Genomic DNA, 72,089 nt, shown 5'->3' with positions numbered 1-72,089 from the left:
TCATTCTTTTTTACAGCTGAGTAATATTCCATGTTATATATGTATCACATCTTCTTTATCCATTCCTCTGTCAATGTACATTTAGGTTGCTTCCATGTCTTGGCTATTGTAAACAGTACTACAATGAACATTGGGGTGCCTGTATCTTTTCAGACCATGTTTTGCTCTGGATATATGCCCAGGAATGGGATTGCAGGGTCATAAGGTAGCTCTATTTTTAGTGTTTTAAGGAACGTCCATACTGTTCTCTATAGTGACTGCACCAATTTAGATTCCCACCAACAGTGTAGGAGGGTTCCCTTCTCTCCACACCCTCTCCAGCATTTATTGTTTGTGGATTTTTTGATGATAGCCATTTTGACTCGTGTGAGGTGATACCTCATTGTAGTTTTGATTTGCATTCCTCTAATCATTAACAATGTTGAACATCTTTTCATGTGCCTCTTGGCCATCTGTATGTCTCTCTTGGAAAAACGTCTATTTAGATCGTCTGCCCACTTTTTGATTGGGTTGTTTGTTTTGATGATATTAAGCTGCATGAATTGTTTGTAAATTTTGGAGACTAATCCCTTGTCTGTCACATCATTTGCAAGTATTTTCTCCCAATCTGTAGGTGGTCTTTTTGTTTTGTTTATGGTTTCCTTTGCTGTACAAAAGCTTTTGAGTTTAATTAGGTCCCATTTGTTTACTTTTGTTTTTATTTCCATTATTCTGGGAGACAGATCAGAAAAGATATTGCTGTGATTTATGTCAGAGAATGTTCTGCCTATGTTTTCCTCTAGGAGTTTTATAGTGTCCAGTCTCATATTTAGGTCTTTAATCCATTCTGAGTTTACTTTTGTGTATGGTGTTAAAGAATGATCTAATTTCATTTTTTTACATGTAGCTGTCCAGTTTTCCCAGCACCATTTGTTGAAGAAACTATCTTTCCAGCATTATATAGTCTTGCCTCCTTTGTCATACATTAATTGACCATAGGTGCATGGGTTTATTTCTGGGCTTTCTATCCTGTTCCATTGATCTATAGTTTTATTTCTGTGCCAGTACCATACTGTTTTGATGACAATAGCTTTGTAGTATAGTCTTAAGTTAAGGAGCCTGATTCCTCCAGCTCCACTTTTCTTTCTCAAGATTGTTTTGGCTATTCAGGGTCTTTTTTGTCTCCATGTAAATTGTAAGATTTGTTTACTCGAATTCTGTGAAAAATGCCATTGGTAATTTGATAGGGATTGCATTGAATCTATAGATTGCCTTGGATAGTAGAGTCATTTTGACAATATTTATTCTTCCAATCCAAGAACATGGTATATCTTTCCATCTGTTTGTGTCTTCTTCGATTTCTTTCATCAGTGTCTTGTAGTTTTCAGAGTACAGGTCTTTTGTCGCCTTAGGTTGGTTCATTCCTAGGTATTTTATTCTTTTTGATGCAGTGATAAATGGGATTGTTTATTGAATTTCTCTTTCTGATCTTTCATTGTTAGTGTATAGAAATGCAACAGATTTCTGTCTGTTAATTTTGTAGCCCACAATTTTACCAACTTCACTGATGAGCACTAGCAGTTTTCTGGTAGCACCTTTAGGATTTTCCATATACACTATCATGTCCTCTGCAAACAGTGACAGTTTAACTTCTTATTTTCCAATTTGGATTCCTTTTACTTCTTTTTCTTCTCTGATTGCCATAGCTAGGACTTCCAAAACTATGTTGAATAAAAGTGGTGAGAGTGGGCCTCCTTTTCTTGTTCCTGATCTTAGAGGAAATGCTTTCAGCTTTTCACCATTGAGTATGATGCTAGTTGTGGGTTTGTCATATATGTCCTTTATTATGTTGAGTTAGGTTCCCTCTATGCCCACTTTCTAGAGAGTTTTCATCATAAATTGGTATTGAATTTTGTCAAAAGCTTTTTCTGCATTTATTGAGATGATCATATGGTTTTTATTCTTCAATTTATTGATGTGGTTTATCACACTCATTTATCTGTGGTTATTGAAAAATCCTTGCATCCCTGGGATAAATCCCACTTGATCATGGTGTATGACCTTCTAATGTATTGTTGGATTCCAATTGCTAGTATTTTGCTGAGGATTTTTGTGTCTATATTCATCAGTGACATTGGCCTGTAATTTTCTTTTTTAGTGGTGTCTTTGTCTGGTTTTGGTATCAGGGTGATGGTGGCCTCATAGAATGAGTTTGGGAGTTTTCCTTCCTCTGCAATTTTTTGGAACAGTTTCAGAAGGATAGGTGTCAGCTCTTCTCTAAATGTTTGGTAGAATTCGCCTGTGAAGCCATCATGTCCTGGACTTTTGTTTGTTGGGAGTTTTTAAATTACAGTTTCAATTTCAGTGATTGTGATTGGACTGTTCATATTTTCCATTTTTTCCTGGTTCAGTCTTGGGAGACTCTACCTTTCTAAGAATTTGTCCATTTCTTCCAGGTTGTCCATGTTATTGGTATACAGTTGCATATAGTAGTCTGTTATGATGCTTTGTATTTCTGTGGTGTCAGTTGTAGCTTCTCCTTTTTTATTTCTAATTTTGATATGAGTCCTCTCCCTTTTTGTTCTTAATGAGTCTGGCTAAAGGTTTATGAATTTTGTTTATCTTTTCAAAGAATCAGCTTTTAGTTTCATTGATCTTTGCTATTGTCTTCTTTGTCTCTATTTCATTTATTTCTGCTCTGATCTTTACGATTTATTTCCTTCTACTAACTTTGGGTTTTGTTCGTTCTTCTTTCTCTAATTGCATTAGGTGTAAGATTACATTGTTTATTTGAGATTTTTCTTCTTTCCTGACGTAAGATTGTATTGCTATACAGTTCCCTCTTAGAACTGCTTTAGCTGCATCTCATAGGTTTTGAATCATTGTGCTTTCATTTTCATTTGTCTCTAGGTATTTTTTGATTTCCTCTTTGATTCCTTCAGTGATCCACTAGTTGTTTAGTAGCATATTGTTTAGCCTCCACATGTTTGTATTTTTTATAGCTTTTATATTTTGTTGAAGTTTATTTCTAATCTCATAGCATTGTGGTCAGAAAAGATGCTTAATATGATTTCAATTTTCTTAAATTTACCAAGGCTCACTTTGTGTCCCAGGATGTGGTCAATCCTGGAGAAAGTTCCATGAGCACTTGAGACAAATGTTTATTTTTCTGCTTTTGGATGGAGCGCTCTATAGATATGAATTAAGTCCATCTAGTCTAATGTGTCATTTAAGGTCTGCGTTTCCTTATTGATTTTCTGTCCATTGATGAAAGTGGGGTGTTAATTTCCCCTATTATTATTGTGTTACTGTCGATTTCCCCCTTAATGGCTGTTAGTATTTGCCTTATATATTGAGGTGCTCCTATGTTGGGTGCATATGTTTATAATTGTTATATCTTCTTCTTGGATTGATCCCTTGGTTGTTATATAGTGTCCTTCTTTGTCTCTTATAAGAGTCTTTATTTTTAAGTCTATTTTGTCTGATATGAGTATTGCTGCCCCAGCTTTCTTTTGGTGTCCAGTTGCATGGAATACCTTCTTCCATCCCCTCCCTTTCAGCCTGTATGTGTCCCTAGGTCTGAGGTGGGTCTCTTGTTGACAGCATATATATGGGTCTTGTTTTTGTATCCATTCAGCCAGTCTATGTCTTTAGGTTGGCACATTTAATCCATTTACATTTAAGGTAATTATTGATATGTGTGTTCTTATTCCCATTTTCTTAATTGTTTTGGGTTTGTTTTTGTAGGTCTTTTTTCTTTCCTTCCTCTTTTGTTCTCTTCTCTTGTGGTTTGATGACCATCTTTAGTGTTGTGTTTCAGTTGTTTTTTTCTTTTTTGTTTGTGTATCTATTGTAGTTTTTGGGTTTGCTGTTTCTATGAGGTTTTGATATAGCAATCTATATATGTACAAGGTTGTTTTAAGTTGCTAGTCTCTTTCCTGCCTAGAGGAGTTCCTTTAGCATTCATTGCAAAGTTGGTCTGGTGGTGCTGAATTCTCTTAGCTTTTGCTTGTCTGTAAAGCTTTTGATTTTTCCATCAAATCTGAATGAGAGCCTTGCTGGGTAGAGTATTCTTGGTTGTAGGCTTTTCCCTTTCATCACTTTAACTATATCGTGCCACCCCTTCTCACTTGCAGAGCTTCTTCTGAGAAATCAGCTCTTAACCTTATGGGAGTTCCCCCGTACGTTATTTGTTGTTTTTCCCTCATTGCTTTTTATCTTTTTTCTTTGTCTTAATTTTTGTCAATTTGATTACTATGTGTCTTGGCATGTTCCTCTTTGGGTTTATCCTGCCTGGAACTCTCTGTGCTTCCTGGACTTGGCTGGCTATTTCCTTTCCCATGTTAGAGAAGTTTTCAACTATAATCTCTTCAAATATTTTCCTGGGTCCGTTCTCTCTCTCTTCTCCTTCTGGGACCTCTATCATGAGAATGTTGGTGCATTTACTGTTGTCCCAGAGGCCCCTTAGGCTGTCTTCATTTCTTTTCATTCTTTTTTCTTTATTCTGTTCTGCAGCAGTGAATTCCACCATTCTGTCTTCCAGGTCACTTATCCGTTCTTCTGCCTCAGTTATTCCGCTATTGATTCCTTCTAGTTTATTGTTCATTTCAGTTATTGTATTGTTCATCTCTGTTTGTTTGTTCTTTAATTCTTCTAGGTCTTTGTTAAACATTGCTTGCATCTTCTCGATCCTTGCTTCCATTCTTTTTCCAAGGTCCTGGATCTTCTTCACTATCATTATTCTGAATTCTTTTACTGAAAGGTTGCCTATCTATCTCCACTTAATTTAGTTGTTTTTCTGGGATTTTATATTGTTCCTTCATCTTGGATATAATCCTCTGCCTTTTCATTTTGCCTATCTTTCTGTGATTATTGTTTTTGTTCTGCAGGCTGCAGGATTGTAATTCTTCTTGCTTTTGCTCAGAAAACGCATAATCTTCCATCAGGATAATGCAAGACTGCATGTTTCTTTGATGACTAGCAAAAACTGTTACAGCTTGGCTGGGAAGTTCTGATTCATCCACCATATTCACTACTCATTGCACCTTCAGATTTCCATTTATTTCAGACTTTACAAAATTCTCATAGTGGAAAAAATTTCAACTCCCTGAAGACTGTGAAAAGCACCTAGAACAGTTCTTTGTTCCTAAAGATAAAAAGTTTTGGGAAGATGGAATTATAAAGTTGCCTGAGAAATGACAGAAGGTAGTGGAACAAAAAGATGAATACACTGTTCAATAAAGTTCTTGGTGAAAATGAAAAATGTGTCTTTTATTTTTACTTAAAAAACCGGAGGTACTTTTTGACCCACCCAATAGTAATAGCACCTGCTTTGTAGGACCACATGGAAGATTAAATCATACAAACACATGTAGAACAGTTAGAATAGCTTGTTATCTACTAAGACCAAAGACAATCTACTGTTACTATTATTATTGGGGAGAGTGAGGCACATCTGTACCTTAGAATGATAGTGTGGGGGTAAAGATTAAATTGAATACTAGTAGACATTGAAGGGAATTAATATTGAAAAAGTAAGTGTAATAATTTAGTCCAGTGATGAAGAGGGTACTGCTAAGGCAATGCCATTGAAGTGGAAAAGAGAAAGACATATTAAAATCTTGGTGACCATTAAATGTAGTAAACCAGGAAAATTGTTAAAGATAACCCTAAGTCTCTTAAATTGTGTACCTGGATATACAATAATACCAGCAAAAAGGATAAGAAATAAACAATGAAAAGGTAAGGTAAGGTGTTCCAATTTTGATATGTTGAGTTTGAGTACCTTTGGAATAATCAGCTACTAGTCTCAATTAATATCTTGCAAGTAATTAGAGAAAATGTTATTAGGGGAAAAGTCTAGCTTATCCATCCACTACAATCTACAATGTGCTAGATTACTTCTTCAAAATCCATAAGATTAATTATTCTCAGTATACTTACAGAATTGTTTTCATTAAACATGTATGGCTAGTAATATTAAATTTGAGAACAACTGGTATTAAGAGAGAATGAGCAAGAGAAAGGTATAGAAAATATGTGGAAATAATCAGGTGATAAGATAAAGATATAAAGAAAGTAAAACACACATCCAGAGTTAAGCGAGAGAGAGATACAAGGAAGGATCATGAGGAAGATATTAAGACCAAAGAGAAAGAGTGTAGATAAAAACGAACCACAGAAAGTAAGACACAAAATGGCTTTGGAAGTGAACTTTACTTACAACCATTACATTTTAGTGTATCACATTGTCACTTTTGCAGTAGTGATTAGTGATTTAAATATTACTAATAGCTCTTTAACTGTTATACCTATATGTTTAGAAATATGCTGAAGAATGTAATAAAACAAATGTCTTATCAAGTCTAATTATTTTGGAGTTATATCAGTTTTAAAATATTTTGTCACTATAAACTGGTTATATTAAATCAAACAGAAGTTATAATTTGGCTCTTGTCCATAACTTCTTCACCGCATTGTAGTAGTTAACATGATTAGGATTATGTTTATACACAAAAAATTATATTGATCCACTCTACCCACATAAAAATATAAGAATTGTAATCTGTCTATATGGAGATTAAACCAGGGTAACAAATTATTCTAGTTATGGGTCACACCATGTCATAAATCTATTTGATAAGAGTTTGATATCAAACTGTATGATTTTGAAGCCCATACATACGTACACAAACATATATGCACACATTCATTCACCGTGATAGAAAACTCAGACTAAATATTTGACTAAATGAATTGAACTGTTTTAATATTTTGATAACAATTTTGCCAATGTAAGTGCACAGTTTATGTTCTCTGTTTGGAGAAGAAGATATCATTTTCTACGTAATAACTAATTAATAGAGACTAATTTATTATAAATTCTAAACAAAGTACTAGATATATATTTTCAGTATTAATGAAGTAATGATCTGATATAATTAAGATTCTTTTTTTTTTTTTTAAGATTTTTAGAAATTTCATGTAATGTCTGAAACATTTATATTAACATATTTCCATACATATTTCCATACAAATACAAATATAAGATTTTTAGGAATTTCATGTAATGTCTGAAACATTTATATTAACATATTTCCATACAAATAACCCAATGAAAGTTTAGTATTAGTTGTTTTGTTTGTTTTTTTTTTCTGCAGGTTCTTATTAGGCATCAATTTTATACATATCAGTGTATACATGTCAATCCCAATCGCCCAATTCAGCACACCACCATCCCCACCTCACCGCAGTTTTCCCCCCTTGGTGTCCATATGTCCATTCTCTACATCTGTGTCTCAACTTCTGCCCTGCAAACTGGCTCATCTGTACCATTTTTCTAGGTTCCACATACATGCATTAATATATGATATTTGTTTTTCTCTTTCTGACTTACTTCACTCTGTATGACAGTCTCTAGATCCATCCACGTCTCAACAAATGACTCAATTTCGTTCCTTTTCATGGCTGAGTAATATTCCATTGTATATATGTACCACAACTTCTTTATCCATTTGTCTGTTGATGGGCATTTAGGTTGCTTCCATGACCTGGCTATTGTAAATAGTGCTGCAATGAACATTCGGGTGCATGTGTCTTTTTGAATTATGGTTTTCTCTGGGTATATGCCCAGTAATGGGATTGCTGGGTCATATGGTAATTCTATTTTTAGTTTTTTAAGGAACCTCCATATTGTTCTCCAGAGTGGCTGTATCAATTTACATTCCCACCAACAGTGCAAGAGGGTTCCCTTTTCTCCACACCCTCTCCAGCATTTGTTGTTTGTAGATTTTCTGATGATCCCCATTCTAACAGGAGTGAGGTGATACCTCATTGTAGTTTTGATTTGCATTTCTCTAATAATTAGTGATGTTGAGCAGCTTTTCATGTGCTTCATGGCCGTCTGTATGTCTTCTTTGGAGAAATGTCTATTTAGGTCTTCTGCCCATTTTTGGATTGGGGTGTTTGTTTCTTTGATATTGAGCTGAATGAGCTGTTTATATATTTTGGAGATTAATCCTTTGTCCGTTGATTCATTTGCAAATATTTTCTCCCATTCTGAGGGTTGTCTTTTCGTCTTGTTTATGGTTTCCTTTGCTGTGCAAAAGCTTTGAAGTTTCATTAGGTCCCACTTGTTTATTTTTGTTTTTATTTCCATTACTCTAGGAGGTGGATCAAAAAAGATCTTGCTGTGATTTATGTCAAAGAGTGTTCTTCCTATGTTTTCCTCTAAGAGTTTTATAGTGTCCAGTCTTATATTTAGGTCTCTAATCCATTTTGAGTTTATTTTTGTGTATGGTGTTAGGGAGTATTCTAATTTCATTCTTTTACATGTAGCTGTCCAGTTTTCCCAGCACCACTTATTGAAGAGACTGTCTTTTCTCCATTGTATATCTTTGCCTCCTTTGTCATAGATTAGTTGACCATAGGTGCGTGGGTTAATCTCTGGGCTTTCTATCTTGTTCCATTGATCTATGTTTCTGTTTTTGTGCCAGTACCATATTGTCTTGATTACTGTAGCTTTGTAGTATAGTCTGAAGTCAGGGAGTCTGATTCCTCCAGCTCCATTTTTTTGCCTTAAGACTGCTTTGGCTATTCGGGGTCTTTTGTGTCCCCATACAAATTTTAAGATGATTTGTTCTAGCTCCGTAAAAAATGCCATTGGTAATTTGATAGGGATTGCATTGAATCTGTAGATTGCTTTGGGTAGTATACTCATTTTCACAATGTTGATTCTTCCAATCCAAGAACATGGTATATCTCTCCATCTGTTGGTATCATCTTTAATTTCTTTCATCAGTGTCTTATAGTTTTCTGCATACAGGTCTTTTGTCTCCCTAGGTAGGTTTATTCCTAGGTATTTTATTCTTTTTGTTGCAATGGTAAATGGGAGTGTTTCCATAATTTCTCTTTCAGATTTTTCATCATTAGTGTATAGGAATGCAAGAGATTTCTGTGCATTAATTTTGTATCCTGCAACTTTACCATATTCATTAATTAGCTCTAGCAGTTTTCTGGTGGCAGTTTTAGGATTCTCTATGTATAGTATCATGTCATCCGCAAACAGTGACAGTTTTACTTCCTCTTTTCCAATTTGTATTCCTTTTATTTCTTTTTCTTCTCTGATTGCCGTGGCTAGGACTTCCAGAACTATGTTGAATAATAGTGGTGAGACTGGACATCCTTGTCTCGTTGCTGATCTTAGAGGAAATGCTTTCAGTTTTTCACCATTGAGAATGATGTTTGCTGTGGGTTTGTCATATATGGCCTTTATTATGTTGAGGTAGGTTCCCTCTATGCCCACTTTCTGGAGAGTTTTTATCATAAATGGGTGTTGAATTTTGTCAAAAGCTTTTTCTGCATCTATTGAGATGATCATATGGTTTTTATTCTTCAGTTTGTTAATATGGTGTATCACATTGATTGATTTGCGTATATTGAAGAATCCTTGCATCCCTGGGATAAATCCCACTTGATCGTGGTGTATGATCCTTTTAATGTGTTGTTGGATTCTGTTTGCTAGTATTTTGTTGAGGATTTTTGCATCTATATTCATCAGTGATATTGGTCTGTAATTTTCTTTTTTTGTAGTGTCTTTGTCTGGTTTTGGTATCAGGGTGATGGTGGCCTCATAGAATGAGTTTGGGAGTGTTCCTTCCTCTGCAATTTTTTGGAAGAGTTTGAGAAGGATGGGTGTTAGCTCTTCTCTAAATGTTTGATAGAATTCACCTGTGAAGCCATCTGGTCCTGGACTTTTGTTTGTTGGAAGATTTTTAATCACAGTTTCAATTTCATTACTTGTGATTGGTCTGTTCATATTTTCTGTTTCTTCCTGATTCAGTCTTGGAAGGTTATACCTTTCTAAGAATTTGTCCATTTCTTCCAGGTTGTCCATTTTATTGGCATAAAGTTGCTTATAGTAGTCTCTTAGGATGTTTTGTATTTCTGCAGTGTCTGTTGTAACTTCTCCTTTTTCATTTCTGATTTTATTGATTTGAGTCCTCTCCCTCTTTTTCTTGATGAGTCTGGCTAATGGCTTATCAATTTTGTTTATCTTCTCAAAGAACCAACTTTTAGTTTTATTGATCTTTGCTATTGTTTTCTTTGTTTCTATCTCATTTATTTCTGCTCTGATCTTTATGATTTCTTTCCTTCTGCTAACTTTGGGTTTTGTTTGTTCTTCTTTCTCTAGTTTCTTTAGGTGTAAGGTTAGATTGTTAATTTGAGATTTTTCTTGTTTCTTTAGGTAGGCTTGTATAGCTATAAACCTCCCTCTTAGAACCGCTTTTGCTGCATCCCATAGGTTTTGGGTCGTCGTGTTTTCATTGTCATTTGTCTCTAGGTATTTTTTTATTTCCTCTTTGATTTCTTCAGTGATCTTTTGGTTATTTAGTAACGTATTGTTTAGGCTCCATGTGTTTGTCTTTTTTACGTTTTTTTCCCTGTAATTCATTTCTAATCTCATAGCGTTGTGGTCAGAAAAGATGCTTGGTATGATTTCAATTTTCTTAAATTTACTGAGGCTTGATTTGTGACCCAAGATGTGATCTATCCTGGAGAATGTTCCGTGCGCACTTGAGCAGAATGTGTAATCTGCTGTTTTTGGATGGAATGTCCTATATATATCAATTAAATCTATCTGGTCTATTGTGTCATTTAAAGCTTGTGTTTCCTTATTTATTTTCATTTTGGATGATCTGTCCATTGGTGTAAGTGACGTGTTAAAGTCCCCCACTATTATTGTGTTACTGTCGATTTCCTCTTTTATAGCTGTTAGCAGTTGCCTTATGTATTGAGGTGCTCCTATGTTGGGTGCATATATATTTATAATTGTTATATCTTCTTCTTGGATTGATCCCTGGATCATTATGTAGTGTCCTTCCTTGTCTCTTGTAACATTCTTTATTTTAAAGTCTATTTTATCTGATATGAGTATAGCTACTCCAGCTTTCTTTTCATTTCCATTTGCATGGAATATCTTTTTCCATCCCCTCACTTTCAGTCTGTATGTGTCCCTAGGTCTAAAGTGGGTCTCTTGTAGACAGCATATATATGGGTCCTGTTTTTGTATCCATTCAGCCAGTCTATGTCTTTTGGTTGTGGCGTTTAATCCATTCACGTTTAAGGTAATTATCGATATGTATGTTCCTATGACCATTTTCTTAATTGTTTTGGGTTTGTTTTTGTAGGTCCTTTTCTTCTCTTGTGTTTCCCACTTAGAGAAGTTCCTTTAGCATTTGTTGTAGAGCTGGTTTGGTGGTGCTGAATTCTCTTAGCTTTTGCTTGTCTGTAAAGCTTTTGATTTCTCCATCAAATCTAAATGAGATCCTTGCTGGGTAGAGTAATCTTGGTTGTAGGTTCTTCCCTTTCATCACTTTAAGTATATCATGCCACTCCCTTCTGGCTTGCAGAGTTTCTGCTGAGAAATCAGCTGTTAACCTTATGGGAGTTCCCTGGTATGTTATTTGTCGTTTTTCCCTTGCTGCTTTCAATAATTTTTCTTTGTCTTTAATTTTTGCCACTTTGATTACTATGTGTCTCGGCGTGTTTCTCCTTGGGTTTATTCTGTATGGGACTCTCTGCGCTTCCTGGACTTGGGTGGCTATCTCCTTTCCCATGTTAGGGAAGTTTTCGACTATAATCTCTTCAAATATTTTCTCTGGTCCTTTCTCTCTCTCTTCTCCTTCTGGGACCCCTATAATGCGAATGTTGTTGCGTTTAATGTTGTCCCAGAGGTCTCTTAGGCTGTCTTCATTTCTTTTCATTCTTTTTTCTTTAGTCTGTTCCGCAGCAGTGAATTCCACCATTCTGTCTTCCAGGTCACTTATCCGTTCTTCTGCCTCAGTTATTCTGCTATTGATTCCTTCTAGTGTAGTTTTCATTTCAGTTATTGTATTGGTCATCTCTGCTTGTTTGTTCTTTAATTCTTCTAGGTCTTTGTTAATCATTTCTTGCATCTTCTCAATCTTTGCCTCCATTCTTATTCCGAGGTCCTGGATCATCTTCACTATCATTATTCTGAATTCTTTCTCTGGAAGGTTGCCTATCTCCACTTCATTTAGTTGTTTTTCTGGGGTTTTTTCTTGTTCCTTCATCTGGTATATAGCCCTCTGCCTTTTCATCTTCTCTATCTTTCTGTAACTGTGGTTTTTGGTCCGCAGCCTGCAGGATTGTAGTTTTTCTTGCTTCTGCTCTCTGCCCTCTGGTGGTTGAGGCTATCTAAGCTAATTAAGATTCTTGATGTCTGGCAGAATTCAGACACTCCCTGCCATTATTAATGTTCTTTTCATTTTCTAAAGCCTACTATGCATTATTCATATGGGAAATTAAAGTGAATAGCACAAATGGACATTTTAAAAGCAGCCAAAAGTCAGGATTTGTGACTTACTGTGTGATAGCTGTTCTGAGTCCATAATCCATTTACCCTAAGAGTCAAAGAATAGCCTTAATTCTCTGTATTTAAGCCACTTTGTTTATAGTTTTACAAATATTTAAGTAGATAACCATTTTTCCATTTAAAACTACAAAAAAGGACATTGATAATTAATGATTGTAGTTCAGCATGGGGAGGTTGGTGAGTATTATCAGGATGGGATGGATTAAAGAATTTAAGCAGGGTGGTTTTATGCTCATTTGGATGATGGTGTTTTGTGTTTTCTACATGCTCTACTTTGGTTTACAGTTGAGTACTCTAACTACCTAACATCTTTTATGAAATAAGGCTAGATGTTAAGAAACACATAAACATAAACAAACTATTCATTATTACAGAAATATATTTTGTTTTTGGGGGGGAAGATTAAGATTACCATGTGGAAAAGTTAGTTCATGTCAGGTCTAGGAACGGATTGTCATAGTAGTTTTACGTGGTCCTCACTCAGGAGGCAGTTGATACCATACCCACCCTTCTCAGTTTCCCGGAGTATCTGTGCCTTAGAGAAGACTGTGCTCCTTTTCTATCAGCATTCTTCTCCCCCGCTCCTGCCACCCTCTTTAGTCAGTAATCCTTTAGGACTCAGTAAAAGAGCAGTGCATGCTCCTTTTATGGGAAATTTTGAGCCTAAAATACTATTTCTCATAGTCAATTTTTAGGGGTCAAATAAGTTATCATAGGGTCTCTAAGTTTTTACGTTAAACTTAAAAATCAGTTCGCAGCACTTAAGATGTGATTTATATGTATCTAAAAATAAACAGTCCTATGCTCTTTTTATTTATCTAGCTTGTCCTGTCCCTCTGTAACTAAAGACATTCATCTTTCTGTCCTTAACATATGGGTCTTCTGAAAGATTTTGGCAATACCATGCAAATCTGATTTTCTTTTTTTTTTTGGTCTTTTCTCACACACAACATAAAGCTATTAGCTGCCTTGAATTATACAAAGAAATTGAAACCTGCCAAGGCCAATGGAATGCTGACTCTGTTTCTTGATCTGTTTAACTTTTAGCACTTTTTAGGTCCAACTGCTTCAAATCAAAAATTTAAATATTTACTTACATGGAACGAAGTGTCTATTTTGAGAATATTAGTACTGATAACAGTGGAGCAATTATAACCATGCATTTAAGATAAACAACGTTTTTGACTAGAGATAAAGTAAATACTTCTGATCACATTTATTTTATGTTATGCTTGCCACATGGAAGAGTCAGTGCTAAAAGTAGAGTAATATATATAACACAATCTGGTTATTTTAATATGTTTTACACTGTGCTATCATTTAATGTCTCTACTTGCAGCTATTTAGATAGAAATCAATTAGACAGAGAGGCAGTTATGAGGATAACTATAATAAACAAAATATAAGAAATATTTAGTGGTCATTACATTTGACTATATTTATTTTTATATATTTTATTTATTCTCATTTTAATGACCATTAAAACCTGTCAATGAATTTACTGTATATAATCTCAATTTACTGTCTATATTTACTGTATAAACCACTTTTTTATACAAATGATTTTATTGAGTGACTACTCTGTGCTAGTTATACTCTGAAATCCTAGGACTTCATAGTGAGAAAATCAAACAAAAACTTTTCCACAGAAAGTATTCTGAGAGATTTAGGTTTGATATCGTGAGATTTTTCTAGTGGAGGTGACAGATAAATTGCTAGTGTAAGTATATGAGAAATTTGGGTGAGGTGCTTACATTTGGATAAAATTAGCTATGAAAAAAATTGAGATAGAAAAAAGTAAAGTTATCCCCAAGTAACTTTCACATTTGGGTAGAAAAGGAAGAGTAACTCAAACATGTCTGAGAAGGGACATCTGGTAATTGGACTAAACTCAGGGATATATATTTTCATCACTTATTCAAAAGAGAAACATTTTTCTAGCAATGTTATTTGATAACAAGCATCTAGAAAAACTGAGAATAGGAATCTGGGTGATTTTTATTTTGCTTTGTTTGAAGGATGAGGGAGACAAAAGCATATTTGTAAGCAGTGGGTAATGATACAGTAGAGAGTCTGAGTAGAGAGTCTGATGATGCAATACAATGGTGAGTTAACCAAAGAGGAAAAGTCCCTGCAAAAACAAAAAGTTATGGCCAGTGGGGAGTGGGGGAAGGGCAATATAGAGGTGTGGGCATGGGAGGTACAAACTACTGGGTGTAAGATAGGCTCAAGGATGTATTGTACAACAGGGGGAATAGAACCAATATTCTGTAATAACTATAAATGGAAAGTAACTTTAAAATTTTATAAAAATTTAAAAAATTAATTTAAAAAATTAGAAAAAATAAAAAGGGTATGGCATTCAAGATACACTGTAATGGTTAATTTTTGATAGGAGCATAAATTTCATCACCAAAATGGAAGAAAAGAATGGGAGCACAGACTAATAGTGTACTGGATTTATGGATGGATAATTTAGATGGCTTCTGTTTGTTCAGCATAGTATAATGAAAAGTCATGAGCTCAAAGAGAAGTGGTGAAAAGGGAATAAAATATTTGGGAAGAGAAAAAGTGATATGAACTATTTCCTTGGGGACTGTGAGAGTGATTTTACAGCTATCTATCAAAGAAATAGAGTAAATTGCTGAGCCAGCTAAAGGTTCATCTGATCTTGTAGATTGTGAATTCGAATGGACTCAATCTGCCCAGTATGCCACTTTTTTCCAGCCATGCTTAGTCCCTACCTCCCCATTTCCTACCACAGGAAATATGAGAAGGAAAAAGGGAAAATAGATCTGAGATAATTTTTTTCTTGTTTTTTTTTTTTTTTTTCAAAAGTGAGTTTATGATAGATCATGGATATATTAGTTTCCTTATGGTTGCCATAACAAATTACCACAAATGGGTAGATTAGAACAAGAGAAAAGATCTCTCACAGATCTCTGAAAGCTCTAGGGAGGAATTTTTCCAGCTTCTGGTGGCCTCAGATGTTCCTTGGTCTGTCTCCTTCTTCACATGACATTCTTCTGCCTGTGTATCTCTCTGTCTAAATCTACCTTTCCTTTCTCTTATTAAGATTCCAGTCATTGGATTTAGGTTCTACCTAACACCAAGAAGATTCCATCTTTAGATCCTTAACTAACTATATCTGCAAAGACTTTTTAAAAAAATAATCACAACCTGTCATTTCACTATGGCTTAGAGAGAATTACTTTCAAAGTTAGCTGAACTTGAAAATCTTAAATGCAAGCATTAAGGGGTCATCAGGAAGAAGAAAGAGGAAGTCCTAACTGGAGTAGGAATATTGGCCTTGAGTGACATTACAGACAGATCTTTCAGTATTACTGGAATGGAGTGGGAAAGGAGTGAGAATACAGGCAATTTTGGAGACTGATGGTAAAAGTTTGAGAGAGAACTCATTTAATGTCATTTTTAAAAATTGTGACAGTGACACCAGCATATGCTGAACTTGAGGGGGTGCTTTTGAGCTCAGAATCTGAGAATGAAAGAAAATGTTTAAAATTGAGAATGACCTACTGAATAACACGGGGAACTCTGCTCAATGTTATGTAACAACCTAAATGGGAAAATAATCTGAAAAAGAATAGATAAATGTAGATGTTAAAAAAATGAGAATAAACATTAATAAATACTGCAAGAGGATGAAGAGCAAACTTACAAGAGAAAAACATATCATGGGGCACAATTTAGGTGTTTAATGAGATCAATGACCGTGCTCTTAAACACGATTCTCTAATGCCTCTGAAAACTAATATCTGTAATGTATCGGGGTTTTTTATATGCCAGATGTTTTATACATATTATTATGGAGTCTCATAAAGACTCTCTGAGCTTGGTATAATTATTTTTACCCTTGAAGAAATTAAGACAATGTTGAAGTATCACTGAATTTCACAATTTGAAAGACAGTTTACCATATTTTATTCTGTATCAAGAAATGGCAAAATTAAAATTATTTACCTTTAACAAACATACTATTATTCGGATAAAATACTGGGGCTTGCTTCATTAGAAATGAAGATAAAAATATACTAAGAAAATAGAAACTAACAGGGGTAAATATTCCTAGAAATAATTTTCTTAGATTGATTTTATTGCCACTATATGACAATATACTTCATACAGATTTGTTTTGTCCATACACTAAATTATTATTGTCATTAGACTCTTTCTACCACTTGAATATATGCTACTAAATTTTGCTTAATATGATAATTTAAATGAATCTTTTTCTTTTTAATTACCTGCAAGAGAAGGTGAGCCAGAGCAATTTTATGCTTCATATGGTGTTCATAATTTGGCATACTACAATCATGAAAAGACCAAAAGCATGGAGTTTAAACAGATGTCTTACTTGTACAGGTCCATAATACATTGGCAGCTTTTTCATCATGAACTCTGAGACATCCTGATTTCAGTTAGTTGGAAGAAAAGACAGGCCTGATAAATGTCTAGGAGGAAAACATAAATTGGTGCAGCTGTGACCCAGGTCAGGATTATTCTTAATATTCACAATTAATTTCTGGAGAACAGCTTGTATACAACATTACCAGCTGCTCCTTTTACAAATATGTGCACATTTTGGCAACTACAGATTTAGCAATTTGCTCTACTCACATGAAAACCAAAAGGTGAACTCATCTTGCATGCTTTTCTTTTTTTTTTTTCTTCTAGTTTTCTTTATAGTGATAATGCTTTTCATCATATGAACTGCAAGTACAAGGAAATTAAGAATGACGTGACTGACACCTGAGCTATGAATGATCATTGTTCAAGTTAGGATACAGTCTTAATTAAAATGTTAGTGAATTGTAAAGATATACCTCTCAATGACTTTCTTTCTTTCTTTCTTTTTTTTTTTTGGTCCTGAATCGCTATAGAGATACTTTCCATTTCATTTTGTTAATCCCTGTATGTACTTTGTTTAAAGTATAGCTATCGAGTTAGATTGTATTATTTCAGATGCAGTCTGGGATGACTTGAATTTGTAATGAAAAGACACCATTTTATGCATTTTTTTTTACAGAGATGAATGGTCGGAAGCAGCCCATGTTATCGCCTATGCAAGGTGATACCTCTCTCCTACTGAATCTCTTTAGAATTTGTTTTCATAGATTCCTGTCCAGAAGCTGAAGGATGAACTACATGACCTTTTGACATCAATTCCATCTACATGCAGACTTCGAAAGCTAAAGATATGCCAATTAAGAAAATTCAATAGTATGATGTGACTATTATTTAAATGCGTTCAAAGTGGTGGGCAGCATCACAATTCTATAAAAGCAGGAGAACTTGGGACTAATACAGACTCTGTTTTTATTGTCAACGTACCAATTACAAGCAATATTTTCTTTCTTTTTTTAAAAAAATTTTATTTATTTTTGGCTGTGTTGGGTCTTCTTTGCCGTGCATGGGCTTTCTCTAGTTGCAGCAAGCAGGGGCTACTCTTCGTTGCAGTGCGCGGCCTTCTCATTGTGGTGGCTTCTCTTGTTGCAGAGCTCTAGGCACACAGGCTTTAGTAGCTGTGGTACATGGGCTCAGTAGTTGTGGCTCGCGGGCTCTAGAGTGCAGGCTCAGTAGTTCTGGGGCATGGGCTTAGTTGCTCTGTGGCATGTAGGATCTTCCCTGACCAGGGCTTGAACCTGCATCCCCTGCATTGGCAGGTGGCTTCCTAACCACTGCGTCACCAGGGAAGCCCAATATTTTCTTAAAATATCCAATATTTTTAAGTTTAATTTGTGAAAATTGGAGTATATGCACATATGCATAGGATTACTGATATGCAGGTTCAAATACCTAGCATCAATCTGTCATTTTGTGAATCTGAATTTTGTGCTAAAAAGGAATATACATTATGCCCTTCTTTTCTAGAATAGATTTGAGGCAGCTCAAGAACTAAGTGATGTGGAGGGGAAGGGGGAGCACTCCTAAGGACTATACTAAAAAATCCAGTTGAAGTAGTAATAGTTGAACAATAACCAATTTTTATTTTGAGCACTTGTATATTGGAAGAAATAATGGGAAGGACCAACTCCAAATTCATTTTTTATTTACTTAGAAATAATAATTTCTACTATTAATTAAAAAACAAAGACCTGTAGATTTTTGTCATTGTTAACTTTTACAAAGTTGTATATTTTTTGACCACTTCTAATTTTTTTGAAATATATTTGTTACATACATATATTTATATATATAGCCTCTATTATTTCAGGAATGGCTGAGGAAAAAGAAGCTGATTTTCTTTCAAATTCGAATGTATTCAAGCACTGTATTCATTTACTAGGGCTGCCATATGAAGTACCACAAACTGAGTGGTTTAAACAGCAGATATTTATCTTCTTACAATTCTGGAGAGCAGAAGTCCAGGATCAAGGTGAAGTCAGGATTGATTTCTTTTGAAGTCTCTCTCCTTGGCTTGTATATGGGCATCTTCTCCCTGTGTCTCACATGGTCTTCCCTCTGTCTATGTCCAATCTCCTCTTCTTACAAGAACTGGTCAGATTAAATCAGGGTCCTTCCATATGACATCATGTGATTGTCTCTTTAAAGATCCTCTCTCAAAGAAGAAAAAGAAATAAAAGGAATACAAATTGGAAAAGAAGAAGTAAAATTGCCACTGTTTGCAGATGACATGATACTATATATAGAATCCTAAAAACGGCGCCAGAAAACTACTAGAGCTAATCAATGAATTTGGTAAAGTTGCAGGATACAAAATTAATGCACAGAAATCTCATCCATTTCTATACACTAATGATGAAAAATATGAAAAAGAAATTATGGAAACACTCCCATTTACCATTGCAACAAAAAGAATAAAATACCTAGGAATAAACCTACCTAGGGAGACAAAAGACCTGTATGCAGAAAACTATAAGATACTGATGAAAGAAATTAAAGAAGATACCAACAGATGGAGAGATATACCATGTTCTTGGATTGGAAGAATAAATATTGTGAAAATGATGATACTACCCAAAGCAATCTACAGATTCAATGCAATCCATATCAAATTACCAATGGCATTTTTTACGGAACTAGAACAAATCATCTTAAAATTTGTATGGAGACACAAAAGACCCCGAATAGCCAAAGCAGTCTTGAAGGAAAAAAACGGAGCTGAAGGAATCAGACTCCCTGACTTCAGTCTATACTACAAAGCTACAGTAATCAAGACAATATGGTACTGGCACAAAAACAGAAACATAGATCAATGGAACAAGACAGAAAGCCCAGAGATAAACCCTCGCACCTATGGTCAGCTAATCTATGACAAAGGAGACAAGGATATACAATGGAGAAAAGACAGTCTCTTCAATAAGTGGTGCTGGGAAATTGGACAGGTACATGTAAAAGAATGAAATTAGAATACTCCCTAACACCATACACAAAAATAAACTCAAAATGGATTTGAGACCTAAATGTAAGACCAGACACTATAAAACCCTTAGAGGAAAACATAGGAAAAACACTCTTTGACATAAATCAGAGCAAGATCTTTTTTGATCCACCTCCTAGAGTAATGGAAATAAAAACAAAAATAAACAAATGGGACCTAATGAAACTTCAAAGCTTTTGCAGAGCAAAGGAAACCATAAACAAGATGAAGAGACAACCCTCAGAATGGGAGAAAATATTTGAAAACGAATCAACGGACGAAGGATTAATCCCCAAAATATATAAACAGCTCATTCAGCTCAATATTAAAGAAACAAACAATCCAATCCAAAAATGGGCAGAAGACCTAAATAGACATTTCTCCAAAGAAGACATACAGATGGCCAAGAAGCACATGAAAAGATGCTCAACATCATTAATTATTAGAGAAATGCAAATCAAAACTACAATGAGGTATCACCTCACACCAGTTAGAATGGGCATCAACAGAAAATCTACAAACAACTAATGCTGGAGAGGGTGTGGAGAAAAGGAAACCCTCTTGCACTGTTGGTGGGAATGTCAATTGATACAGCCACTATGGAGAACAATATGGAGGTTCCTTAAAAAACTAAAAATAGAATTACCATATGACCCAGCAATCCCACTACTGGGCATATACCCAGAGAAAACTGTAATTCAAAAAGACACATGCTCCCCAATGTTCATTGCAGCACTATTTACAATAGCCAGGTCATGGAAGCAACTTAAATGCCCATCGACAGACAAATGGATAAAGAAGTTGTGGTACATATATACAATGGAATATTACTCAGCCATAAAAAGGAACGAAATTGAGTCATTTTTTGAGACGTGGATGGATCTAGAGACTGTCATACAGAGTGAAGTAAGTCAGAAAGAGAAAAACAAATATCATATATTAACGCATGTATGTGGAACCTAGAAAAATTGTACAGATGAACCGGTGTGCAGGGCAGAAGTTGAGACACAGATGTAGAGAACAAACATATGGACACCAAGGTGGGGAAACCACGGTGGGGTAGGGATGGTGGTGTGCTGAATTGGACGATTGGGATTGACATGTATACATTGATGTGTAGAAAATTGATGACTGATTAAAAAAATAAATAAATAAAAATTAAAAAAATAATAATAATAATAAAAAAAGATCCTCTCTCCAAATACTGTCACTTTCTGATCTACTGGGGGATTGGACTTTGACATGAATTGGGGAGGGAGACACAATTTGTGCCATAACATATGCCTCATTATGATTTAAAATATGTTGAATTTTGTATTAAAAGAGCTGTCTTTGCAATACTCAGCAATACTTTACATGGAACATTATAGGACAAACTTGAAGGTTTGTGCATTGTATGTTAATCATTATAAAATATTGCTTTTTACCCATTTCTATTGTCTTGGTTTTCAGTTCAGCTTAACAGTATTGCTACCAATGCTTTTTTTTTTTTTTTGTAGTTTTATACTCACTTGCCTTGTACTTTATCCATTACATAATATTCAATGATGCTGTAATATTATTTTTTAAATTTCTTAACAATAAAATGTTAACGGATTTTTTTTAACTCAGTTTGAAAGTTCATTTGTATGTTGATTCGTTTGTTTTATTTGCATTACTTAAAAATAGCTTCGCATTGCACTCCAAATGAAATCTAAATCCCTTACCCTGGCCCACAGGGCCCCACCTGATCTGGTCTCTTCCTACTTATCTAACCTCTTTTCTCAACACTCTCACTCATGCACATGCCATGTGTCAAGGACCTACTTTTCATTCTAAGTTTTTCAAAGTTCTATGCCTAGTACTTATGCATAGTTCTTCCTTTTGCTGGAATGAACTTCCACAGGCTGGTGGCTCTCTTGACCTGGTCTAATCATTTAAGATTTCAGGTTGCATTGTTTCTTCTCACAAAAGCATTCTGTGACCTTGCTCTCTGTTATGCTGCCAGCTCTATTTTTTTTTTTTTTTAACTCCAGTCACTCTCTATCACATGACCCTCCCTTGTTTCACAGCCCACATCAGCACTGAAACTTCCTCTCTGTCATGTTACTTCTATATTAATACTTTCCAATAGAAAGTTTTACAATAATAGAAGTCATTTATCTGCACTGTCCAATACTGTAACTACTAACAGCGTGTGTCTATTGAGCACTTGAATGTAGCTACTGAGACTATGGAACTAAAACATTGATTTCTTTCAATTTTAGTTCATTCCAATTTAAAATTATGTAGTCACTTGTGGCTGGTGGGTTGTGTATTGGGCAGCACAATTCTGTCTCCTGCATTAAATCCAAAATTCCACAATGACAAGAAATTTTTTTGTGTGAAGGGGTCACCTTTATAACATAGTACTTAGAATGTTCATACTTAACAATAGCAAGTATATAAAATATTTATAAAATTATTAAATGAATAGATGAATAAATAATAGGACCATGTAATCTATTTATATTTATGTGGTTATTAACGTATTTTGTTTGAATTCTGCCTTCTTAGTATGATCATCTTTATTCTTTCCCCTCTCCTGACTTCAGTCAAATTTATTTAATCTTCCTCTTTTGTTTTTCTCTTATACATTTGAATATTCAAATAACAATTTTTAATGTATTTTAAATTATTTTAATTGATGCCAGACACTTCTCTGAGTTCTTTACATATATTAACTCATTTGATGTTCACAATAACCCCATGAAGTGGGTTTCATCATTACTCCTATTATACATATAGGGAACCGGAGGCACAAGCTGTTGAATTCACATGCTCAAGTTACCTACATCATAAATAAGGGATGAGGTCCTTCTGTACAGCACAGGGCACTATATTCAATATCCTGTGATAAACCATAATGAAAAAGACTATGAGAAAGAATACATATATATGTATAACTGAATCACTTTGCTGTACACTAGAAACTAACAGAACATTGTAAATCCACTATACTTTGATTAAAAAAAAAACAGAAAAGAAAAGAATATAAAAATTAAAAAAAAAATAAGTGAAGGATGGAGGCTCCAGAGATCTGTCTCCATCATTGTTCTACATTTGCTTCTAAATTTGAAAACATCCTCCTGTTATGCTAGTGGCTACCTTTAAATTAACAAACAAATATGAAATTATATTCATTATTATATTGAAATATAAATATTAAGAATTAAGAGTATTACAAAAAACAAAAAACACAGATATGTATAATACTTTCCTTTCCAGCAGTTTCTGTCTTTTACTTCCATCCTTACCTCAGGCTGAAAGTTGTGCTAAACTAATTTGGATTTGGAGGGAACTGAGACAAAAGTTGCCTCTTTGCAATAATCCTTGGCCTCAGTAAGCATGACACTAAGGGAATTCCAGAAAGAGCTAAGCCACATACTACCAATGTGGGCTCTTTCTTTCCCATCCAGGTAGCTACCTCGAATACCAGGACAGACAGTAAACTCTGCTTTTTTCCCATCATGTTTCTTTCACACTTCCATACTGACTAACTGCTAAACAAGTAAAGAAATTTGATATATAGTTATATAATTGATTAATGTCATTGATTAATCTAGAGTCAACAGGAAAACTAATTGTTCTATAGAAACCAAAAAAATAAAGAGAATCAAAAACTCTTATATTTAGGGCTTCCCTGGTGGTGCAGTGGTTGAGAATCTGCCTGCCAATGAAGGGGACACGGGTTCGAGCCCTGGTCTGGGAAGATCCCACATGCCGCGGAGCAACTAGGCCCGTGAGCCACAACTACTGAGCCTGCGCATCTGGAGCCTGTGCTCCACAACGAGAGGCCACGATAGTGAAAGGCCCGCACACCGCGATGAAGAGTGGCCCCCGCTTGCTGCAACTAGAGAAAGCCCTCTCACAGAAACGAAGACCCAACACAGCCAAAAAAAAAAATAAATAAAACTTAAAACTCTTATATTTAGAAGTACTTATTTACACACAACCCAAATCCATCTTTTGGCTCTATTTGCATTTTTAACTGCCTTTCTGGAACTATCAGTATCAAAGAACTGCCTACAGTCTTTCCCAAATTAGTCTTGCTTCTCCACCCTTTATTTACATGTCATTAGTGGCATTATAACTTGAATTTGGAGCTTGCACACCCCATTCTTGAAAGCTGTGTATTTCTTTCTTTGTAATGACCTGAAACCTAGTTGATTTTCTTCCAAATGTCCAGAAGATATGTTTCTGTGATCAGAATTTTACAAGGAACCAAATGTTTATTTCCTATTATGTCCTATAAAAACCATTTGGTGCTAATATGAACTTCACGCTTCTTATTTAATCGTGCAAACCTCTTTAACCTCAGATGGAGTTTATTTCTAAAACATGATTTGTGTTAAATACTAATATATTTCATCAGCTTTGATCTTCATCTTTTTACTCCCAAGATATATAGATATATAAATAGAAATACAGAAATATATAAACTCAAATCCTGATGGAATTAAGTTTTGTTTGGCAAAAACAATAACTTAAAACTCATAGGAAATGTAGGTGAATAACTTTTGGTCCTGATGTAGGAAAGGATTTCATAAGTAAGAAGTATAAGAAAAGTTTCATAAATTTGACCACATTAAAATAAAACACACTTAAAAATTGTAACGATATAGGTTATGAACTGGGAAAGATATTTAAACACACACAACCAACAAAGGATTCATATCAGGAATATACAAAGAATTTGCAAAAATCAATAAAAGCAGCACAAAAAAACTAGGGTAGGAAAAAGGATATGAACATATATTTCAAAGACTAGGAAAGACACATGACCAATTAACATATAGAAAGATGTCCAAACTGCAATCACAAATTCCAGTTGTCTCCTTTTATTTTCATTTTACTATAATTTTTTGCAGCACTGTATAATGTCATCACATTCCTTCATGAGTCTCTTTTCTTTTCTGGCTTGCAGTCCATGCTCAGTCACACATTTGTGTGTCACACAAATTCCTTCCTGTTACAACCTCCTGCCTATTCTTAGTTCAAGAATTTCATTTAACAAACTTGTCTTATACACTTTTTGTATCCCACGTGCTATGTGGCTCATGGATGATAGGAAATGAAAAAGACATAGCCCTTTCTCTCCTTGTCCTCGAAGTGCTTATGACCTAGTAAAAGAAGACAGGGACATAACAGGTAATTTTTAGCATCAACTTTCTCACCCAGTGATTCTAACATACTAATGTGATATATGACCTCCTCTCTGAAACCTTCCCAGAGCTTGTTTGTCAGCTGTCACAGACAATCTAGCTGCTATGGGTACCACTGTGACTTTATCTGCTTTTTGTGGGGAGATATGAACTTTTCATATGGTCTAAGAAGAGGGCAAATAGTTGAACATATAAAAAATTTCTTCTACATTTTATAATGAAAGTAATAAAATATATAGAATTTTGATGCAAGTAAAATCAATGGGAAATAACAGTGGAACTAGATGATGGTCAAAATAGGTATATTGGTAAGGGGCACTTGTTAGAAATGAGAGAAAAATGATTCAATGTTTATCTTGATGTGTGCAGAGAAATTAAGACTGTGATTTGACTCCCAAGAGGTCTTTGGATTTATAAACTTTGTTTCAAATCAACTAGAAATCATGAGCAAAAAGTGACCACAGTTTTCAAATGTGAGCAACTTTAGGGTATATAATACTAATGTAGATGGCATTGCACATATTAATCACATTTCCTGTACTTGAGGAATTGCAATATTGTAAGAAAAAAAGAATACTTATATAACATAATATGAAAAGTGCAGGAAGTTAAGAGAGATGAGTCAGAGATCCTACTGATAGTAAGAAGATTCTTCTTTTAATTGGAGAAGTATTTGTGTGTGATCCTGTTTATTTCTTCTACAAAAATAAATAAATAAATAAATAAATAAAAGAGACATTTTATCATCTCATAATTTATAATGTTGCTGTAAGGATGTGTGTAGCCAAATGAAGTCTCAGAAATTGTTTATCTCTAGTACTTGCCCATATTCTTCAGTTTAAGTGAATGGCATAAATGTACAGTATGGATAAGGATAGACTATTTTCACTATTTGTAAATATTGGTTGGCAGGTAATAGTCTGAAGGGTTCAGACATAGTATTTTGGGGGAAATATTCAAAAAGAAGCCTCCCCAAAACTAGTAATTATGTAGGCTACAAAAATTGACTGTAAGAAACCTGAAATCTGACCTTATTTTTTATGTTAATTTTTTCAAACATTTAAAAAAATTCATTCACCAAATATCTATATTACTGGGGCTTACTATTTTCTGGATATAATGCTAGTGACTATGTGTGTATTCATGGTGGTTGGGTGATAAGTAGACGTCTCCAACCTTGAAAAGCTCGTAGTCCAGTGCAAGAAACAGACGTGAACAGATAATAACCGGAAGGGAAAAACAGTAGTGCAAATACTGAGGAGTGAGCGTTAAGTAAGCCTCTGGGAAAGAAGCAAACCCTTCACAGCTGTGGTGATATTTGAGGTTGTTTTAAGGTTGATTATGATATTCAATGCATATTGTGAAGAAGAGCATTTCAGGCTATTTCCTTCCAACCCAACTCCACCATATCCCACAACCAACTTGATTCTCAGTCATCGCTCTGCTCTTCATTCATGGATTCTTTCCTTAGTTCTGAGTCTTGGTACTAAGTCAAGTTTCTATGAGCAGCTTGATGGAGTTGACTGTCTCTCAAGACCAAGACCTAAAACTTCCCAGGATTTGAATCCACCCTTTTAAACTAACTCCTCTACTTCAATCATTTCTGTATTTTTCCATATATTTTAATGCCTATTAATAACAGGAGCTCAGCTTTCCATTATGGGCACAGTTTCCTAATGGTCTCTCTGATGCGCAAAACAATTTGCATTGACCTGGTGACAAATTTCATAAAGCTCCATAAACCTTGAGTCACATTTATTTGTCCATTATTGCCTCGATACACTTATTAGTACTTAATTTTACATCTTTCCTTGTACTAAGTCCTGTGACTAGTGTTATTCTTTCTCTTTTCTTCTCCTAAAGTTCAATCTTCTTATCATACATAAATGTGTTACATATATACATTTTTCTTAGTGAGTAAAGTACTACTTCAATTTATACACCCCTCACAGTATGCCAAGTAATCAGGAATTGTGTTATAATTGTATCCATGCCCACAAAATTAAACTTGGTAGCACAAAAAAAAAATGCATTTCAAAATGCTATTAACTTTCCACTTTCTTTGGTGACTTTAACACAAAACATTACTTGCAGGACCCTTTTAATGCCTAATGGAAACTTTATTCTCTGAATTGAAGGGGAAATGTTTATTTCTGAAGATTCGAGAACACTAGGTAAGAAAAACTTGAAAAATAGGAAGAGAAAGTTTGCTTTTCTCAAGGAATTCACAGTCTAATTAAAGTAAGTTGATACACCATTATTTTTAATCTCTTAATCAGGTGCTCTTTGCATTTTTTCAATTTGAACATGTCTATATCTTTTAATCTAATGAACTGTATAGTTACAACTAGTCTGCAATGCTAAAAAGACAGACTTTCCAAATCATTAGGACTGTTCGGGTAACATAAGTCAATTTAATTTGTGTAAAGTAGATCTCCCTATCAGGGTTTTTTTGCTGTAGGTCTTTTAATTTCCCTATAGGTTTTTAACTCCATGATGATTTTTTGTAATTAAGAATTATGTACCTAATGACATGAGGCTTGCCAGGTAAAGTGCTGTTGCCCACACTGCTAACAGCAAACTAAGAGCTCTCTCTGAAAGGCTGGTTGAATTTCCCAGCTTTCCTCTACAGTAAACGTGCCACACTATTAGACCTATAATTCACCTGGTTCACGAGCAAAGGTTTGCTCTCAGCAGACTCCAGAAACAATCTCATATTGTTGAAAGGTTTCAGATACAATGGAAAACTATACAAAATTTGACACTATCGTTAAATTGAGACACTTTTCACTTGCTACTGGTGCAGGAAATGCTTTTATTTCACAGGCAAAATTTTGTTTTTAATTAAAAATCTAATAAATAAAAAAACTGCTACAAAGTAACCAGACTATACTTCTGGCTGTATGTTACCATTACTTTGCTGTGTTTCATAAAAGGGATGACTGACTATTATTATTACATATTAGAGAAGGAGGTATGCAACAGTGTATCTCTTAAAGGAGCAACTTTGTCGTGAATGGATGGTGTTCAGTTTCATTTATCTGTCTGTACTTGTAGCTAAAATGTATGATACTTATGCTCAACATTTTAAAATAATTCTGAGTTTTGGATCATTTACGATTTGGATCATTTGGATCATTACTCAGTGATTCCATCAGATATGAAAATTACTTATTAATCATTTGGAGATTTATATTGTGAGAAGGTTGTAATAAATGTAATACTTAATAATTTTTAACTCTTTAGATAAGGCAACACTATGTGCTTCAAGAGGACTTGATGGTTTCAGTGGCACCTGGACAAAAATGATGACTACTCAATTTCTCAGGCACAGGCTCGCTGACCCTTAATAATATTGTGAATGAGGTGAGCTTTGTTTCAGTTGACTTCGTAATTCACCTCTGCTTTAGGCAGAAGGTGGTCTTCTGTTCTCTCTTGGCTGAGTACATACAACTTCCCAATGTACAAGCAGAAAGGCAAATTCTACTTTTCTCTACCAATTACTTTTTGTTTTTGTCCTCATTCCTTCAGTGTCCATATTTATGGCAGTTTATATGATACAATTATACTGGTTAATTTGCTCAGTGTGAGCAAATTTCCTTGAAATACACAAACTATCAAAGCTTACTCAAGAAGTGAATGCCCTCTATCTATTAATGAAATGAATGTCCCCCAAGTCTAGATAGTTTCCTTTATGAATTCTACAAAATTTTGGAAAAAATCATACCAGTTTTACACAAAATCTTTTAAAATATCAAAGACAAGAGAACAATACCCAGTTTAATCCATGAGGCTAGAATTACTCAGCTACCATGCTATAAAAACCAGACAAAGACACTAAGATGAAAGAAAGAAAGAAAGAAAGAAAGAAAGAAAGAAAGAAAGAAAGAAAGAAAGGAAGGAAGAAAGAAATTACCCAATGTGCACAGAAAGAGCATTTGAAAGAAATTCACCTATTTGTAATAAAAAATTCAGCTATATAAAATTAGGAAATACCTCAACCAGATAAAAGGCATCTATGAAAAGCTTTAAATTAACAAAATTTTTAATAGTGAAAGGTTGAATGCTTTCTCCCAAAGATTGGGAAAAGGAGAAACATATCCACTCACAATACTTCAAATCCTAGACAGTGTAATTAAGTGATAAATAAGTAAGTAAATAAAAATACAGCAAAATTAAAAACTGCTTTCTCTTCAAAAGACAATGTTTTGAGCATTAAAAAAGCCAGCCATATACTGGGAGAATATATTTGAAAAACACATAACTGATAAAGGGTTGTATCCATATTATATAAAGAACTCCTATGAATCAATAATAATAAGAAAAACAACTCAATAAATAAAAATGCGTGCAAGGTTTGACCAGACATCCACCAAGGAAGATATATGGAAAGCATAATCACTACAAAGCTTCTCAAAAATATTAGTCATTAGGAAAATGAAAATTAAAACCATAATGAAATACCATTACATGCTCACCTGAATGACTAAACTTAAAAACACTAACAATGCCAAGTTTTGGTAAGGTTAAGGTTGTGAAGCACCTTGAACTCTTGTACATCGCTGGTCCATATGCAAAAGAGTACAAGCACATGTAAAAAATGTTTTGACATTTTTGTATAAAGTTAAGCATACACTTACCATGTAACTCAGTAATTTTGCTCCCAAATATTTTCCCAAGAGAAATAAAGACATATGTCTATGTGAAGATGTACTCAACTGTTCATAGCAATATTATTCAATTTGGAAAGAATCAAATTTCTATTAACTGGTGAACCTATAAATAATTTGTGGACTGTCCTTGCAATGGAATACTCAGAAATTTAAGAGAATATATTACCAAGTCAAACAAAAACATGGGTAAATCTCAAAAGTGTTACACTAAGTGAAAGAAGTCACTTACAAAAGACTATATGGTATATAATACCATGTGTCAGACATTCTAGGAAAGGCAAAATGATAATGATAGCAGATCAGTGTTATCACAGGCCAGGTGGTGTGGGGAAGGACTGAATTCCAAAAAGCAAGAGGGAACTCTTTTGAATGTTGGCAATATTCTGTCTCATGATTTTCTTAGTTGTAACAGGATGACATTTATTTTCTTAAAAAGCTGATGTATTTTGCACTTATATTTGATGGATTTGATAGATAAATAAAATTGACCTAAAACAAAAGAGCAGAAAGTTACAGATTAATTCAATTATTGTTGTCATACAATGAAATCACTAAAAATGAGAAAGAATGACTTGTTTCTTCATTCAATGCCATAGAAGTATATGTTTTATATATTGTTACGTTAAGAAGACAAGACATGTATAGAGTATAATTTACTTTGTGTTTTGAAAATAAGAATTGTCTGTGTCAATATGCAAGTTATAATCTTACATATGTAGACAACATGTCAAAAATTTTCTCTAAAATGTATTTCATGATGACGGGAAGATAGGGCATTTTACTTTTTAATTCACAAAATTCATTTCTATGTGATTTTGGTTTAAATAACGGATGCATTTAAAATAACATTAATACTTTTTAGAAGATGAATTAGTATTATTAAAACAAAAAAATCAAATTATTCTTTTTAAATAATGCAAAATGTGAGGCAGTCTGATACTGATGAAAGATTATGGATAAGTTTGTAGATGTCCATAGGTGGATTCCAGTCTTTGGAAATTTCCCTAAACTCCAAATCCATAAATTTCTTCTTGGGAAAAAATACTGTTATGGTATACTATTTACATACAGGTATTATATTAAACATAAAATGATACATTACATATTAAAATTCTCATCCAAAAATGTTCACTTCCTTCTTATTTCTCTTCCTCTTACTTTATTATTTTATACATCTGGTCATTCTCAATGGAAATAAAAGAGTGTGTGTGTTAGAAATGGAATAATTGAAAAACATACAGGAAATACTTTCAACTTCTTCAACTCACAGATAATGCCCAAGTATCACTGCTGGAAATCTTCCACAGATGTCAAGATTAGTTTTAATGGTTTTTATAAAGATTTTTATCTATAATCCCTTATTTATTCTCAAAGTACACTAATGAGACAGCACTCGTTGCTCAAAATGAAAGTTTTTATCTCACCTTTGTTTGGGTTTGATGAAGTTCTCCATTTGTTTTAAGTTCTCAGTAGTAACTTATAAACACAAAGTATTTTGCTTTTTATAAATCACCAAATGTTCTTGCCTAAAACAGAATAATTCCTACTTACCTATTAGGCAAACACACTTAGGTTTTCTGAAGCAAATTAAATACCTCTGTAAAAACTTTTAAAAAGAGGAACTTTGTATTTTTTACACTCCATTTTCTTTTCCTTAAACAAATATTGTGCACTGAAATTCCCATGCTTCATCATTATTATTTTCATCAGTTTTAAAATGTCTATTATGAACAATTGCTTTCATGGTTTTCTCTTACATTAGTCATTCTTTTACATAAGGGTTGCCCATAAAACACATTACAGAATTTCAAGAAATTTGTGTCTGGAAAATTCTGTAGCTTTGGAGGCAGTTATTTTTATAATTCTAGAATACTACTTGATATTACATTACATAGAATAAGTTACATCGCTTCTTACATTTAACTACTACTTCTTCCTTTGCTGGTATTTTATGGCCATCTTTTATTTGTCCAATCCTCTATTATTTCTTGCCTTTAATCTAACACCATTCTATATAACTATTTTATAAAAAATATAATTATGTTTGAACAATTGAAATATATCTATTCAGAATAAATTAGCTTATCACTGAACAAGAAAGACAAACATGGATAAATATTTTAGAGGTGGTTTCTTCTCTGCATAATAAATTAAGCTTTCATAAAACTAGCAATACTAATTGCAGTGGTTTACTGCTCTTTAAGCATCTTGACTTTTCCTGTTGCTAAGAACCAAAGATTCTACCTGACCCCCTAAAGCTCAGAGTTTTCAGTCAGATATGCATCCCAATTATCTTGCCTTTTAAATTCAATACCATGGAATTTTTTGATTCCATTTTCCAAATTCTCTCAGATGAGATACCAGAAGTTTTGTCTCAAAGACCCTACTGTAATATCTGTTTAATCTGGCAAATCTTTAGTTTGTTCTGAGTTAGAATCCAATCAGGACTTTTACTCAAGTGAAAGAAACACCAAAGATTTAAGCACTTAATTTTAGAAATAATTCTTTATCCAAAGGTAACCCAAGTGACTAAAGCTCAATTTGCATGCTTAGGATGTAACTTTTATACTTAAGTAAAGGTACTTTTAATTTTGCAGTCTCTTTTTCATTTGATTATGCTTAAAATCTCCAGGATTTCATTAAGAATGTGGTAACTGTTTTAGCATCCTTTTAATTAAATTTCAGTTTCAATTAAGAGCTGCTTGTATTGACAAATACTTTGTTTCACATTTTTGTCCATATATTTTACTATGCTTTCTTCTCTAGGAAAAATCAAATATTTAATATAGTTGTAGAATTACACTATCACCCAATGTTTTGAATTGTATCATTCAAATAGTTTTGATTATGAAAATTATCTAAAATGAGTGCATCCTGGAACAAATACATAACTATTTCACTTGGCCTTTCAATTCACACAATTTTTAAGAGTATTAAATAAAAAATAAATTAATAGGTTGCAGACATGTGCACACACATATATATGTGTAAAAGTAATTTTAATAAAAATGCATTAAGGTTTTACATTTTAAAATTTGAATCACCAATACATATAAAATTGAAATTATATCAATATATAGATCTTTAGCACATCTGTTACCAAGTCCGAACTCATTCTGCTTGCCACACAACAGGCCAGTAAATGGGGCAAGTAGTTGTTGGGGTAAGGAACAACAACTTTATTTGGAAAGCCAGCAGACTGAGAAGATGGTAGACAAATGTCTTAGAGAACCATCTTAGCGGAGTTAGAATTCAGGCTTCTTTTGTACTAAAAGAGGGGGCAGTGTGGTGGGTTGTTGTAAATTTCTTGGTGTCAGAATCCTTTGTTCTTGCACCTGTGCACTTAGGTCAGGTCATGATGCTCCTGTAAACCTCCAACAAGACAAATGTTATTCTCTGTTCTGCAACTTTTTATCTCTATATGAATGGGAAACTGTCATACCTTTAAAGGTCAGAGCCTTGAGAATGGGCTATCCTATATATTTCAGGCTATAGACAACATTCTTTTACAAAAGATGCAGAGCCAGCATGACTAAGCACAGGCAACAGAGCAAAAAGGTTAAAGTAAAAGAAACAGATCCAACATGGAATCATATTTGTTCTTCCCTATTACACACCCAGGTTATTCAGGCCTTCTAGTTTTTGTTTAACATTCCATTATTTATGATACAAACATACTTTCAGGCTCAATAAATTACTTCATTGCAGTAAGTTTAAAATTTATTTTACATGTTGAACACATGAACATGACATAAACCTATGAGTCATAGAAGAGAATGCGTGTTGACTTAAGGCATTCCATCTTCATTTCCTAAAGGTAAAGGTCTGTATATTACACTGAGAGTTTTTAAGGAATGGGCATATATGCACCCATATTTATGTTTTATGTGTGTATGTTTTACCTGAAATGTTTGGATTCAAACTTTTTGAATGTGAATTTTTTCCACATTTCTTATTACTGATGTTCTTAAACTGAAACTTTAGAGTGCATTTTTATTTTATTTTCTAAAGTTTCCTAGCTAATAACTATCCTCAGGAATTTCAGTGATAATCATCTCTATACTGATTTTCACAGAACTGAGATACTATTTTCTGTCTATTAGACTATAAAAGCCAACTGGCTTTCAGCCTATTAGTGCATAATTATATATTGTAGGCATAACTAATATATCCTACGTTGCTTTGGAGATGCTTCAAGGTAGACAAATTTTTTTGTCCACTTCAAACTGTAATGGGTGTGGACACGACTACATAATTTCTTTATTAGAAAGATATCAGAATATTTCAAGCATAGTGGTCCATCTATGAGTGAAACAATTCTTCTTGACCTTTTAAATGTATTTCAAGGGTTTTAAAAAAATCCCCAAATTTAACAAATAAATAAATACTACAAAATTTAACAATTTCTTATAAACTTCCCAAATAATAAAATGCTAGAGATTATAGCTAAGAATTAATTAAGCAGGCATTTATTGAATATCTACTCTATACTAAGCACTGTTTTACATGCTTGTTAAAGGTGTGTGAGATCTTATTCTTTTGTTGCTTTCTCTCTGGTGAGTAAAAATATCTCCCTAAAGAAAAAATATTATTCAAATAGAGATGAGTGATGTAGATAAAATAGAACAGGGTAATGTAAGAAGAATGATGGAGTTGACACTTACAAAGGCAGCTCTGGGCTGGTCTCTGAGAGGAGCAATATTTGAGCTGGGATTTGAAAGAGGAGAGAAAGCTAATAATGGGGAAATCTTGAAGATGGGCATTTTAGGTAGACATTCTACAAAGTTCAAGACCCTAAAGATGCAATGAGAGACTGAAAAATAAAAGGCCAGTATACAGGGCACATGAGAGAGAGAGTAGTATCGGATGTTTGGGGAAAGATAGGGACAATGTGATTCAAACTCTTTCTTGTGGAAAAGGGCATGGTGTTTATGCAAATAGTAATAGGATTTCATAGGCAATGGTTTAGTCATTATGTGATGCAACTCTATCATGAAAGTTGCCACTCACCAAACCCAAACATACAAACTATTAGACTCAGTGCCAAACTACAGTAGGAGTCACTTGACATTCTATTACAATTGCTCAAGACATACATATGTTTATGAAAGTAATTATATTCCCATATTATGCCCCCTTATCTGATATTTCTCACTTTTTCAATAATATCTCTTTAGTTATTTAAAATAAATATTATATTTATGGTGTCAGTTCATAATTTTTTATCTTACTTGGCATATTCCTTTGCTAAATTGTGTAGTCATGAAGGTAAAACTAAAGTGGCTCCAATATTGTGTTGTGATCTTACCGATAGTGTTCATATCCTCATTTGATGAATGATGGACCAAAAGAAAGATTGTGAAGTGAGTAGAAATTAATAGCAGACTTAAAATGTTCTTGTACTCTCATCATTTCATTGTTTGGAATTTGCTGTAGGCAAATGATTAGAGATTTTAATTAAATTGTTTATTTACTTGCTGCTTGGTTACTGTATTTCTTAAAAGTGTTCTTATCTCCATGGGAAAAGGAAAAGGAGAGAAAGAGAAATATTAATCAAAGAATTAGTCTAACCAGTATATCCTGAACTTAAGAGTTTAGTTATTGTGGAAATATTAAGACATGTATTGGGCTGACTTAAGTAGCTGAGTGAAAGCCAATTGTCTGCTGCCCTACATGTAAAGACAACCTGCACTTTCTGTATACTTTTCAATAATTTCCATTTAATGTAATTACTGATATGACTAGATTTAAAACTATCAGCTTGATTTATTTACTCCATCTCCTTTGTTTCTCCTTTCTTCTTTTTCTGCCTTCTCTCACTATTTTAAAAATAATTTTAGTTTATTTCCTTTTTTTGACTTATTAGATATAACTCTTTGCTTTTTAAAAAATTGACGAATAGTGGATTTACCACTTGTGTTAGTTTCTGCTGTACAGAAAAGTGATTCAATTATACATATATATACGTTCTTTTTATATTCTTTTCCATTATGGTTTATCACAGGATATTGAATTATAGTTCTCTATGCTACACAGTAGGACCTTGTCTTATATCCATTCTATTTATAATAGTTTTTATCTGGTAACCCCAAACTCTCAGTCTATTTCTCCCCCCTCCCCTTCCCCCTTGGCAACCAGAAGTCTGTTCTGTGTCTGCCTAACTCTTTGCTCTTTTTTTTACTTTTTTATTTTATATTTGAGTGTAGTTGGTTAACAATGTTGTGATAGTTTCAGGTGTACAGCAAAGTGATTCATTTATACATATACATGTATCTATTCTTTTTCAAATTCTTTTCCCATTTAGGTTGTTATATAATATTGAGCAGAGTTCCCTGTGCTATATAGTATGTCCTTGTTGGTAATCTATTTTAAATACAGCAGTGTGTACAAGTCAATCTTATACCCCATAACTATCCCTTTTCCCCCTTCCCTCCGTCCCCCCCCCCCGGTAACCATAAGTTCTTTCTCTAAGTCTGTGAGTCTGTTTCTGTTTTGTAAATCAGTTCATTTGGCCAAGAAACACATGAAAAGTTGCTCAACATTGCTAATTATTAGACAAATGCAAACCAAAACTACAATTAGATATCACCTCACACCAATCAGAATGGCCATGATCAAAAAACCCACAAACAACAAATGCTGGAGAGGGTGTGGAGAGAATAGTACCCTCCTACACTGTTGGTAGGAATGTAAATTGGTACACTCACTATGGAGAACAGTATGGAGGTTCCTTAAAAAACTAAAAATAGAGCTATCATATGACACTGCAATCCCATTCCTGGGCATATATCCAGAGAAAAACACGGTCCGAAAAGATACATGCACCCCAATGTTCATTGCAGCACTGTTTACAATAGCCAAGTCCTGGAAGCAACCTAAATGTCCATCAACAGAAGAATGGATAAAGAAGATGTGATATATATATATACAATAGAATATTCCCCAGCCAATAAAAATAATAAAATAATGTCATTTGCAGCAACATGGATGGACCTAGGGATTGTCATATTGAGTGAAGTAAGACAGAGAAAGAGAAATATCTTATGATACCACTTACATGCAGAATCTAAAAAGAAATGATACAAGCTCTTTTTATCTTAGTTTTTGCTTTAGGGCTGATAGTATAGATCTTTAACTCATCACAGTCTACCTTCAAGTGTTATACCACTTCACACAGTATAAGAACCATAAAATAGTATTCTTTCATTTGTCTTCTTCTGACCTTTGTGCTATTGTTGTCAGACATTTTACTTTTGGGGGTTCTCGGAGATAGCTATGTGGAAAAAGACTTCTGTTTTGTGATGACACTCCATTTGTAAGACACCAATAAATTATAATATACACGGACATTATTCTGGAAAAGCAAATGTTTTCTCCACAGTTTTTCTGGCTTATAATTTATAATTTACCTGGGGCTACCATTAGGCAGATGTAGGACATTGTTTATTCTTTATTTCAGGTATTCAGTGCTTATAAAAATGGAGTTAATAAATCTCTGAATCACAAGTCAATCACTTTACAAATCTCTTTTGAGACAAAGTTTTCTTCTGAGCTATTCCAGAAAATTAACTTTGTTAATTAATTAGTTTTGTGCATTTTTATAGTTTTCTGGGGGAGGAAAAACCAGGTGATATAACAAATTTTTTGACAGGATTATTTTCCTATTGATCAGTTATATTTTGTTATTTGTTTATTAATATTTATGGCCATCACAATCACATACACCTAAAAATATTTGATACAATTTTCAGGAAGATTAAATAGCAGTAAACACAATCAATACACTAAATGGGAAAAAGAACAATATCAGAATTTAATGATCTTTCTCCTGCCACGTTGGACAGAGGTTACATGCTCTTCAGATTTGAGCCAATCACATATTCAAGTACAGAATCCAAGATTTGTTGATAGAAGAAAAGTGCTCTCCTGTTTTCATGGAGAATAAGCCTTGGGTGCTTTAATATAGGATGTTTGCTTACATAAAATGTTTACCCTATAATAGATTGCTTGTCCTACCTTGACCCTGAAATTCAACTCTAAAGCAAATTTTGTTATGCAGGACTCTCACACAAAACTGCTTACACATCTGTCATTGTCCTCTACAAGGCAAGCTTTGAGCCTGTACTATATTTATTATGCAAATTCTTTTGAAATCTGTAGTGCAGGTGCCTCACGCCTTTCAAAATTACTTTGCATATTAAATGTAGCATAGAAAATGATGGCCTACAAACTTTAGCTGCTTTGGTTTTAATGAGAGACTGTAGAATAAAATGTATTAGATATTCAGGGTAATTCACACACAATGGAAATAATTAATGCGAAATACTCTAGCACACCCTTTGTTTCATACAATACAAGTTGAAGAAAGCAGCTGTTATCCAAACATGTTTTTCTCAATTGTTTCATTTTATTTGAAAAATATCTGAACAAGAAAAAAAAAGTGCAATCCTTGTTAGAACTATGTTTATGGGACTGTTACTTCTTTTTTTTCAAATTTACTTTTTTTAAGTGGAAAAAAAATTGCCTCAGGATGCCAAATATACTTTTCTGATGACTGTATAATGAGAATGGACAAATGCTTTATGAAAATATTTATCAGAAAAACAAATCATTGGAGCATTATTTTTTAAATAGAATGGATTTAAATTAATGTTATAAACCAGCAAATAAGTTGATTCATAATTTCAAGCATTTCAGAAATGTAATAATTACTTTAGTGTCTATTTCTATGGTGAAATCTGAATTATATGACCATAGTATGAAAATTTATTTTTAAAATACTTGCAGGTAATGGTAGGAGTGATAAATAAGTGGAACACAGAGATTTTTAGGGCAGTGAAAATACTCTGTATGATACCACAAGGATGGATACATATCATTTTATATTTGTCAAAACCCATAGAATATACAACAAGAGTGAACTCTAATCACCAAAATTTTGGTGATTATGATGTGTCAATGTAGGTTTATCAATTTCAGCAAATGTCCCAGTCTGGCAGGGGATGTTGATAATGGGGGAGGCTATACATGTTTCGGGGGGATAGGGGACATATATGAAATTTCTGTAACTTCCTTTCAGTTTTGTTGTAAGCCTAAAACTGCTCCTAAAAACATAAGTCTTTTAAAAAATTACTTCCAGGTAATGTTTAAATACTGCTTAAAAAGGTAACAGAACTTCCAGTTTCAGCTCTGATATTTAAAGAGCTTGGAAGTCATCACTCCATTCTTTCAAGAATAAATAGTTAAATAATCTGTAAATTAATAATTAATAATTTCTTGGAGCAATAAGAAAATTGAACTTTCAGGTAAACTGCCACCCTAAAATTTGGAGAGACAGGCAAATCCAGAGAATTACAGTCAGAGATCAGATTACCAGGTGCAGGAGCCAATGAGGCAATTAACTGGTAAGAACACTGATACTGCTGACAAATTGCTGGAGGCTGATTGTTTAAGAGTGAGAAACTGTTACCAAGTCTAAGCTTGTACTGCTCACCACATGACAGGCCAATAAATTGAAAGACGAGTTGTTGGGGCGAGGAATAGTGACTTTATTCAGAAGGCCAGTGGACTGAGAAGATAGTGGACTAAGGTCTCAAAGAACAATCTTGCCTGGGTTTGGATGCTAGTTTCTTTTATGGAACAAAGAAGGGGAAGTGAGAAGGTAAAGTTAAAAAGCTGATAAGTCGTTGCAAATATTTCCTGGTTCTGGCCAGACTCCAGAGGGTATGTGTTAATTTCTTCTTTCCTGTTCTAATTATTTGACAAGGTCTTTCAAATCTATAAATTCATTTAATCCTTACAACAAACTTTGAAGATAGAAAATATCATATTTCCTTTTTTCAGATATCAGAGAAAAGTAGAAGAGACTAAATGCTCAAAATTATATGGCTAATAAACTATGAAAATGTGATTTGAGCCCAAACCAAGGAGAAATATAGGGGAAAGTATACTATGTCCTTCTAAGTTTGCTTTGTAACATCGATTGGGTTATAGAGTTGAAAACAGAGAACAGCAAAGTAACTCTTTCTGAAATAGGTATAAGGCTCCATCAGTGAATGTAAATCTGAAATTTATGAAACAGATGAACACAGATGAACACTGATGAGGATTCCTAGGCAGTGGTGCAAAATCTTTAACACCCAAAGAATGAGTGACAGTTTTAAGTAACCTCTGGCTTTGTGAGGGTCAGCTGAGTACCTGGGATGGCTAATAGCTAGGTGGGCCATCTTTCTTGATCACAGGTATCAGGAGCAACACAGAGCCTGTCAAAGCCTTATCAAACTGGTCACTGTGACAGAATTCTGATTCATGTGAGAACAAGGCACAGAATCAGAGGACACATGAAATTTATTATTAATAAAGTTGAAATCCTTAGCTCAAATCTACAGGAAATGGGGCCAGATAGTGGATGGAAACATTTTAGCAAGTTAAAATTCATGAAGTGTAAAAATTATCATTGTGATGAGGGTGGTGTTGGAAGTGATGATGATGTTGGATGTGATGATAGCAATGCTAAGTATAAAAGCTTCCATTCATTGATTATACTCAGGTCACAAACTACATTAAACATTTAAATATATTATTTCACTTAAGTTTTATGGACATCTCTTCTTCATAAGAGTTAGAGCAAACACTTGAGAAAACATCCATCTTACCAAGCCCATGTTTTAAAAATTATTCTTAATTGAATTGCAGATAAAATATTAAAATATTAGGGAAAATGTCTCTTAGCTGTAAGATTGGAATGAGGAAGGTGGATTTAGAATTACAGATTGTATTTGTCAGTTGATAATAATGAAATCATCAAGTCATCTCATGAGGATCAGAAAGTTCAGGGATAGAAGGAGAATTCCTGACTTATTCAAACCAATGCCTTTAAAAAGTACATTTTAAAGTAGTTACATGTGGAAAAATGCTCTACGTTATGTTAGGGAAATGCAAAACAAAACAGCAATGAGATACCACCATGCATCTATTAGAAAAGCCAAAATCTAGAACACTGACAAAACCAAATGCAGGTGAAGATGTGAAGCAACAGGAATTCTCATTTATTGCTGGTGAGAATGAAAAATGGTACAGCCACTTTGGGAAACAGTTTGGCAGTTTCTTACAAAACTAAACACTTGTGCTCGTTAATATTTATCCAAATGAGTTTAAAACTTAAGTTCACACAAAGACCTGCACACAGATATTAATATCAGCTTTCTTCATAATTACCAAAACTTGGAAACAACCTAGATATCCTTCAATAGGTGAATGGATAAGCAAGCTGTAGTACATGGAATATGACGCAGTGCTAAAAGGAAATGAACTATTAAATCATAAAAAGATATGGATGAATCTGAAATGTATATTAATAAGTGAAAAAAGCCAATCTGAAAAGGCCACATATTGTGTGATTTCAAGTAAGTGACAGAAGTAGCCACTTTTTCCAGTCTTTACTAACTAGTTTTGGGAGAGAAATACCTTCACCTGGCAGCCCTGCTAGGGATTCTGAGGCTTTCTCAGACCTCTTCTATTGATGTGCCTGCTTCCCACTTTTTGTTCTGTCTTGATTGGGATTGGTTTTTAAAATTGCGTGCCTTCTCTTGATGCTGCAAAGCCAGGCTGGATGCTGTAGGACTCCTGTTCGTTAACCCTAGGGTATTTCTGAATGTTCCAGTTTGTGTATTTTCTCCCAGTCCCACTGGCTTGGGCTGACTTTCTATGTAAGCTCAATAGTCATCTTCAAAGGATTGCACCTATTTCCCACAGAGGGCGCTCACAGGGAGCTGGCCAAAGGAGAAATGTGTGGGTGAGGCATATGGAGTATTTGGGGGTGCCTGTGGACCAGTTGGGTGTGCACAGGCTAGGTGTCCCCAGCACATCATTGGCGGGTTTCTTGTTTGAGTCTATGAAATAATAAGATCTCCATCCCTTTGATGAATTCCAAGCCTTGGCTGCTGTGCTAACTTCTCCCCACATTTCAGCCATGCAGATCACCTTAGTATTCTGGCTTGGGTGGGAAAGAAATGTTTCTCTTTGACAGCATTCCACACAGCTGGGGAAGCCAGGCATTCACTCAATACACTTACTTTCCTCTGTTGGAAAAATCACCACCAAAAAGGTCTCTCTTGGCACTGAGCTGTGCTGTCCTGGGGGAGTGGTAATGTGAGTAAGGTGAAACTTTCTTCTTACCCTCTTCAATGCATCAATTCTTGCAGTTTTTGCTCCAGAGGTTACTGGAGCTTCTCCATTGGACTCATGGACTCTCACAAAAGTACTCTCATTCATGGGTAATTGTCAAAATTGGTGTTCTTTCAGGGGAAGACTATAGAAAACTCATATTTCTCCCATCTTTCTGACATCACTCTCCTCTGTCAGTTTTTTTAAAAAACCATATTGTTTCTATTATGTTCATTCATTCCAAAATTTAATGTCCTTTTCCTCTATTTCAGTGTTTTCTTTATATTCCTTGCTATTTTTAATTGTAAAAATGAACTATCTTTATTCAAAGAATTTCTGATGTGTGGTGGCTAAGCTAGAAAACATATTAAGACACTGCGTTCTACTTGGTAGGGGGAACAGACAATGAACACAATAATAACATGTGAAAGAGACACATAAAACAAGGTGAAATTAGGACAAATTTAGAAAGACATAAAATTCAGATAAGGTGGTCAGAGTAAGCTTACCTGAGAAGGTGTTATTTCAGGTGAGTCCTGAATGAGAGGGAGAAAACTACCAGGCATCTAAGGATATTGGGAATGTGTTCTAGGCAGAAGAAACAGAAAGTGCAATGATTTTGAGGAGGGGATGAGCTCAGTAATCTGTAGAAACAGAAGTCCTGTGTGTAGTATCTATTGATCTCATTTTGCTCTTGTGTTTATTATAGTTTCTTATTTTTTAATTATACTGAGAAGGCAAAACAGAGGTCTACTATTAATTTCAATTCTAATAGCATGCTCTTTCTTTAAAAAATATAGTTGAACAAGATGACATCAATTTAATATTATATTTGTCATTATTCTTTTTTCCCCTGTGTCCCCCATTACTCTCAGGTATGCTATTAAAATCCAAATCATAGTTTTCTACCAGATTTTTCACTTTATGCTGTTGATGATAATGTCAAATGGAAGAATCTGGTGTGCAGATCAGTCTCAGTGTTGAATCTCTACATGTTTCCTCCCTGTGTTAGGTAAAGCTCCCATTAAAAGGGGACAGCTTGCTAAATTTAGTGTTTGGGGTATTATTTGATTCATTCATTCACTCATTTTCCCCATACCACCACTCAATTTTGTAGCATGCCTATGCACACCATCATTCAAATATAATTTGCTACTCTCTTGTGGAGAAAGCACAAGACTTGCTGTCAAGGCTGTAGGAATAATTACTTCTCCATCAGCCTTTATTATAATTCCATATCTCTCCTATTCTGCTCTTATCAATGATCTTTTTTCAGTCTGTATCCACTTTGACCTACAGCTTTTGGTAAGATTGCCCAGCATATCACATTTTTGTCTGAACTTTTCCTCCTTTAAATCTTATGGAATTGTCTTCATTTTGCTTTCCTCCTGCTCTCTGATTACTTCTTCTCTCTTTTTGTTCAGTATTTTTTATTACACCACACTACACATAGAGTGTTTCCATGGTTTCTCTTATCCATCCATTCGCCTATCTAATTTGATTCTGTCTTGGTGATTTCAACCACATCATGGCTTTATCTATCTTCTTTCTGCATATGATTCTTTTCTTCTAGAATGTAAGCTTCACCAGAGCATATATTTGTGTGTGAGTGTATGTGTGTTTTTCCACTCATATGTCCCAACAACAGTGCCTGGCACAGATATAATATGTACCCAATACTTGTACTTGTTCATTGGATAACTTCTAAATGTACGTTCCCAATGAATCTCAAAGCTTAATATGAGTTATAATCACCTAAGGTATTTGTTTAAGGGGCATATTTCCAAGTCCCATACTAAAGGATTTCTGTTTATTGGTCTGATCTGTGACCAGAAATTATCATTTTTAACAGGTTCTTTGGTGACAGATGCTATTCTTGCTTTGAGAAACACTGGATTAGACATATATTTTTAAATGCTATGAAACGTCTCCAGCTGAGTATACCTTTAATACTTTAACTATTTTTAAATCAACACTTTTCTTCTAAATTTTTGCTTTTCTGTTTCTAAGAATATAGTTTTCTTTACTTTTCTCCTATATTAAAAATGCCTCTAATTCTCCTGTATACTTTACATGTAAGATTTTGCCCAGGTATGTTCCTTCTATTGAGCTCTTTTTTTTTTTTTTTTTTTTTTTTTTTTTTGCCTCCACTGCCATTTTACAATTTCAGGAACTTAAAGAATTTTAGAATGCTATAATTAAAAGGTGTTATTACTACATAGGAGATATCATATCCTTCAAGAATTTGAAAATAAAGATTAAGATAAGTAAACATGAATTTAGAATAAGAATAAATGTAAAAATATTCAAGATGCCCTAAATAGACAGATTTGGTTTATGACCCAAAGGTTTATTTATAAACCTTTGTTTTACATTATATTGCATTTCATCACATTGTTACATTATTCCTATTTTAAATATACTTATATTATTTTTTAATATTTATATTTATTGAGAATACATCCACATAAGACAGTATTTTAAGTACTTTTGGGTTATTTGCGTTAGATTAGTAAAAAGATCATGTATTCTAGCATATTAGAGATTCGAAGGAAAGGAAAATGTATAGACACAACTATGTTAAAAGGAAGACTGTTCTAAGTTTTAAAAGTTATACAGATAAAAATTACAGCAAGAGAGTTTTCAACTTTTGTTTTTATGTATATGTGTGTCTGTATGTGATATTACACATTTGTGAAAACAACTGTTAAATGATTAACTCAATTAGTAAAAATAATCTTCTGTTCTTGATGGAATAATGCCTGCCTATGACTATATCACATAAAACATTTAGTTTTTATTGAAAATTTTAAATCTAAATTTCTTCTTTAATGTATCTCTCTAGAGACTGAAAAAATTCTCTTCAATCTAAACAAAAAGCTTTGTATATAATGAACCCGAATGTATGTTAAATGGAAAATATGTTACAGAGAATCCATCAGTATGAACTGAAAAGTAGTATATATTTATAGAACAATAAAAAGATAAATTAAGAAATCAGTTTAGTTCTCTTTGAAGACTACTTCTATTATGAATAGCAATATTTTCAGCTTAATTATGAAAAATGTTCAGTATGTAAATATTTTTATTTAGTTTGATTCTTACTCTAAAGCAACAGATGCATAAATGAAGTATAATAGTAAAATTCAAATTTTATATGATTTTAACAATGATTAATTGTTTTATTTTTCTGTTATACTAACTCCATTTGTCAGTTCTACCCTTAAAATGTAGAGGAATTTCAGTATATAATGGATTTAATAAAAAATCACTTTGAAACTGTCACAGAGTAATGTTTTTAAAAATATGTGATTATGATTTCTTTTTCTCTTTTTTTCTGCATTTCTTTTTTCAGGAATCATTTCCTTTCTGGACATCTTAAGACATCTGTCTGTCACATTGGGGATGTGAGAAGTGGAAATTTTCAATGAGATAGGCATAGCAGAAGTGAAATAAGGCATTCATATTTTGATGACATTTTAATTTTTACATTGAGGCCATAGTTTTAAACTATGGCCTCAATGTAAAAATTGAAGTCATAGTTTCAATTCCAAGTCTGGTGTACTTGATCGTATCATTTTTAAAATAGCTTATATAATGTCTTTTCTTCTACATTTGTGGAAAAATAAACAACAGACATGGCATTTAAAAACAGTGCAACTTTACAGTTTCGAAGTCCTGCTTTGTTAGTCTGTCTTTGTGAAATAATGTTCTATTGTTTATGATGCTGCCAGGTTTTCCAATCACTAAAAAGTTCTGGCTTTAACATTAGTTCAGCAGAAATAGACAAAATAATTCAGTGAAAGTTCATATCACAGACTATGCAAAATACCTGTCCTTTCTGATCCAGCCTATTACGAAATGTTTTAGGAAAACAGAAATAGGATAGGATCACGTTGAGACATGTTGCAGTCCTCTCATTCTGCTTACTTCTGAGAGAAGTGGTTAAAAAATTGAGCGTGATTCTAGGAAAAATAGTGTAAGGTCCTAGGAAATGTATAAAAATCAATCTGGGATAAGAATAAATTCAGTAGAAGAGAATATTTAGAGCATGGATTTACCTCTAGCTGGCAACTCTTGGTTCCTGGGTTCAGATCACACTCAAGATGGACTTTCCATTATGGGTAGGAATTTTACTCTATAATTTTGTGGCATAAGACGTCTCCCTTTCCTTTCTGATATTGGGACAAGTACAGCAAGTGCTAATATGACAGGCTGCTTTCTTAACAGTTCCCCATGTTCATATTGTAAAAAATTCAGAAATCTGGCTATGTCACTTTGTTGCTTAGAACTCATGAGTGTTTCTGTATTACCTTCAGGATAGATTTCAGCTCCCTTTTCCTGGACATGAAACTTAATGATGGTCTGTCCACTTCCCCTCCCACCACATTCTGGCACCTGTTTAATCATTCCAAACATTGAAGTTTGCTACCCTCATGCCTCTCCAGGTTGTGCCTCTATTTCCCAATTTTGCTAATTTTGTTTTCTTCTTCTGGAATACCTTTCTCCTCCTCTTTGCTTGGCTAATTTCCTTTCAACCTTCAAAAAACTCAAGCACCATCTCTTCCAGGGAGCCTTCCCTAAGTTCCCAAGTTGATTGCAAAAGGCTTCCCATCCTTTTGCTCCCCAAACCAATTCAATCCCTAAACAACACCAAAATTGCTTTTGCATGACCAAAATAGCTTCATTAGAGCAGAGTAGATTTACATTTCTTAGTATGGGAAAACAACAAGGTAGGTTAGGTTCATATAAAAATAATGTGGGCTTTGTAAAGTCCCAGGACACCCAAATGTGTTCTAGTTCGGACATGAAAGGAGAGCCCATCCACATCTAGCTGGTGTTGGTAACAATCCGATGAGGTACGTAGCAAAAAACTGTAATCCAGAACTTCCACATGCCCTCAAGAAGTTTATGTGACAGTTGTCTGAACCTGAATTAGTATCTTTCCAGTGGGTATCTAAGTTGCTATGTGGTCACAGAATTCAGGGCAAGCCAGTTGTGTATAGGAAAATGTGATGTACATCCAAGGTGTAGGAAACTCCAACAATAGCTGAAGTGGAGTCTCAGGGAAAATCATTAGGCCTAACTGAGTTGGGAGAGAGTAGAGCCAAGGTAAAAACAGCCACCCAGTACCTCTAAACCATCAAGTTCTGAAGAAGGAGCAGTAGCTTGTGGAAAAGGACTATTGCTATAGAGACCAGAGGAGTTGAAGGACAATACTAACATCTAATGTGGATCTAAAATGGGAGGTCACCTCTTTGCCAACCCCTGGAGGTTGTTCAAGCCCTCCTTCCACATACATCACTATGTCAGGAAGAAAGAGAAAGGGGAGGATGTTGGAAAGCCTGGATATTTAAACTAATGAGGCTAAATTACTCAAGGAGAATAGATTATTGAATTGAACTGTGATTACTAGATTGATCTCTATTTAGTATTTTATTTCGATACTAATAAGTAAGATGAGGGCCTCAAAAGGACTACAATTGATTATGGAAAATAATATGTCACATTTTCTCTGTACTTTTGGATGTAGGATCTGTACAGGATTTAGATGCTGGTGTATAGAAAGTCCTTAATGGATATGTGTGTATTTCTCTTATGAATTTATGTCACTTGGAAAGGACTGAACACTTCATATGTAGTGTGAGTATCTTTTCCTAGATGAAAATAAAAATTAGAATTAAAAACCTACATATGTCTAAATTCAAACACTGAAAACAAGAAAAATCTTGATTTGTATTTATGTATTGAAAAGCTCTTTCATTTTATTTAAAATGTACTCACACTCCATACCTTAAAATTATTAACTCTGTTATTCTTAAAAGATGTCACTATTTTTGTTTGTTTGTTTCTTTGCTTTTTGGCTGTGTTGGGTCTTCGCCTCTGTGCGAGGGGTTTCCCCAGCTGTGGTAAGTGGGAGCCACTCTTCATCGTGGTGCACGTGCCTCTCACTATCGCGGCCTCTCCTGTTGCGGAGCACAGGCTCCAGACGTGCAGGCTCAGCAGTTGTGGCACACGGGCCTACTTGCTCCGTGGCAAGTGGGATCCTCCCAGACCAGGGCTCGAACCCGTGTCCCCTGCATTGGCAGGCAGACTCTCAACCACAGCGCCACCAGGGAAGCCCCCTGTTTGTTTGTTTTTTAATTTTATTTATTTATTTATTTATTTATTAACAACTTTATTGGAGTATAATTGCTTTACAATGGTGTGTTAGTTTCTGCTTTATAACAAAGTGAATCAGTTATACATATACATATGCTCTCATATCTCTTCCCTCTTGCATCTCCCACCCTCCCATCCTCCCTATCTCACCCCTCTAGGTGGTCACAAAGCACAGAGCTGATCTCCTTGTGCTATGCGGTTGCTTCCCACTAGCTATCTATTTTACGTTTGGTAGTGTATATATGTCCATGCCAATCTCTCACTTTGTCATATCTTACCCTTCCCCCTCCCCATATCCTCAAGTCCATTCTCTAGTAGGTCTGTGTCTTTGTTGCCATCTTGCCACTAGGTACTTCAAGACCTTTGTTTTCTTTTTTTTTTTAGATTCCATATATATGTGTTAGCATACTGTATTTGTTTTTCTCTTTCTGACCTACTTCACTCTGTATGACAGACTCTAACTCCATCCACCTCACTACAAATAACTCCATTTCGTTTCTTTTTATGGCTGAGTAATATTCCATTGTATATATGTGCCACATCTTCTTTATCCATTCATCCAATAATGGACACTTAGGTTGTTTCCATGTCCTGGCTATTGTAAATAGAGCTGCAACGAACATTTTGGTACATGACTCTTTTTGAATTATGCTTTTCTCAGGGTATATGCCCAGTAGTGGGATTGCTGGGTCATATGGTAGTTCTATTTTTAGGTTTTTAAGGAACCACCATACTGTTCTCCATAGTGGCTGTATCAATTTACATTCCCACCAACAGTGCAAGAGGGTTCCCTTTTGTCCACACCCTCTCCAGGATTTATCGTTTGTAGATTTTTTGATGATGGCCATTCTGACCGGTGTGAGATGATATCGCATTGTAGTTTTGATTTGCATTTCTCTACTCATTAATGATGTTGAGCATTCTTTCATGTGTTTGTTGGCAATCTGTATATCTTCTTTGGAGAAATGTCTATTTAGGTCTTCTGCCCATTATTGGATTGAGTTGTTTGTTTTTTTGTTATTGAGCTGCATGAGCTGCTTGTAAATATTGGAGATTAATCCTTTGTCAGTTTCTTCATTTGCAAATATTTTCTCCCATTCTGAGGGTTGTCTTTTGGTCTTGTTTATGGTATCCTTTGCTGTGCCAAAGCTTTTATGTTTCATTAGGTCCCATTTGTTTATTTGTGTTTTTATTTCCATTTTTCTTGGAGTTGGGTCAAAAAGGATCTTGCTGTGATTTATGTCATAGAGTGTTCTGCCTATGTTTTCCTCTAGGAGTTTGAGAGTGTCTGGCCTTACATTTAGGTCTTTAATCCATTTTGAGTTTATTTTTGTGTATGGTGTTAGGGAGTATTCTAATTTCATACTTTTACATGTACCTGTGCAGTTTTCCCAGCACCACTTATTGAAGAGGCTGTCTTTTCCCCACTGTATATGCTTGCCTCCTTTATCAAAGATAAGTTGGACATATGTGCATGGGTTTATCTCTGGGCTTTCTATCCTGTTCCAGTGACCTGTGTTTCTTTTTTTTTGCCAGTACCATACTGTCTTGATTACTGTAGCTTTGTAGTATAGTCTGAAGTCAGGGAGCCTGATTACTCCGGCTCCGTTTTTTGTTCTCAAGATTGCTTTGGCTGTTCGGGGTCTTTTGTCTTTCCATACAAATTGTGAAATTTTTTGTTCTAGTTCTGTGAAAAATGCCAGTGGTAGTTTGATAGGGATTGCATTGAATCCGTAGATTGCTTTGGGTAGTAGAGTCATTTTCACAATGTTGATTCTTCCAATCCAGGAACATGGTATACCTCTCCATCTATTTGTAACATCTTTAATTTCTTTCATCAGTGTCTTATAATTTTCTGCATACAGGTCTTTTCTCACCTTAGGTAGGTTTATTCCTAGATATGTTATTCTTTTAGTTGCAATGCTAAATGGGAGTGTTTTCGTAATTTCACTTTCAGATTTTTCATCATTAGTGTATAGGAATGCAAGAGATTTCCAAGCATTAATTTTGTATCCTGTTACTTTAGCAAATTCATTGATTATCTCTTGTAGTTTTCTGGTAGCATTTTTAGGATTCTCTATGTATAGTATCATGTCATCTGCAGTGACAGCTTTACTTCTTCTTTTCTGATTTGGATTCCTTTTATTTCTTTTTCTTCTCTGATTGCTGTGGCTAAAACTTCCAAAACTATGTTGACTAATAGTGGTGAGAGTGGGCAACCTTGTCTTTTTCCTGATCTTAGTGGAAATGGTTTCAGTTTTTCACCATTGAGGACGATGTTGGCTGTGGGTTTGTCATATATGGCCTTTATTATGTTGAGGAAGGCTCCCTCTATGCCTACTTTCTGCAGGGCTTTTATCATAAATTGGTGTTGAATTTTTTCAAAAGCTTTCTCTGCATCTATTGAAATGATCGTATGGTTTTTCTCCTTCAGTTTGTTGATAAGGTGTATCACGTTGATTGATTTGCATATATTGAGGAATCCTTGCATTCCTGGAATAAACCCCACTTGATCATGCTGTATGATCCTTATAATGTGCTGCTGGATTCTGTTTGCTAGTATTTTGTTGAGGATTTTTGCATCTATGTTCATCAGTGATATTGGCCTGTAGTTTTCTTTCTTTGTGACATCTTTATCTGGTTTTGGTATCAGGGTGATTGTGGTCTCGTAGAATGAGTTGGGGAGTGTTCCTCCCTCTGCAATATTTTGGAAGAGTTTGAGAAGCATGGGTGTTAGCTCTTCTCTAAATGTTTGATAGAATTCACCTGTGAAGCCATCTGGTCCTGGACTTTTGTTTGTTGGAAGATTTTTAATCACAGTTTCAATTTCAGTGCTTGTGATTGGTCTGTTCATATTTTCTGTTTCTTCCTGGTTCAGTCTCAGCAGGTTGTGCATTTCTAAGAATTTGTCCATTTCTTCCAGGTTGTCCATTTTCTTGGCATAGAGTTGCTTGTAGTAATCTCTCATGATCCTTTGTATTTCTGCAGTGTCAGTGGTTACTTCTCCTTTTTGATTTCTAATTCTATTGATTTGATTCTTCTCCCTTTTTCTCTTGATGAGTCTGGCTAATAGTTTATCAATTTTGTTTATTTTCTCAAATAACCAGCTTTTAGTTTTATTGATCTTTGCTATTGTTTCCTTCATTTTTTTTCATTTATTTCTGATCTGATCTTTATGATTTCTTTTCTTCTGCCAACTTTGTGGGTTTTTTGTTCTTCTTTCTCTAATTGCTTTAGGTGCAAGGTTAGGTTGTTTATTCGAGAAGTTTCCTGTTTCTTGAGGTAGGCTTGTATTGCTATAAACTTCCTTCTTAGAACTGCTTTTGCTGCATCCCATAGGTTTTGGGTTGCCGTGTGCCCATTGTCATTTGTTTCTAGGTATTTTTTGATTTCCCCTTTGATTTCTTCAGTGATCACTTCGTTATTAAGTAGTGTATTGTGTAGCTTCCATGTGTTTGTATTTTTTAAAGATCTTTTCCTGTAATTGATATCTAGTCTCATAACGTTGTGGTTGGAAAAGATACTTGATATGATTTCAATTTTCTTAAATTTACCAAGGCTTGATTTGTGACCCAAGATAATATCTATCCTGCAGAAAGTTCCATGAGCAGTTGAAAAAATGTGTATTCTGTTGTTATTGGGTGAAATGTCCTATAAATATCAATTAAGTTCATCTTGTTTAATGTGTCATTTAAAGCTTGTGTTTCCTTTTTTATTTTCATTTTAGATAATCTGTCCATTGGTGAAAGTGGGGTGTTAAAGTCCCCTACTATGATTGTGTTACTGTCAATTTCCCCTTTTATGGCTGTTAGTATTTGCTTAGGTATTGATGTGCTCCTGTGTTGGGTGCATAAATATTTACAATTGTTATACCTTCTTCTTGAATCGATCTCTTGATCATTATATAGTGTCCTTCTTTGTATCTTTTAATAGTCTTTATTTTAAAGTCTACTTTTTCTGATATAAGAACTGCTACTCCAGCTTTCTTTTGATTTCCATTTGCATGGAATATCTTTTTCCATCCCCTCACTTTCAGTCTGTATGTGTCCCTAGGTCTGAAGTGGCTGTCTTGTAGACAGCATATATACGGTCTTGTTTTTGTATCCATTCAGCCAGTCTGTGTCTTTTGGTGGGAGCTTTTAATCCATTTACATTTAAGGTAATTATTGATATGTATGTTCCTATTCCCATTTTCTTAAATGTTTTGGGTTTGTTATTGTAAGTGTTTGCCTTCTCTTGTGTTTCTTGCCTAGAGAAGTTCCTTTAGCATTTGTTGTAAAGCTGGTTTGGTGGTGCTCAACTCTCTCAGCTTTTGCTTGTCTGTAAAGGTTTTAACTTCTCCATCAAATCTGAATGAGATCCTTGCTGGCTAGAGTAATCTTGGTTGTAGGTTTTTCTCCTTCATCACTTTAAATATGTCCTGCCGCTCCCTTCTGGCTTGCAGAGTTTCTGCTGAAAGATCAACTGTTAACCCTATGGGGATTCCCTTGTGTGTTATTTGTTGTTTTTCCCTTGCTGCTTTTAATATGTTTTCTTTATATTTAATTTTTGATAGTTTGATTAATATGTGTCTTGGCGTGTTTCTCTTTGGATCTATCCTGTATGGGACTCTCTGTGCTTCCAGGACTTGATTAATTATTTCCTTTCCCATATTAGGGAAGTTTTCAACTATAATCTCTTCAAATATTTTCTCAGTCCCTTTCTTTTTCTCTTCCTCTTCTGGGACCCCTATAACTCGAATGTTGGTGCATTTAATGTTGTCTCAGAGGTCTCTGAGACTGTCCTCAGTTCTTTTCATTCTCTTTTCTTTATTCTGCTCTGCAGTAGTTATTTCCACTATTTTATCTTCCAGGTCACTTATCCGTTCTTCTGCCTCAATTATTCTGCTATTGTTTCCTTCTAGAGTATTTTTAATTTCATTTGTTGTGTTTTTCATCATTGCTTGGTTCCTCTTTAATTCTTCTATGTCCTTGTTAAGTGTTTCTTGCATTTTGTCTATTCTATTTCCAAGATTTTGGATCATCTTTACTATCATTATTCTGTATTCTTTTTCAGGTAGACTGCCTATTTCCTCTTCATTTGTTAGGTCTGGTGTGTTTTTACCATGCTCCTTCATCTGCTGTGTGTTTTTCTGTCTTCTCAACTTGCTTATCTTACTGTGTTTGGGTTCTCCTTTTCGCAGGCTGCAGGTTCATAGTTCCTGTTGTTTAAGGTATCTGTCTCCAGTGGCTAAGGTTGCTTCAGTGGGTTGTGTAGGCTTCCTGGTGGAGGGGACTAGTGCCTGTGTTCTGGTGGATGAGGCTGTATCTTGTCATTCTGGTGTGCACGTCCACGTCTGGTGGTGTGTTTTGGGGTTTCTGTGGCCTTATGATTTTAGGCAGCCTCTCTGCTAATGGATGGGGCTCTGTTCCTGTCTTTCTAGTTGTTTGGCATAGGGTGTCCAGCACTATAGCTTGTTGGTCATTGAGTGAAGCTGGGTCTTGGTGTTGAGATGGAGATCTCTGGGAGATTTTCGTTGTTTGGTATTACGTGGTGTTGGGAGGTCTCTTGTTGACCACTGTCCTGAAGTTGGCTCTCCCACCTCAGAGGCACAGCCCTGATGCCTGGCTGGAGCACCAAGAACCTTTCATCCACACGACTCAGAATAAAAGGGAGAAAAAATAGAAACAAAAAAAGAGAGAGGATAAAATAAAATAAAGTCAGATAAAATAAGATAAAGTTATTAAAATAAAAAATAGTTATTAAGAAAAAAAATTTTTTAAGTAAAAAAAAAACCAAAAAACGGACGGACAGAACCATAGGACAAATGGTGAAAGTAAATCTATACAGATAAAATCTCATACAGAGGGCTTCCCTGGTGGCGCAGTGGTTGAGAATCTGCCTGCCAGTGCAGGGGATACAGGTTCGAGCCCTGGTCTGGGAAGATCCCACATGCCGCGGAGCAACTAGGCCCGTGAGCCACGACTACTGAGCCTGCGCATCTGGAGCCTGTGCTCCGCAACAAGAGAGGCCGCGAGAGTGAGAGGCCCGCGCACCGCGATGAAGAGTGGCCCCCGCTTGCCACAACTAGAGAAAGCCCTTGCACAGAAACGAAGACCCAACACAGCCAAAAATAAATAAATAAATTAATTAATTAAAAAAAAAAAAAAAAAAATCTCATACAGAAGCATACACATACACACTCACAAGAAGAGAAAAAGGGGAAAAAATAATATATCTTCCTCCGAAAGTCCACCTCCTCAATTTGGGGTGATTCGTTGTCTATTCAGGTATTCCACAGATGCAGGTACATCAAGTTGTTTGTGGAGCTTTAATTCACTGCTTCTGGGGCTGCTGGGAGAGATTTCCCTTTCTCTTCTTTGTTCGCACAGCTCCCGGGGGTCAGCTTTGGATTTGACCCTGCCTCTGTGTGTAGCTTGCCTGAGGGTGTCTGTTCTTCGCTTAGACAGGACGGGGTTAAAGGAGCAGCTGCTTCAGGGGCTCTGGCTCACTCAGGCCGGGGGGTGGGAAGGGTACGGATGTGGGGCGAGCCTGTGGCGGCAGAGGCTGTTGTGACGTTGCACCAGCCTGAGGCGCACCATGCATTCTCCCGGGGAAGTTTTCCCTGGATCACGGGACCCTGGCAGTGGTGGGCTGCACAGGCTCCTGGGAGAGGAGGTGTGGACAGTGACTTGTGCTTGCACACAGGCTTTTTGGTGGCGGCAGCAGCAGCCTTAGCATTTCATGCCATCTCTGGGGTCCGCGCTGATAACCGCGGCTCACGCCCATCTCTGGCGCTCATTTAGGCGGTGCTCTGAATCCCCTCTCCTCGTGCACCAGGAATCAAAGAGACAAGAAAAAGTCTCTTGCCTGTTCGGCAGCTCCAGACCTTTTCCCGGACTCCCTCCCGGCTAGCTGTGGTGTGCTAACCCCTTCAGGCTGTGTTCACACCGCCAACCCGGTCCGCTCCCTGGGATCTGACCTCCGAAGCCAGAGCCTCAGCTCCCAGCCCCCACCCATCCCGGCGGGTGAGCAGAGAAGCCTCTTGGGCTGATGAGTGCTTGTCGGCACCGATCCTCTGTGCGGGAATCTCTCCGCTTTGCCCTCCGCACCCCTGTGGCTGCGCTCTCCTCCGTGGCTCCGAAGCTTCCCCCCTCTGCCACTCGCAGTCTCCACCCACGAAGGGGCTTCCTAGTGTGTGGAAACCTTTCCTCCTTCACAGCTCCCTCCCACTGGTGCAGGTCCCGTCCCTATTCTTTTGTCTCTGTTGTTTCTTTTTTCTTTTGCCCTACCCAGGTACATGGGGAGTTTCTTGCATTTTGGGAGGTCTGACGTCTTCTGCCAGCATTCAGTGGGTGTTCTATAGCAGCAGTTCCACGTGTAGATATATTTCTGATGTATCTGTGGGGAGGAAGGTGATCTCCGTATCTTACTCTTCCGCCATCTTCTCCTCTCCCCCTCACATGTCACTATTAACAAAGTAATACATTTTACAATTAAAGATACATTTTATAATAATTTTGTTTTTCTATAATGCTTTATTATTTATTTCACAAAATCTCTTGTTTTTCTTTTATTCATCTTTATCTTTGAATAAAATATTTTAATATTAGATATAAAATAAACTGAAGACTATATAAATATAATGTTCTAGAAAAAAATTCATTACAGTATATATTTAGGTTTTACATTACATTGGGGCATAAATGATTTATATTACTTAGAATTCATTATCTCTTGAAGTTGTAGTTTTCTATATTTTACTTGAGATAAGTATTGCAGTATTTAACATGATCTCTCATTTTAGTGAATACTCAAATACCTTTTATAGTATTTCCTTTTTCTGTTTATTCTTTATAAACTAAAAAGTAAAAGTGTATCTTGTTATTATGAAATTATTAATCAATAACAAAAGAGACATTTTAATAAAGTTTCATTCTTTGGAATAAAATGCTCAATTTTCCATCTTATCTATTAATTTTTAAAATTCATTCATTCATTCATTTATTTTTGGTTGCGTTGGGTCTTTGTTGCTGTGTGCAGGCTTTCTCTAGTTGCGTTGAGCACAGGCTGCTCTTCATTGTGGTGCGTGAGCTTCTCAATGAATTGGCTTCTCTTGTTGTGGAGCATGGGCTCTAGGTGTGCGTTCTCAGTAGTTGTGACTTGTGGTCTCTAGAGCACAGGCTCAGTAGTTGTGGCTCACGGGCTTAGTTGCTCTATGGCATGTGGGATCTTCCCAGACCAGGGATTGAACCGTGTCCCCTGCATTGGCAGGTGGATTCTTAACCACTGTGCCACCAGGGTAGTCCATCTTATCTTAATGATCTTTAAGTCATAGAGAAAATAGGCATTGAAGAGCTAATTATTAGAATATAATAGCAATTGAGAATTATTATTTTTATAATTGAACCTTATATTTTTTGTTATATAAGAATTTTACACAAGAGTTGATATTTTATAATTCTAGGATATAAAACAAAGAAATTTAATTAATTTATAAAAATAAAATCCTAATTAATTTTTTTGAAAGAGAGTATGGTAATTAATATCAACAAACAAATATTAGTTTGAAGGAATGTATGAACTTCAGAGAACTTCCAAAAATAAATATCAACCATTAGATAATTTAAAAAATCAAAAAGAGTAAGACATATCTCATCTGAGGGTGCATCTAATTTAAGAAGTGCCCACTATGCTTTAAATGTCAAAATATACTATTTCCTTTATTGAAGGAAATGCTGCCTAGAGAGACTGAGGAGGTAGCAGGATATGATCTTATGAAGGATGTCAGTATGCAATAATATTGACTTGCCTACCACTGATTCATTATTTGCAGATGGCACAGACAGATGCTTGGAGGAATTTAGTTCCTTGTCCAAAGTCAATACCAGAGAGAACAGGGGTAAAGCAGATGCTCTGGTTCCAGAGCCTGGACTCCTATTCCTAACCACTATACTGATAGCTTCTCCTTGATGCATAAAATGTCTTCTTCTCAGGGAAATGAATGATAAGGATCTACAAGTCATAATTTCCTCATGAAAGGAGAAGGAGGAGACAATTATAGCAATAATTGATCAATGAGGAGATAGCCCATTAACCAAGGACATTATTTCAGCAATAGTTGACATCAGTGAGGTTGTAAAGACATGAGCCTTACTAACTAGGTATTGCCAATTTTGTAGAATATGAATTAGGAGCAGAGAAGAACATATACATCCAAATGTAAAGAATAGTATTCAACTCATGCAAGTATACAGATTATTGACCATGATGTAACAAGATTATAAGGAAGCCACAGCCACCAAAATCTTGGGTCAGGGAGAAGGAAAACAAAAGAAGTTATTAAAAATCTGGAAAGGGTTCATGGCAGAAATAAATCTTATTATTGCATTTTATTTTTTTATAAAATGAATTAACTGGTCACTCTAATTATAACCATTTTTAATTTCTTTTTAAAAATAATCATTTTATGCCCATTGACCATTTCCTTCTAGATAACAAGCTTGATTTGCTACTTGTTTTATTTTTTATATACTTTATTTTTTAGAACAGTTTAAAATGTAATGAAAAACTGAGCAGACAGTGTTCAAAGTTCCCATATGCCTCGTCTCCCATCCTCATACCTTGTTTTCCCCATTATTAACATCTTGAAGTAATATGGTATATTTGTTACAATGAGTGAATGAATATTGGTACATTATGATTAACTAAAATACATAATTTTCATTGTATCACTCTTTGTTTTATAAATCTCTATGGGTCTTGATAAATGCATAATGTTATGTATCCAGCAGGACAGTGTGATACAGAATAGTTTCACCATTTTGTGTAAGCTAAAGATTTCCTCTTTATCTATTCATCTCTCCTTCCTCCTGCAGATCCCTAGTAATCACAGATATTTGTACTATCTTTGTAGTTTTGTCTTTTTCACAATGTCATATAGTTGGAATCATACAGTAGGTGGCCTTGTCATATTGGATTATTTCAATTAGCAATATGCATTTCAGTTTTTTGGGGTTTTTTTCCTATGTTTTTCATGGCTTGGTAGTTTATTTCTTTTCATTGCTGAATAATATTTATTATATATATATTAATATACCACATTTTGTTTCTCTATTTACCTATTGATGAGCATATTAGTTACTTCTAGTTTTGGCAATTATGAATAAAACTGCTGTAAATGTCTGTGTGTAGTTTTTTTTGTGTAGACATAAGTTATCAACACAGTTGGGTAAATACCTAGGAGGAGATTTGCTGAATCATATAGTAAGACTATCTAGTTTTTTAGAAACTGCCAAACACTTCCAGAATGGCTGCACCATTTTGAAATCCTACCAGCATCAATGACTATTCCATTATATACTCTCCAGCATTTGATATTGTCAGTTTTTCCTATATAAGGTCTTCAAATAGGTGCACAATGTTATCTCATGTTTTTTGCAATTTCTTAATGACATGAAGTTACTAATTTCCATCTGTTTATCTTCTTTGATGTGGTGTCTGCTTAGATATTTTGTCCATTTTTAAATTAGATTGTTTATTTTTTAATTTTTTGCTTTTTAAGGATTATTTGTATATTTTGGCCACTAGTCCTTTATCAGATCTTTGTTTTGCAAATATTTTCTGCCATTATGTGCCTTATCATTTAATACTTGACATGTCTCAGTCTTTCACAGAGGAAGTTTTAATTTTCATAAAAACTTAATATTTTTATTTCAAGTAAGCATTATGTATGATTCCATTTTATCCCCTCTCTTAGCATATTAATTTTACTTCCACTTTATTGTTTTTAGTAGTTACCCTAGACTTTGCAATAGACATTTACAACTAATTTAAATCCATTTTCAAATAACACTCTACCATTACATGGATAGTAGATGTAATTTATGACAGACTGCTTCCAATTCCTCCCTCCTATCCCTTACAACAGTGTTGTCATTTGTTTTATTTAGTATTTATTATACTATAATTATTCAATACATTGTTGCCATTGTTACTTTGAACAAACAATTGTCTACTAGGTTAATTAAAATGAGAAAATACATTTTTATTTTACCTTCACTTATTTTTCTTTGATGTACTTCCTTTCTTTGTATAGATCCAATGTGTATGTATCAGTTATGTAATTTTCCTTCTCTCTGAAGAATTTCTTTTAACATTTCTTGCAAGGCAAGTCCAGTGCTCACAAATTCCCTCAGTCTTGTTTGTCTAAGAAAGTATTTATTTCTCCTCTTTTGAAGGATAATTATTCTGAATGCAGAAATCCAAGGTCTTGTTTGCTTTTTGTTTTTTCATTCCATTTTCTCAACAATTTAACAACTCCACATCACTCTCATCTTGCTTGTGTGGATTCTGACGCAAAGTGCACCGTGATTCCTATTGTACTTTCTACCTCATCTACAAGTAAGTGTTTTTTTTAACTCTGATTTCTCTCAAGATTTTTTCTTTTTCTTTGTCTTTTTGCAGTTTGAATATTATATACCTAGGTGCTGGTTTCTTTTTTTTTTTTTATGTTTAGCTTTTTTCTTTTTCTTTTTTATTATTAAGAATCAACATGATCAAATTAATAGGTGCTGGTTTCTTAGTATTTTCCTGGTTGGTATTCTCTGAGCTTATCTTGGTTTATGATTAGGTGACTGTTACTCATTTTGAAAAGGCTTCAGCTATTACTGTTTCAAATGTTTCTCCTGCTTCTGTCTTTCTTCTTCTTCTAGTATTCCCATTAAGTATGTATTATACCATTTGCAATTGTCCAACCATGCTTGGGTATACTTGTTCAATTCTCCCATTATTTTTGTCTCTTTGAATTTCAGTTTAGGAAGCCTTTATTGCTCAATTTTCAAGGTTGCTGATTCATTCTTTGACTGTACCCAGTTGACAGATGAGTCCATCAAAGTCATTCTTCATTTCTATAACAATGTTGCTGTTGTTGTTGTTTAAATTTCTAGCTTTATTTTTGCTTATTGTATGAGTATTTCTCTGCTGTCAGGTGTAACTACTCTTTTGTCGTTTCGAACTCATATTTTGCTCCTCTCTTTTTCTTGATGAGTCTAGCTAAAGGATTATCAATTTTGTTTCTTTTCAGAGAACTAGCTCTTAGTCTTATTGATCTTTTGTATTTTTTAAGCTCTATTTTATTTATTTCTACTCTGATATTTATCTTACCTTCTACTAACTTAAGGTTTTTTTTATATATTTTTCTAATTCTTTTAAGTGTAAGGTTAGGTTGTTTATTTAACATTTTTCTTTTCTTCTTTCTTGAGATCCACTTTATTGCTATATACTTCCCTCTTAGAACTGCTTTTCCTGTGTCCCATAGATCTTGTATAATTGTGTTTCCATTTTCATTTGTCTCCAGGCATTTTTAAATTTCTTTTTTGTTTTCTTCACTGACCTATTGCCTTTAGTAGTATATTGTTTAGCTTCCATATTTTTGTGTTTTTTACAGTTTTTCTTATACTTGATTTCTAGTCTCATAGCATTGTGGTAGGCAAAGATGTTTGATGTGATTTCAACCTTCTTAAATTTATTGAAACTTACTTTGCAACCTATCATGTGATCTGTCCTGGAGAATCGTCCATGTGCCCTTGAAAAGAATGTGTATTCTGCTGCTTTTGGATGGAATATTTTGTATATACCTGTTACGTTTATCTGATCTAATGTGCCATTTAAGTCCAGTGTTTCCTTACTGATTTTCTGTCTGGATGATCTGTCCATTGATGTAAGTGGGGTATTTAAGTCCCCTTACTGTTATTATGATAATGTCAATTTCTTCATGTTTGTTAATATTGACTTCATATATTTAGGTATTCCTATGTTGGGTGCGTATATATATTTACAATTGTTATATCTTCTTCCTGGATCAATCCCTTCATCATTATATAATGTCTTCCTTTGTCTCGTTACAGTCTTTGTTTCAAAGTCTACTTTGTATGATATAAGTATTGCTACTGCAGCTTTCTTTGTGTTTGCATTTTCATGGAATGTCTTTTTCCATTCCCTCACATTCAGTCTATGTTTGTCGAGAGCTGAAGTGAGTCACTTGCAGGCAGAATATATATGTATATATATATATATGTACCCAGAATATATTTGTACCCATTTCGCCACTCTATGTCTTTTGATTAGAACACTTAATCTATTTACTTTTAAAGAAATTATTGATAGGTATGTACTTGCTGCCATTTGGTTAATTATATTCAGTTTGTTTTAGTTGTTCTTTTTTGTTCCTTTATTTTTCTTTCGCTCTTTTTCCTTGTTATTTAATGACTTTGTTTAGCGTTATGTTTGGATTCCTTTCTTTTGCATGCGTGTCTAATATACATTTTTGCTTTGTGGCTACCACAGGGTTTATATGTAGTAGCTTGTATATAGTAATATATAGTTATTTATATATATATTACTTTAATTTGTTGATCTCTCAAGTTCTAAAACATTCTATCAATCCTGTATTTTTACTCCCCTTCACTACTTTTACTCTTTTGACATTATATTTTGCATATTTTTGTGTTTTTTATTCCTTAACTATTTATTTTGGCACAGATTATTTTACTCCTTTTGTCTTTTAACCTTTCTACTAGCTTTATAAGTGATTGATCTTCTACATTTACTGTATATTTTTTTTACCAATGAAATTTTTCTTTTTGTTATTTTCTTATTTCTCATTGTGGTCTTTTCTTTTCCGCTTACAGAAGTCCCTTGAATATTTGTGGTAGAGACAGTTTAGTGGTTCTGAAATCTTTTAGCTTTTGTTTGTCTGTAAAATTTTTTATTCCTCTTTCGAACCTGAATGATAGCCTTGCTGCATAGAGTATTTTTTTTGGTTGTAGGTTTTTCTTTTTCCTTTCATAACTTTAAATACACCATGCCACTCACTTCTGGCCTGTAAAGTTTCTGCTGAAAAGTCAGCTGACAATATTATGAGTTCCACTGTATGTAAGTAGTTGCTTCTCCCTTTCTGCTTTTAATAGTCTCCCTTTATCTTTAATTTTTGCCACTTTAATTACAAAGTGTTTTTGTGTGGACCTCTTTGGATTAATCTTGTTTGGGACTCTGTGTGCACCCTGGACCTGGATGTCTGTTTTCTTTGATAGGTTAGGAAAATTTTTAGTTTTTATTTCTTCAAATGTGTTCTTGGCCACTTTCTTTCTCTCTTTTCCTACTTGGACCCTTATAATGCCAATGCTTGTACATTAGATGTTGTCTCAGAGGATTCTTAAACTGTCCTCCTTTTTTAATCCCTTTTTCTTTTTTTTGTTTAGCTTGGGTGATTTCCATTTGTCTGTCTCCAGTCACTGACCCATTCTTCTGTAATATCTAATCTACTTTTGAATCCTTCTGGTGTAATTTTTGTCAGTAATTGTATTCTTCAGCTCTGTTTGATTCTCCTTATATTTTCTAACTCTTTGTTAAACTTCTCACTGTGTTCATTCATTCTTCTTCTGAGTTTGTTGCACATCTTTATGATCATTACCTTGAACTCCTTATTGGGTAGATAGCTTAACACCACTTCATTTATTTCTTCTTCTGGGGCTTTATGTTATTCCTTCCTTTGAAACATATTGTCTTGTCACTTAATTTTGCCTAATCCTCTGTCTCATTTGTATGTATTAGGTTGGTTGTTTACATTTTCCAATGTGGAGAACTGAACGTATGTAATAGATGTCCTATAGGGCCTGGCAGCACACTCCTCTCTGGTCACCAGAGCTACATGATCTAAAACTGACCCATATGTGGGCTGAATGGGGTCTTCTGTTGTGGCAGGGCTGACTACTGTGGTGTGTTGGTAGCTTGGGCTAGTCCTTGGCCTGGTTGGCTTCCAGTCTCTGCCTTGTGTCTTGTGAAGAGGTTGCCAGTCTCTGGTGAGCAAGGCCTGATAAAGGAATAGTTGGCTGTCTTGCCTGAGGAGTCCTTGGGCTATTGCTGGCCTGCTTTGGGGCAAGACCAGTTCCAGTGTGGCTGACTGCAGAGCTCAAGGTTTCTGAGGCAGTTGTCTGCCAGCTGGTTGAAAGTGTTGGGTCCTGGCATGGATGGATGAAGGATCTGTGTGATTCTGGGGTTACTGGCAGCTCACAAGTGGGGGGGGTGAGGCCTGGGTGGCTGGCTGTGGGCCCAGGTGTCCTGGGATTAGTGCTGGCCTACTGGTTGATGAGGCCATGGTGTTGAAAGTCTGGGGACTGTTGTTATCCTGGTGGGGGTGGGGCCTATCCTGAAGTGGCTGGCTGGGAGACCTGGGGAAGCCCAGGGCTGGTGTTATTCTGATGGTGGGCAGGGCTGGGTCCCCAGAAGACTGGTTACTTGGCCTGTGGGTCCTGGGATTAGCTGGTGGGCAGGATTATGCCCTGGTGCTAATAGTCTAAAGGGAGGACTCCAAAATGGTCCTTGCCAGCACCAGTGTTATCATGGTAGAACAAATTCCAAATTTGGCTGCCACCAGCATGTATGTCCTCAGGGGTTGTCCCAGTGGCCTCCTGCCTCTCTGAGAGCAAGTGGGTCTGACCCAGGCCCCTTTCAAATTACTGCCTCTATGCTGGGTCTCAGAGGATGTTAGAAGTGCCATGCTCTTTTTAAGAGTGAAGTCTCTTCTGCTCCCTTCAAAGCAAGCCATGCTGGCCTTCAAAGCCAGGAAGTTTTAGGGACTCATTTGATGCAGGACTCCTGAGCTGGGGAGCTTAGGAGCCAACATGGGGCTCAAATTCCTTGCTCCTTGTGGGGGAAGTTTTGAAATTCTGATTATCTGCTTGTTTGTGGGTTGCCTACCTCAGAATGTGGGTCTTGAGTTTACCATGTCTCTGCTGCTCCTACCCATCTTGTTGTGGTTCCTTCTTTATATCTTTAGTTGTGGAAAATCTTTTCTATTAGACTTCAGAATTATACTTGCTCTATAACTTGTAATTTTAGTGTGCCTGAGGGAGGAGATGAGCTCAGGGTCTTCTCACTCTACCATCTTGGCTAAACTTTCTAAATTTTGATCAACCATAGTTATTTTAAGTTCTCTGACTAACAATTCAAAACTATGTTGTTTATCTGAGTCTGGTTTTAATATTTGCTTTATTTCTTCACACTGAGTTGTTTCTTTTTTTTTTTTCCTTAATTTTCAGTCTGCTTTGTAATTTTTTGTTGAAAGATGCACAAGATGTGTCAGATAATAAGAACTGACATAATTTGACATTTAGTGTGAATTTTCATGTTAATTTGGCTAGGAACTGAGTATTATTTACTGTTTGCTATAGCTGTTGGTGTCAGAAATTTCATTTTACTCTATTTTCCTTGTTTGCTTGTTTTTGTTTGATTATTTTTTCTTTTGCATCTCATTTTTAAGTTTCTTTAAGAAATACTGCTAGTGTCTGTGTATTGTACTCTCTCAGTTGCAATCCACTGCATTTATGCTGAAGCTTGCTGATGTTGTGGTAAAGTTTTGGGAAAGAGACGAAAAGTGTTCTATCATGATTAAATCTCAGTTTTTTAGTGGACTTTGACTATGATCTTTAAACTTGTTTCTTATCTTTTCTTCTCTCCTTTAGTGAGATAGAATGTCTAATTTGGAGTTTACTAATTACCCTTCCCCAGATCATAAAAAGTCTTTGGTAATGTTGATATCCTTGGAAGTCAGGCTTTGGTTATTAAAAAAACTTTAGTGTATTTCAAAGTGACTTTTTCCTTCCTCTGATAAAATATAGGAGATTCTCCTGAAATCTTTTCCATGAGAAAGTGGTGGCCATACCCACAATGGTTTAGGGGCTTCTATAAGATTGCTTCTGGTGGTTTTTGTTTTGTTTTGTATTATATTGTTATTAAGACTTTATTTTTTGGAGCAGTTTTAGGTTAATAGCAAAATTAAGGGGCAGTATAGAGATTTCCTATACAGCCCTACCCCCACATATCCATAGACTCCATCATTATAAATATACCCTAATAGTGTAGTGCATTTGTTACAGTTGATAAACCTAAATTGACACATCATAATCACCCAGTGTCCATAGTCTACGTTAAAGTTAACTCTTGATGTTGTAATTCTATGGATTTGAATAAATATATCCAACATTATGATACCATACAGAATATTTTCACCCTTAAAAATCATCTGTGCTCTGCCTGTTCATTTCTACCCCCAGAAAACCCCTGGCAACCACTGATCTTTTTACTGTCTCCATACTTTTGCCTTTTCCAAAATGTCATACTTTGGAATCATACAGTATGTAGCCTTTTCAGATCAACTCTTTCACTTAGTAATATGTATTTAAATTTCCTCCATGTCTTTTCAAGGCTTGTTAGCTCATTTTTTAGCACCAAATAATATTCCATTGTCTGGATGTACCACAGTTTATTTATCCATTTACCTACTGAAGGGTACTTTGATTGCTTCCAAGTTTTGGTAATTATAAATTAAGTTGTTATAAATATCCTTGTGCAGGTTTCTGTGTGGAAATATTTTCAACTTTGGATAAATACCAAGGAGCATGATTACTGGATGTTATGGTAAGAGTATGTTTAGTTTTGTAAGAGCCCTCCCCCCAAACTGTCTTTCAGAGCCATTTTGCACTCTCACCAGCAATGAATAAGAGTTTCCATTACCTCACATCCTCACCAGCATTTGGTGTTATTAGTGTTTAGATTTCATTCCTTTTAATAGGTGTGTAGTGGTATCTCATTGTTGCTTTAATTTACATTTTCTTGTTGGCATATGATGTGAAACATTTTTTCATATGCTTATTTTTTATCTGTAAATATTCCTCGGTGAAATATCTGTTAATGTGTTCAGCCCTTTTTAAAATCAGGGGGTTTGTTTTCTTACTGTTGAATTTTAAGAGTTCTTTGTATATTTTGGGTTACAGTCCTTTATTGGATCTGTCTTTTGCAAATATTTTCTCTGAGTCTGTGACTTGTCTTCTCATTTTCTTGAGCTTAGGTTTTCAATTTTAATAAAATACAGCTTACAAAATATTTCTTTCATGGATCCTGTCTTTTCTTTTGTATATAAAAAGTCATTGCCCAAGGTCATCTAGGTTTTCTCCTATGTTATCTTCAAGGAATTTTTATAGTTTTGCATTTTACATTTAGGTTTATGATCCATTTTGAGTCAACTTTTGTGAAAGGTAAGTTTTGTGTCTAGATTAATTTTTTTTGGAATTTGCATGTCCACTTGTTCTAGCACCATTTTGAGAAGACTACTTTTGTTCCATTGTATTGCCTTTACTCCTTTGTCAATAATTATTTGGCTATATTTTTGTGCGTCTGTTTTCTAGGCTGTCTGTTCTGTTGCATTGATTCTTTGTCTATTCTTTCACACACTACACTTTCTTGATTGCTGTAGCTTTATAGTAAATCTAGAAATCAGGTAACATCAATCCTCCAACTTTGTTCTTCTTCAATTTTTTTTTGTTATTCTGGGTCTTGTGCCTCTCCATATATAAACTTTAGAATCAATTTGTCAATATCCACAAAGTAACTTGCTGGGATTAGATTGAGATGGATTTGAATCTGTAGATCAAATGGGAAGAAATGCTACCTTGACAATATTTAGTTTCTATCCCTGAACATTTTCATAAATTTAGTTCTTTGATTTTATTCATTGGAATTCTTTAGTTTTTCTCACATATATGTTGTACATATTTTGTTATATTTGTACCTGAGTATTTTGGGGGTGTGTTAATGTAAATAGCATTGTGTTTTTTATTTCAAAATTAATTTGTTCATTGTTGGTATATAGGAAAGCAATTGACTTTTCTATATCAACTTTGCATCCATAACCTTCTTATAATCATTTATTAGCTCCAGGATTTGTTGTTGGTGGTGGTGGTGGTTTTTTCAGATATTCAACATGGATGATCATGTCATCTGTAAACAAGAAAATTTTATGTTTTCCTCTCCAATCTGTATACCCTTGATTTCCCTTTCTTTTCTTACTGCATTAGCTAGATCTTCTAGAGCAATGTTGAAAATGAGTGTGAGAAAGTACATCCTTGTCTTGTTTCTGATCCTAGCGGGGAAGCTTCGAGTTTCTCACCACTAAGGGTGAATTTAGCTGTAGTATTTCTTGGTAAATATTCTTTATCAAGTTGAGGAAGTTCCCCTCTATTCTATATTATTAAGAGTTTTTATCATGAATGGGTGATGTGTTTCTGTCAAATGATTTTTCTATATATATTGATATGCATGTGTTTTTTTTTTTTTTAGCCTCTTTATGTGATGAATTACATTAGTTGATTTTCAAATGTTGAAACAGCCTTGTATTCCTGAGATAAATCTCACTTGGTCATGGCATGTAATTCTTCTTTTACTTTATTGGATTTGATTTGCTAATATTTTCTCAAGGATTTTTGCATCTATGTTCATGAGATATATTGGTCTGTAGTTTTCTTTTTTTGTAATATCTTTTTCTGTAACTCTCTTATTCCTTGCAAGGATTCTGAGGAGAAGTTTGATGTTATTCTTAATATTGTTCCTGTCTGGTTGAAGTGTTCCCCTCCACACCCCCTGGTTTCTTCCTGGATTTTTTTCTTTATCTTTGATTTTCTGTAATTTGGAAGAGATGTCCCTAGGTGTGGTGTTTTGGGCTTTTATTTTGCCTGGTGTACTTTGAGCTTCATGGATCTTTGGTTTGGTGTCTGACATTAATTTGAGGATATTCTCAATCATTATTGTTTCAAATATTTCTTTGTTTTAGTTCTCTTTTTCTTCTCTTTCTAGTAGTCCCAGTATAAGTAAGTCACACCTTTTTATATAGTATCACAATGTTGCACATTATATTGTAAATACTGTTCTGTTTTTATCAGTCTTTGTTCTTTTAGCTTTTCGGTTCCAAGGATTCTGTTGATAAGTGCTCTAGCTCAGATGCTCTTTCCTTATCTGTGTCCATTCTACTAGTAAGCCCATGAAAGGTATTCTTCAATTCTGTTACAGTGCTTTTGATCTCTAACATTTATTTTTGATTCCTTCTTAGGACTTCTATCTCTCTGCTTACATTGCTCCCCTGTACTTATATGCTGTCTCCTTTATCCATTAAAGACTTTAGCATATTAATCATAAATATTTTAAATTCCTGGTCTGATAATTCCAACATTCCTGCTATGTCTGGTTGTGATGTTTAATCTGTCTCTTCTAATTTTATTTTTCTCCTTTGGTATGTCTTGTAATTTTTTCTTTGTAGCTAGGCATGATGTCCCAGGTAAAAGAAACTGCTGTAAATAAGCCTTTAGTAATGTGATGGTGAGGTGTGAGGAGAGGTGGAGTGTTCTATAGTTCTATGATTAGATCTAAGAATTTCAGTGAACCTATGCCTCTGGATTGCAATCTCCATGGGAGTTTCTCAGTATTTTCTCCTCCCTTAGGTGGGACAAGTTTGCTGTAGTGGGCCAAAGTTGGGTATTTTCCTTATCCCAGGTCACTTAGGCTCTGATAATACCCCAGCAGGTTAGGCCCTGGTTAACAAATTATCCCAGAGGGCAGGCCTTGTTGAGAAGAACAAAGTGTCCTGATATATTAAAAAATGTTTTTTTTCCTCGTCTCTCAGACAGAAGCACAAGGGGATTGTTCTGTGATATTTAATTTAGGAAACTGTTCAAGGTCTTAGTGATAAATTTTGCAATATGGTGGGGGACTCACACTGTGACTGCGTCCCTCTGGAGTTTTTAACTTCAGTATTGTCTGCACTGAGCTTCCAGCAATTTGTCAATTACAGTTCAGGTTTTCCTTTCCTGGCATTATTTCTTGTGTTGGTTTTCAACCATGATCCTCTTTTGTGGTCAGCAGTGAGTTCTGTATCCACCTGTCCGTCTCTCCAGTCTCGCAGGCAGTAGTTTTCCCTCCATCCTTCTCTCTCTTATGGATCTAAAAAGAGTTGTAGATATTTCAGTCTGCTCAGCTCTGACTTGTTGTTAGGCAGAGTGGCAACTTCTAAGCACCTTACATGTGAAACTGGAAACCTTCCCAGTAGTTTTTAACTCTCAAGATTGTCCACACTCAGCCTCCAGCAATTCTCTGAAGTTTCTGTTTAAGTATTCCCACTGGCTCTAGTGTCTTCTGTTTCAGGTAATGTGATCTTGGCTGTAATTATCTTTATTCACCTGCCTCTCAAGGTTTTGAGGTGGCAGTTTGCCCTGATACCTCAGTTCTCTGATGGATCTGAGAATAGATAAGTGCCTAGGTATGTAATGTAAACAAGCATTGCTTAAGCTGTGGTTCTTTGACTTTGCTGAAGAAAAGAGTCACCTGGGTAGCTCTTAAAAAATACCTGAGACGCATGCCAGACCAATTAAACCAGTATGTCTGAGAGTGAGACCCAGACATTTATATATTTATAACTTCACTTGGGATTGCTGTGTAAAGCCAGGATTGAGATCCAGGCAGGGTATCTAAGCTAAGGTCCCTCAGTTTGAATCATGCCTCTCAGATTACTATCGATGTGCAGCTGGATAAACCAGTGAATCAGTCTGTGTTACATTTCCCTCATCTGGAATAAGAAAATCATATATGTCTCATAGTTTCTTTCTTAGCACATAGTAAGTGCTATGTAAGTGCTCACATTTATTTTTTAAATTATTATTATTCCATACTTGGACAATAAATTGAACCTTAGCAGTGCCTCAGGAATTTTCTGTGTGCTCCACTTTAATGATGTACTATTCTTCTCCACCTCCAGAAGTGATTATTTGAATATTTTATTTACTATTGACTTGCTTTTTATTAATTTTAGAATTTTCCTGCTTTTCTTTATAACTGTGCTACACTCGTACACCTAAACAATAAATTACATTGTTTTCATGTTTTAAAAACTTCTGAAGATACAATCATACTATGAGTATTCTTTTGTTTTATGTTTGTTTAATCTACTTGTACTTTTGATATCTACTTATGCTACAAGTACCTGTACTTCATTTATTTAGAGGGTTCTACAGTGATCCATTTTATGAATATGCCACAATTAGTGTATCCATTCTACTGTTAATGGACATTTGTTTTATCCAGTTATTCTGTTGTTTTTACGGAGAACAATAATCTAAACATATTCTTGAACATGAATAATAGTACATGTTCACAGGAAATTTCTTTAGAGGATATACCTAAGAGTGAAATTCTTGAGTCATAAACTATGGATAGAGTTGATTTTATTAAGCAACACAAAATTGTTTAATATATCAATGTTACTATTTTGCACTTCAATGTGGATTAATGTAAACATTCCTCCACATTCTTGTTATCCTTTGACACAGTTTAAAAGTTTGTGTCACGTTGATGGATATGGATTAACTTATTTCTTCTTTTTTTTTTAAAGTACCTATTGAAGTCTTTTGACAATTTTTTTATTGAGGGAGTTCTCTTTTTCTTACTTTAGGAGATTTTTTGAAATAAATGTTGAATATCAATTCTGTCCCAGTTATATCTGTAGTAAGTAACTTCTAGTTTATGGATTGCTGTTTCATTTTTCTACAGGGTCTATTTATAAAAAAAGAAGTTCTTTATTTTCTTAGATCAGTCTCCCAAGGCAAAAGAAAAGCAAAAATAAACAAATGGGACCTAATCAAACTTAAAAGATTTTGCACAGCAAAAGAAGCCATCAACAAAACAAAAACACAACCTAAGGAATGAGAGAAAATATTTGCAAACAATGAGATTGATAAGAGGTTAATTTCCAAAATATACAAACAGTTCGTACAGCTCAATAAAAAAACAAACAAAGAACCCAATCAAAAAAATGAGCAGAAGACCTAAATAGACATTTCTCCAAAGAAGACATACAGATGGCCAACAGGCACACAAAAATATGCTCAACATCACTAATTATTAGAGACATGCAAATCAGAACCACAGTGAAGTATCACCTCACACTGGTCAGAATGACCATCATCTAAAAGTCTACAAATAATAAATACTGGAGAAGGTGTGGAGAAAAGGGAACCCTCCTACACTGTTGGTGGGAATGTAAATTGGTACAGCCATTATGGAAGAACAGTATGGAAGTTTCTTAAGAAATGAAAAATAGAGCTACATATGACCCAGCAACCCCACTCCTGGGCATATATCTGGGAAAGATGAAAACTCTAATTTGGAAAGATACATGTACTTCAATGTTCACAGTAGCACTATTTACAATAGCCAAGACATGGAAGCAACCTAAGTGTCCATGAACAGATGAATAGATCATGAGTGGACCTAGAGAATAGCATACTAAGTCAAGTAAGTCAGACAGAGAAAGTAAATAGTACATGATATCACTTATATGTGGAATCTAAAAAATTAATACAAATGAATCTATGTACAAAAGAGAAACAGACTCACAGACATAGAAAACAAACCTATAGTTACCAAAGGGAAAAGAGATGGAGGAGGGGTAAATTAAGGGTATGGGATTAACAGATACACACTACTATATATAAAATAGATAAGCAACAAGAATTTACTGTATAACATGGAGAATAATATTCAATATTTTGTAATAACATATAGTGGAAAATAACCTGAAAAAAATAATAGATGTATATACCTAAATTCCTTTACTGTACACCTAAAACTAACACAATATTGTAAATCACTATACTTCAATAAAAATGTTCTTAAATTTTAATTTAATAAAATTTGTCAAACTTTCTTTATATTTTCTTTATATTTTCTTACATGCATCTCATTCAAAAATTAAGACAGGTTCTAGACTAAGTCTGAAGTTATTCCATTAAAACTACATTGTGAAATTTTTCCTCTGTAATATTTTTTAAATGTTTGAAAGTTTTATTTTTCTCATTTTGATCTTTAATGTACCTTAAATTATTATTTTTTGTATATGGTATGAAATAGGAGTCTAAGTATATTTTTTTATATAACTAAATATTTCATAATTTTTAATAGCCCATCAATTTCCTTACAAATATATAAACTCACTTTTCGATAACTCAAGTTTTTGTATATGTATTTTCCCCCCTGGATACTCTATTCTGTTTCATTGATCTATCTCTGCACCAATATCAACTGCCTTTATTACTAAAATTTTATGTCTTGATATCTGGTAGAGAAATATCCCTCACTCCCTGCTTGTTTTTTCTTTTCTTTAAACTGTACTTTGGTGAAATGTGGTACATCTTTTCAGAGAGGGGCTCACATTAATGACGGCCCTTACATGTTTTTCATATGGAAAGGACAAATAGACTTCTAGAAAT

This window comes from Balaenoptera physalus (genome assembly GCF_965194825.1).
Source record: "Balaenoptera physalus genome assembly, chromosome: 18".
Classification (NCBI taxonomy): Eukaryota; Metazoa; Chordata; class Mammalia; order Artiodactyla; family Balaenopteridae; genus Balaenoptera; species Balaenoptera physalus.
This window is presented reverse-complemented; position numbering follows the sequence as displayed.